Below are 60948 nucleotides of genomic sequence, written 5' to 3' on the forward strand. Positions count from 1 at the left end.
AATCTTCTGTCAAAGGTTCGGTTGATAATCCTACTATGAAAAGTTGAGAAGCAACATTTGTTGTCTCAAAGACCCATGAGGTTTTTATTTGGTTGTGTACATGCAAAGTATATTATTGGTTGGAGTTGTATTTGCATAGGTGAATCTTTCGAAGGATTTGATAGCATGTTGGTTACCAATTGGTGTGATTGGGAGAGACTGTGCATTCTTGATCTGTTGGGTCAAGGGATGTTGAGGCTCTATGAGTGAAGCATTGCTTGGGTAGATATAGGGCTGACACTTTGTGTTGATTTTTGGGTCCCAAAGTTGGAAAGGTGGTGTTGGTCATTGAGCTCTGACACACACCTAGATTTTGGGTTGGTGTTTAGCAAGTAAGCTTGATGGTACCTAGAGGGGCTGAATGTTGGAGTCCACCTTAGTCCCACTTGGATATATTGCTTTGGTTAGAAATCTAGTCCATGGCATTACAATGCCTAAACTATTGAATGATTGTTTCGATAGATTGCCCTGGTCACAAATTTAGTCCATGGCATTGCGGTGCCTAAAGTTCTTCATGGTTCATATAGTTTGAGATCTTCCATTGTATATGTACATTATGAATGCCTCCCTAGTTAAAAGGGAGTGCTCGAAAAAGTAACTATGTTCAGCCTTTAATGATGTACTTGTCAAAAGAATAAAGAAAGAATTATTATTATTATTATTATTGTGACTTATTAAAGCATGGGTTTCATGCTTTGGTCACCTTGTTTTAGGTCAAAGTCCCCATTGAAGACTTGTAGGATTTATTTTGAGTTTATAGAATTATTGTACATTTAAAGAAACCCTTCTTGGGCTTTTCAATCATGTAAAATTTTTTCGTATTGAGTCAAATATGAATTATGGAACCTCCACATCATGTTGGCCTAAGGGAAGATCAAGTCGGCCTAAGACCCTATTCTACCCCACAAGAAGCTTATAAAATAAAGGACATTGAATTCATTTAGAACATCACTTCGCATCAAGTTTGAATTCTCTCTATTGTGCAGAAGTGCGAAAATCTTGTTGCTAGGCAAAAGTGCGAAGTGGGTAGCTGGGAAAGTCTATTGTCGGGAAGTTGAAGTGAATGAAAGTTTGGGAGAGTCTAAGGAGTCGAGGAAAATCAAAATTTTGGTGGTGGTCCATCTCTGTTTCGTGCTTTGGATTGGGAGATCGAAGTCTTCCAAGTTGGACTGTTGCCGGAAGCTGTTAGCTGCTACAAGTTGCTGCATAGTCGAAGTTGCTGGGAAGAGGTCAATCTTCTGGAGGCTGACTTGGTGTGGAGGGAAGGTCTAGTCTTGGTCTAAGGTGAAGAGTCTCAAAGAATACTATTGAAAGGAATAATTACTTTGATTGGGCTTTTCCCTCGAGGGGGGTTTTGCCTTGACATGTGCCTACATCACGTGTTCATTGTTTTATGTGCTGCTGCTTTTGGTAATTGCTTAATGAACGAAAGAAAAAAGATATAAAAAATCATAATAATAAGAAACATCACAAGTAATTATCAAGATAAAGAAAAATTTCACTGCCTTTCTGATTTTCCAACATCTATTAATATGTATTTGTAAATTTTATCAATAAAATTAATGGTTCAAGATTAAGCATAGGCAAATTATAATAACTATTTACATTGAATGCGACTCTTATGTCATATAGTTGGGCAGCTTTTAAATAGCCACATAACTTCACATTGAGTCATTTTAGACCAATAATTTGATTATAAAAGTTGTCTTTGAAATAGATTTTGAGGGGCTAAGCTTATATATCTTAATTAAGTCATGTTTTATTCATTATTAAGCAATTATTGCCTCTAGAATGATTGTTAAATGGATTGTTTTAATCAACAGATTGTTATAGTATACTCTGCGTATTCCCATGTTCGATCAAATCACCATTTTTCCATTATAACTATAACTTACACCACTTTGTATATAAGATATTTTCATGAACATAAATAAGTTAGAAAGTTTTTGAAACTTTTAATAACGTATTACCATGTTCGGTAAAATCACCATTTTTCCATTATAGCTGTAAATTAAACCATAGAAGTTATTTTCATGAATGTAAGTTACAAAGTTTTTGAAACTTTTAACATTGAAAAACAATGTGCAACCTGCACACTTAAATAATTTAGCCCAATCCTTCAAATTTGGATGGCTATGGTCAACCAGCATTCAAAAGTTCTACTTTCGTAATTTGAATAGGGTGGGAAAGTGGAAGGGGTAGATGAATGGAAACATATACAAAGGATGGTTTAAAGGGCATAGTAATTGAGCTAGGATGAGGGGGAAATGGGCATAGTTCAACCATGAAAAGACAACAGCTGTTAGACATACGAAAAACAATAATTGTTAGGTAAGCTAATCACAATGTTCTTTTAGGTTTATGGACTAAAGTGGAGCAACAATACCTGCCTAGGTGTATAGGCTGAGGTAGAGCAACAACACTTCCTGGAGAATTTGAAACCTCACCTAACTGCCCATTACCTGAAATCACCGAAAAATCTTAAATAAAGTCAAACTTAAACAGAATAAACTATGCCCCAAGGGTCAAACGTTTCACCATTATACAAAATCATAACACTAAATATTTGCATGTGATGTAAACAAAAATTTACGAAGCTCTAGGACTTCGACCAATATGTTCATCGCTTAAAATACTTAAAATTCCTAAATGGGATCAAATTACACAACAAACAATGCCATAAAGGTCAAATGTTTCACCATGATACAAAATTATAACACCAAATATTTCCATGTGATGTGCACAAAATTTTCCAAAACTTTAGTACTTAACCAATACGTTCATGCTTATTCGTAGTGGTTTCCAGTCAAGGAAATCAAGTTAGACGGTAGATTTAGAAAACCACCAATCAGGCAGTTGCAAGTTTCGAGTCTTCAGACCTACAATGTCATATCAAATTTTAACTAGTAAAAAAACAAAAATTGATTAATCGTATGTTGATTCCGTTTCAAATTTTAAAATGGCTCCATCCAACGCTGTCTACAAGTGCAATAAATGTTTTTACTAATCCCAGCATTCACCATTTGTTAAAAACTAAAAATTAAGAAAGGGAGAATCATACAACACCCCAGTCAAAACTTGACTTTTTCGTTAACTGGCCATCGATATTTAGTAGAATTCAATCTGTCAATAAAATTGATAAAACGCTTATGCAGGTACAGAATATAACTATAGAAATAATCCAAATTGATACAACCCACATTCCTACCAACCATAAACAGGGTTCTGCACAGAAGGGGGCAAAAGATTTAGATCCCTGCAATGCTTTTCATCCCAGTGTCGTGTCCCTGGTGTTGCTCCAGTAGATAGTCTTGCGGCCTCATTCCCAGTTAAACAATAATGAGCAAGTGCAAGACAATTATCAACCATATCGCTAAGTTTTGGCATGGGAACTGACTGGGAAATATTACCATACATTCCTCTAGGCCTTGAAACTTTTGTTCTAGAGTTTGAGATTTTATACATATCGGCATAGTTAATAAATCTCTCCGTAGCAGCTTCCCAGGATAGACGATATTGTTGTTCAGCAGAGAGAGGTACAGGTTCGGCAGCTAATGCCTCTTTCACCTTCTTAACAAACTCTTCTGAAGTTTTATACATCAAGCAGTTGGGAAATGACCCAAAAAATTCATTGGATGGGTGATCTGCACAAACTACGATTTTTCCCATCGCCAGAGCTTCTGCTGTTGCCGTGCAAAGTACGTCACTTACGCTGGGATTGATGAACACTTTGTAACTGCTGATGCAAAAATATTACATGAATTAGATGTCAGTCAAAAGTAGCTACAAAAACAAAAGGTTATCGTTTATTTATTGTACAAATGAAATAATATCACCATTGTGAAGGTTACCTATGCAGTGCATCGTCTGCATGATCTCTGCCTTGATGAAAATTCACATTCAATTTTAACTTCTGAGCTGTAAACTGGACCTCTGCAGAATCTTCTCCGGTTCCAAAAACATCCAAGTTGAATCCATGCAGTTCATCTTTGTGCTTTGCAAGAAGATCTACTAGCTCTCTATAGCCTTTTCCCCACACCATTTTCCCCAAAAAGTATGCCCCTTTGGAAAATGACTGCTGTCCAAGCTCCCTATCCATAGCCACCCTTTTGCCAATTTCTAAGAATTTGGGACAAACGCCATGTACATTGCAAACCATGGATTTTGGAAGGTCTTGCGTAGCAGCTGACAGGCGTAAAACCTGCATAAGGGGAACAATAACATTATCCAATAGTCTTTAGAACGTCTGATAGAAGAAAGAGAAGAAAAATAATTTTCTTTTGAAACCTTTCGATTATATCACAAAACATATCTCCAAAGATAGACTAAGCTATGCTGACAGTTGGGAATTTGAGGTCTTCACCTTATGACAATATATGCGGGTAACCCAGTTGTTGACGTGTTTCACAAAGAAGGCCTGTAAAGCTCCATTCTTCTCCCTTTTGATATACTCTAAGTAATTGGTGTGTACCACACCAATTACATGGCTAAACTTATCTGTCCATCGCTTCCCATGATAATACCAGTTCAAGTGCTCTGGTTCCTCCAACACTGCAATATCAGCTTCCTTGTCCGGAATAAATTGTGAAGTGTCACCGACAGCTATTATACTCCGTCGTTCTTTAGAAAACTGAACCAAATTTTGACAGCTTATTTTATGATCGAAAATTCAGTCAACCAAATTTCACCAATTTTGGCAACACGCAAAAAGGAACTACGACAAATTTGAAATAAAGCCTGGGTAAAAGAACAGCCTTCACGATAAGGAAAGGAATATACAATACCTTGCCAGGATAAAAAGACAACTTGAAATTGGATTTGAAGCCAATTCTCGATTCCAGCCAATTGCGAATATAAGTTTCCTGCTCCCCTGGGGAATCGAAAGTCAATTTGTTGGGGTAAACCAGTTCTTGATCTTCTTTGCAGAGCCAAGGTACAAGCAATGTAACATTCTGCTTCGCACTTCTGGCCAAATATGCCGCACGAAAAAGAGGATTAATAGCTGTTCCAGTCATCCAAGGTAAACTTGCAGTTGTAACTATTGCAACATTGCGCCTTCCTTCTTCCAAATTGTGTGTTCCACTCTCATTCCATGGTCCTGCCTGATAGCGATAACCTGTGCTTTGCAACACACTGGCTATCCTAAGATCAAGTTCGTCAGTGCTCTTCTCACTCTCTTTAGTGGTTATTATGGCATCCGTTGACAAGGCACCATTCAAGTCAAGTTGATCCCTCCGTTTATGGTTGCATAAAACATCCAAGACTTTGTCACACACATCTGAAAACAAAAATGCAATGAGATAGCTACACTCCAAGCATGACATCTTGTGAATCCCAAGTACAAATTAGATGGCTTTTAGCAAAACATCTTATCATCTTTGGATAATATGAAATGATGGCATCATTCTCATTATCATCTGATTTCTTACATAGAAGGCATGCATTGATGATTAATATTAATAGAAACACTACTGATTACAGTGAATATCCATATGTACAAGCAAGGGAGCTTACATTCCAATCTGAAGAAAAAATGTCATTCGGTAATTCACTTATGTTATAGTGACTTCAAATTATTTAAAAAATTAGTCTATAGTTTTCAATTCACTTAAAAGGCAGACAAACAAAGCCCGAACACGAACTATTCTGAATGAGCTACAATTCAAAATCAAATTATACATAAACAGAGTTAACTGCATATTATAAGCATTTTACAACTGACACACTCTGAAGTTTGTCCTCAGAGCAGCTACAGAAGAGGACACCACAGTAAACTTTTTGAAACTGATGGTTGACCACCTGTACTGCCAGAATGTGTTTTGGCTTCTTTCCAAATGCCATTCAATTCAATCACATTCAGAATATGTTTATGAAGCTTACGCAAGAGAACTTTCAGGAAGTTCTGATTTTATATGTTCCAAGTTACCTTCGAATTTTGAACCTTCATAAGGGATTTGTCAACTCACCTACCTATCCATTTTTTCTTGAAAATAGCATGTAGCAGCAGGCCATTCAGTATTCAAATTTCTCCAAATATCAACCAAAGATCATTCAAGGGGATGTTGATCATCAATTAACAATGTTACTGGATTCTATCACCCTCACATGCTCACATGCATAGCAAATCAAGATCCTTCCCAGATCCTTCATGCATCTGTATCTGCAAAATATGCAGATCCATCGAAATACATCTATAATAAATCATGACACTCCACCCTGCCAGAAAAAGGAAGTGTAGAGTGCATAGAAACAGTAAATAAACCAACATTCATGGCAGTTTGAACTTTGAACAACCAGATAACTGAATATGTCATTTGATTTATGTGTTCGGTACAACCACCGATCAACTGAAGCTCCCTTTGTGCAAGAATTTTTTATCATGTATATGGCTGTGAATCAATAGTCCCATGTTTGAAAACATCTATCGAACCATTTTTGTTTTTTGCTATCCAGAAAGCATTTGATGTGGCAATAGTTAAGTATTATGCTAGTTCTATTGTCTATCTACTTGGTCATCATTTCAACAGTTATTTTACAACTTCAAAAATAATACCATTCACAACAATATAAATTTCACAAAGGTTCATGCATGAATAGCCATTTTGCAGGTTATGTAAGAATTTTGGCTCTAGCTCTGCTTCTTTACAGAATCTGATTTAAAATTAATATTATGGTTTTGAACATTTCTTTCTATCTAACCATCTACCAGCTTAGATTCATCTTAAACCCATACCGCTCTATGTCATATATTAATTCCTTCATATTAAATGATTAAAAAGAACTTATACCTTTAAGAAATTTTATCCACCTCAGTGCTTGACAGATCCAGGTTTAAGAAGGATCTAAACTGGCTTAATTTTTTACATGTTGTCACATGCCTATGTACATATACATATTTATTTTTTATTTAAACATTTCTTTTGTGTTTTCACATAACATAACATTATGTAACCACATCTCCCCCATACCAGACTCGACTAGAGAGCACCTCATTACTGTGGGTGTAATTGAATTTTGTCGCTATGGTAGGTCTTTATAATGTTTCATTTGTACTTATGATGATGAAATATAAATTATCTTTGTACAAAAAAAATTATTTGAAGCATGTTCTTCATGCTTGCAAGAAAAGAAAATATTTATTGTTTTTATATTCAAAAGAAAATTTTAGAAGGCATGTTCTTCATGACCTTATCAAGAGTGAGAAAATGAAAATTTGAATTTGTATTCTAGACACCACAAGATGCCCAAGTCGGCCAGGGCCTACCAGTGATTAAGTCAGCTCTGCCCAAGAGACACCTATTCGACCCCCTCCAGCATGTATATAGAGACCACTTGTATCCACTCCACAGCATTCGCATAGCATCTCATCAAGCATATCTCTGATCTGATATAGCGAAGGAGGACGAAGAAAAGGAAGGTAGAGTTGAAGGATAAGAAGAAGCTGAGCTTTAAGAAGAGTCTCCTTGCACGTGTGAACTTTCTACTGCCCTCACACGTGTGGAATAGCAAGTTCGAACTTCTGGTCACAGGTCTGAAATTTCTGACGTAAGGAGAGGTTGAAATTCGGCCTTAGTGCAGACCTAGAGGAAATTTGTGGAGTAACATTTTGGATTGATTTGCTGAAGTTTAACTTGCCATCTTGAGGCATCTTGTGGTTGTCATCTTGCTGGTTAGTTTGACTTTGATGTATCTCTTGTTACATTGATTCTCTAAGGAAAAGGTTGGCTGGGTTTTTCCCCCTAGTGGGTTTTCCTAAGGTAAAATCTTGTTGTCTCTTTGTGCATTGTGATCTCTATTTTGCTACTGTCTATGTGGTTGAATTTCTGAAGCATAATTACTTAATGATCATCTTGCTGCGCTAAATAACATCTACATAATTGGACATAATAATCATAGTTCAGAAATAAAGTACTTGTATCTATTGTACTTGGAAATCAACATGGTATCAGAGCTTTGGTGAAGGGAAGAGCACAAAGATCACTCTTGAAAAAGACCTACCTTGAGATCACTTTGAAGAAACCCTAGATCTACAATCAAGTTGCATCCATGGCTTCTACTATGAAATCAGAAAACAAGTTAGAAGGGGCTACTAATTTTAGAGCTTGGAAGACAAGAATTGACCTAATTCTTGCAATAAAAGATCTTTTGGATATTGTGCAAGGCAAAGTGACCGAACCTACATCTAATTCCAAATATCTCAAAGCTTGACACTTCAAAGATGTATGATGCCCTAAATGATTTGTATACCATCAACAATATTGGCCAAGTCATGAATTTGAGAAATGAGCTTCGTGATATTAGAATGACAAAGAATGATATGGTGGCTTCATATTTTGTGAGAATCTCTCAATTGAGATATCAACTACAAGCTATTGATGAAATTGTATCTGACAAGAACTTGTGACCTCAACACTCAATGGACTACTGCTATCATTGGATTCGTTTGCAGCAGGTGTAAGTAGACGAAAAGTTTGGAAGAATTATGGGCAGCTTGTTCTCAAGAAGAGTCAAGACTCATGTCTAGAGGAAGAAATCAAAGATCTCAAGAAGAAGAAGATTCTCAAGCATATGCAGCTCGCTCCAAGAAAGCTGGAGCAAGAAAGAAGTTCAGATTTCAAAAGAAGAGGGATTTTGATAGAAGACCTAATCCTCAATGTAAGAGAGACATGTCAAAGATTCAATGTTTTTGTTGCAATAATTTTGGTAACCACAAAGACCAATGTCCAGAAAGATTCTTGATACGAAGAAAAGAGGAAACCAACATGCTACAACGGCAAAATTTGATGAAAATTCCAAGAGACCCAAAGTTGAAGGAGATAAATACCACTTCTACTATTCTGCACTTGAAGATGACAACAACATATGGTTCATTGACAATGGAGCTTCAAGACATATGACAGGGGATCGTGATCATCTTACATGTTTGATGGAGAAGAGATTGACTCAAAAGGTGGAGCTTGGAGACAATAATAGCTATCCAGTCAAAGGAATTCCTTGTGTGGGCCAAGGGCTCTAGTATAAACTTTGCCAGAGTTATTGGGACTCCTGAGGAAAGGTTGTATAAACTCCTAGGGAAACCTTCCCAAGCTTTAGTGCATAATGATATTAATCCATGTGAGTTGTGGCATAGAAGATACACACACCTTCATTATAAAGCCTTGCTAGTTTGAAGCAAATTGTTTCAAGTGTACCATATTTGCAAATAGATCATAATGGTGTGTGCGAGGGATGTGCTCTCGGAAAGAATATCAAGAAACCCTTTCCAAGTAGTGAACATAGGTCGAAAGAGATTTTGAATCTACTGCACTTTGATGTGTGTGGTCCTATGCCAACGAAATTGCTTGGAGGCGTTCTCTACTATGTATCCTTTATCGATGACTTCTCTCGCAAGACATGGATCTATCTTATGAAGTCAACAACTGAAGTTTTCAAAATGATCCAAGAATTCAAAGCTGAAGTGGAGAACCTAACAAGAAGGAATATCAAAAATCTAAGATCAGGTAATAGAGGAGAATACACCTCCAAGGAACTCATTGCCTTCTGTAAGGAATCTGGGATTAAGAGGGATATGATAGTTCATTATAATTCTCAACAGAGTGGAGTCGCTAAGAGAGAACAGAGCTATTTAAGAACCTATGAAGGTAATGACACATGATCAAGACGTACCAATGTTCTTGTGGGGACAAGCAACCAGGACAGTCGTCTACATTCTAAATAGAAGTCCTCATCAACTTCTAGAAGACAAGACACCTGAAGAAGCATTCACCGGTAAGAAACCACAGGTTAGACATCTGAGAATCTTTGGTTGTCCAGTGTTCATACATGTACCCAAGGATAAGAGAAATAAGCTAGAGCCATCTGGAAAGAATGGAATATTCGTTGGGTACAGTGAATCATGAAAAGCCTTTATAGGATCTATATTCCAAGACAGTGACAAGTTGAAGTAAGTAGGGACATGACTTTTGATGAAGATGTCGCTTATTGGAAATCCAAAGAAGAACACATGGACACTGATGATGAAGAAAAGGAGCATGTGGCTCCCAAAGAAGAGGTTACAAGTCCTCCCACATCCTCAAGTCATCCTGAAGATCATGAAGAAATGCTAGAGGGACCTTGTGAACCATTAGATCTTGTGGTTGTTCCAGAAACTAGAAAAAGACCAACTTGGCTCAAATCTACTTTGTAGGATGCAGAAGGACATGCGGCTCCACAGGGCACCTTCAGGGAATCTAAGAAACCTAAGAGGTATTCTAGTTATGCAACATTAATGACTAAGTTGATTGACTCTGAACCTTCCAACTTCGAGGAAGCAGCCACCCAACAAGTTTGGAAGGATGCAATGATGGAAGAATACCAATCTATTATGAAGAATGATGTCTGGGAGATTGTTCCAAGACCTGAAGGAAAATTTGTGGTAACCTCAAAGTGGATATATAAGATCAAGCATGTAGTAGATGGGAGCATTGACAAATACAAGGCAAGATTTGTGGCTAGAGGGTTCTCCCAGAAAGAGGGAGAAGATTATGATGAGACCTTTGCACCAGTTGCTAGGTACACCACAATTAGATCTCTTGTTTCTCTTGCTTCATTTATGGGATGGAAGCTACATCAGATGGATGTGAAGACCACTTTCCTCAATGGTGTGATTGAGGAAGAGGTGTACATAGAGCAACCTCAAGGTTTTGAGGTTCATGAGAGAGAATCTCATGTGTGCAAATTGAAGAAGGCCTTGTATGGACTCAAGCAAGCACCGAGAGCTTGGTATTCTAGAATTGATGGATATCTGATGAGACTTGGTTTCTCTAAGAGTGTTGCTGATCCAAACCTTTATATCAAGGTTGTGAAGGGTGAGCCTATGATGCTACTACTATATGTTGATGATTTGTTCTTGACAAGTGTAGAGCATCTTATTATTCAGTGTAAGAGGGAGTTGGCCTCTGAGTTTGACATGAAGGATCTTGGCTTGATGCATTACTATTTGGGATTGGAAGTCTGGCAGAAACCTGGTGAAATCCTTCTCAGGCAAGGAAAGTATGTCATCAAGATCCTTCAGAAGTTTGGAATGATGGAATGCAAGTCTATGGCAACTCCTATGGTGATGAATCTGAGAAAACTGAGAGATTTTGAATCTGATTTGGTAGATCCATCCATGTACCAAAAGTTGATTGGATCGTTGATGTATTTGGTTAATACCAGACCAGATATTTGCTTTGTAGTGAACATCTTAAGCCAGTTCCAAATGAAACCAAGACATAATGATTGCAACAAAGCATATAATGAGCATTGGATTCTGGTAGATCCATCCATTTACCGAAAGTTGATTGGATTGTTGGACCAAATATTTGCTTTGTAGTGAACACCTTGAGCCAATTCCAGATGGAACCAAGACATGAGCATTGGATTGCAACAAAGCATATATTGAGATATTTACATGGTATTGTTGACTATTATTTGAGATATGCCTCTAGCGGTGAGATATAGTTGCAGGGATATACAGATTCTGATTGAGCAAGGACTGTGGATGATAGGAAGAGTACATTTGGTGTGTATTTCAGTTTGGGCTCTGCTATGATATCTTGGATGAGCAGCAAGTAGACATCTATTGCACACACTACTGCAGAAGCAAACTATATTGCAGCTTGTTTGGCATGTTGTGAGGGAGTATGGCTTCACAAGCTACTCTCTAGATTGTTTGATCAGAGGTTGGCATTGACAGTGTTGTTCTGCGACAATCAAAGTTGTGTGAAGCTAATTGACAGTCCAGTATTTCATGATAAGTCGAAGCATATTGAGATCCAGTACCACTACGTTCATGATATGGTACAAGAGGGAGCAGTGAGGCTCCACTATATTCCCACTAATGAGATTTAAACTAATATTCTTACAAAGCCTCTGTCTCGGGTGAAGTTTGTATACTTCAGGGACAAGCTTGGACTTGTGGAGAACCCCTCTATTAGTGAGAGGGAGTATTAATGTGACATAAACAAGGGCATGGATCAAACTGTTGGTGACAACAATAGCATGGCTCGGATTGTTGAGTGGACAACGGGGGCATTTCTCGGACTATTGGTGAGATAGCATGAGGGACGAACATTCTAGAGAGAATGGTCCTTGAGACCGGGACACTCAACGAAGTGGCTATCTTTTCAGCATCATGGCCTAGAGTTAGGACATGGGTGTCCCCGGGGTTTGGCCATGGGTGATGGCAAAGCTAAACTAGTCAGAGTACCATAAGGTGAGGCACCCACCAGATCATGGTGACTAGTTGAGTGAGTACCATTGGTTAGGAGTGCTAACTTGGGTCGTGATACCTATTGATGATAATGATGCTGGTATAGGTCAAAAGTGTTGACTTAGATGATGATGCTATCGATGAGTTGTACCTTTCCTTAGAGAGATCATGTATACAAAGAACATCTAGATAGTCATTATGAATACCTCCCTAACTAAGAGGGAGTGTTGAATTTTGTAGCTATGGTCGGTCTTCATAACGTTTCATTTGTACTTGTAATGATGAAATATAAATTATTTGTAAAGAGAAATTATTTGAATCATGTTCTTCATGCTTGCAAGAAAAGAAAATATTTATTATTTTTGTATTCAAAAGAAAATTTTACAAGGCATGTTCTTCATGACCTTATCAAGAGCGGGAAAATAAAAATTTGAATTTGTATTCTAGACACCACAAGATGCACAAGTCGGCCTCCCAGTGATGAAGTCGACCCTACCCAAGAGACAACTATTCAACCCCCTCCAGCATGTATATATATTATAGAGACCACTTGTCTCCACTCCATGGAATTTGCAAAGCATCTCATCAAGCATATTTTTGATCTGATATAGCGAAGGAGGAGGAAGGAAAGGAAGGTCAAGTTGAAGGATAAGAAGTCGAGCTTTAGGAAAAGTCTCCTTGCACGTGTGAACTTTCTGTTGCCCTTGCACATGTGGAATTGCAGGTCTGAACTTCTAGTCACAGGTCTGAAATTTTTTAGGTAAAGAGAGGCCGAAATTCGGCCCTAGTGCATGTTTGTGGAGTGGCATCTTGGATTGTTTTGGTGAAGTTTTGACTTGGCATCTTGAGGCATCTTGTGATTGTCATCTTGTTGGTTAGTCTGACTTCCATGTATCTCTTGCTACATCAATTCTCTAAGGAAAAGGTGGCTGGGATTTTTCACCCTAATGGGTTTTCTCGGGGTAAAATCTTGATGTCTCTTTGTGCATTGTGACCTCTATTGTGCTACTGTCTATGTGGTTGAATTTCTGAAGTATAATTAGTAATTGCTTAATGATCATCTTGTTGCGCTAAATAACATCTACATCATTGGAAGTAATTATCATAGTTCAGAAATAAAGTACTTGTATCTATTGTACTAGAAAATCAACAATGAACAGCGTTTCCTTTATCACCAGAATATCAGATTTATTGTGATATTTTGCAATACATTCACCATAAACAAAATTTCATTACCAATTTATCAAAAGATGGTAAAACATAAGAATTTATTGTGATAAATCACCCCATTTTATCCATGGGCAATCTGAAATTGTCTATATAACCTAAAAATCCAATTGTTTTGGCATTTTGCTCTGGCACTGTTTGGGATTTTGAGCACAGGATTCCTATAACTTCACGAAGGGAAACCAACAGTTTTCACCATCATAAATGGATCTTTGGCAAATTGCAGAACAACTTCCATTTGTTGTTTTTACATTCCCAGTTATGTGTTAAACTTTTATCATGTAATTAGTTTTTACAGTATTTATGCAAGGGTTTGTGATGTGTGTAATGTTTGCCTCTTGTTGCCAATTTTCCATGAAGGATTGAACAAATTTCTACATCTGATTTTTTTTAAAGCAATCTTTTGTGTTCATTTGTTTTATTTTTTTGTACTAAGTTCGACAACCACCCTACCCACATCCTAAATGCTTTGGACCTGTTTGGCAATATGGAAACCCTCAAAAAGGGTCAAATTGCCAAACCTGACTCGTAGGCTTTGTGGAAAGGAGATGAATGCAAGGTTTAGCCATTTGAAGTACCACCTTGCAAGAAACCTTAGCCATGAGGTTGACATGCATAGCAAATCCACCCTATAAATCATGAAAAGCGCTCAAGCTATTAATAAAATAAGCAAGAAGGATCAAAAAGCAGTTATAAAAGTTGAAACATGAAATTGCAGTGGGAGGAATAGCAAGAAGCTCAAAAGCCATGGGCATACCAAGGATAGGGGAAAATGAGAGGGACTCCATAGATTCAAGTTCCACAAGGACCTTAGCTTCCCTTGTCCCGAGAACCAGATCTCGGACACTATTATAGTGAATCACCACTCGGATGCATAGCCAGACATGTAATACTTTGTGTTGCAGGTGACACAAATGTATTTGAAAAATACACATAATAAAACAAGAAATTACAATGTCAGCGGCTAAATGATATGGTCGACATCTACTACAATCTTCAGTTGTGCATGAAGCAGAATAAGAAACCCATTATGTGGACAACTTGTTCTTGGATGCCTTTGATAATGCCTCTAAGTTGGTGGAGGCCAAGAAGCCTGTTAGGAGGCAAATGAGTGGCTAGATTAGGTTGACCAGGAGCAACAACAGGTGGCAAGGAAGGATGTCCTAATGCATTTAGAGGAGAAGGAGAAGACTGAGAAGATTTAGTGGCCATTCTCATTACCTGCACAGGCTAAGACATTCACCAAGGTACATTCAGTAGAAATTTTTGTAATCTGGTAGCCCTCCCAGTTTCAAAGTTTTTGCATGAATGTTTAATGCCCTCACCCCAAACAGTTAGGAGATATAGAAAGAAAGAAAGAAAGAAAGTAATTATTTTAACGCCCACGAGGCTAAAGATAGCCTATGGGACAGATTGCTTCTTCATCTGCTTGATGTATTCGGCCCTTTTTCTGTGAAGCTTCACAATAAATGCTCCCAGCTTCTCGACAAACCCCTCGCTAAATAGATTATCCCAAGAGCTAGCTGCCAGCATACCTGCATAACTTTCCCTGTTGTTTTTGAAGGCCTCCCATTCTAAAATGAAATGCTTTGATGTTTCCACTTTTTCGGAAGAACAAAAAATGCATACCCTTTCCTCCCACACTTCCTTTGGCCTTTTCCAACACCCTGTTTCACAACAGAGTTGATGAGAATTAGTCCTTAACTGAGCAATAAGAATTTTGGCTCTCCAAGAGATATTGGCCTCTATGTATGCTTTTGGTTGATGATTATGAGTGGGATTAAACACTTCAATATAGTAATTTTTCTTTCTTCCTAGCTCCTTATCCCAAGTACGTTTGTGGAACTTTTCCATAACAAAAGCTTTTATCTCTTTCCAGTTTATGGGACACGCGTTCAAGCAAATACCCCATTTATTAAACCATTTGTTATTTCGTTGCATCCAATTTTTTTGCTCTTGCACAATTTATCATTAAAGACAACCTTAGGCAATCTCCCCTCTTCCATTTGCTCAATTTTTTTTAAATACCTTATGACTCGCACCATAGCAATTGCTTCAATAGGAGCTGTCCTTGTTTCACTTAACAAGATATCATAAGAAACTGCACTTTTAATCTTAAATTTGCTTGTAATCAAACGCTTCTGAATTTTCTCAATTTGTCTCCACTGCATGTCGGAGGTACTGCTAGCCCACAGTTCACAACCATAGAGAATCACTAGAAGCCCAAAAAGAGTTTGAGTGGTCTTCCAGTCCCATAACTTTGCCTCTCTACACCTATTTTGAAAAGCATAAAATGCTTTCCAACCCCCCAAAGTTCTTTTCTTTCTACAACCATTCCAACTTAGACTTTTGTTGAAGTCAATTCCGAGGTATTTGTAATGCGCAACTTCTTCCAGAATGTTGCCTTCAAAGTAGAACTTATGTTGGTTATGTTTTCTTTTCTTAAAGAAGACCACTACTGTCGTTTTACCGATATTGACTTGCATCCCCACACTTCTACAAAAATGCTCAAGGGATAGTAAGTGCTCTTGCAAACCAAGAGTCGATTTAGCAATCAGAATAAGGTCATCTGCATACAAAAGAAGCCTTATAACAAACTTGCACAAATAGATACCATCACCCCCTTGCGAATTTAACCACTCCTCAAGCTTGTCGATATATAAACCAAAAAGGGTAGGAGACAGTGGGCAACCTTGCTTGACCCTGATATCGCTTCTAAAACTTTTAGAAATGTCTGCTGAAGTTCTAATTTTGACTTTCACCTCTTCAAACAGCCTATGCACAGCAGCTTTCAAATGTTTAGGAACCCCAAGTTCCTCCGTTCTCTGCCAAAGTTTATCCCTAGGAACCGAGTCAAATGCTTTTCTGAAATCAACAAAGCAACAAAAGACTTCTTCCTTTTTCTCCCAAACTTTTTCAATGATGTGCCTTAAATTTATGCAATGATCAACTGTGGAATGTTTAGCTCTAAAACTTGCTTGCCCTTTAGCACGCTTATCTCTTTCTTCTGCCCACTTGCTAATTTTGTTTTCTAGCATGCTTCCAAATAGCTTTGCAAACAAAGCGTTTATCATGATGGTCCTATAATTGGAGGCATTATTGACGTCACCGCTCTTGAAAAGAGGTATTCACAGACTAGTTGTTCAATCTGTGGCGAGCCCTTGTTGTATGATGTTGTTGAAGATTTTTGTAATGTGAGGTGCAAGAATCTTTGAGCCCCACTTTAGATATTCTGCTTGGAGTTCAGTTAAGTCTTTTGCTTTTCCAACACCCAACTTCTTGATACCCATCTCTACCTCTTGTACCGTGGAGAGTTCAGTATCAGTGTTGACCAAGGGGGGAAGGTCAACCTTGGGAACCTGCTCATAGAGTTGTCTTGCATAGTCAAACCATTTAGAAGCTGTAATATTATTTCCAATTTGTATTTTTTTTCGGTTGGAACTCCTTCCAAAATAATTTGGGATTATTTTTCCCTAAGAAGATTAGTTCTTCCCTCCTTGAAACCATGAAATCAGCCTTTTTCTTGCTTAATAACTGCTTGTAAGATTTGAGCTTTATGTTATCCCTATTTGACTCTTTCCACATTCTCCTTGCTTTTTTGCATTCCTCGTCAAACCAAGCATTAACCGGAAAGCAATTTGTTTCAGACTTCTTAATTTTTGTTTTTTTGCAGTTTGCAAGTGCGCATTGAATTAAATGTGTTAATTAATGACTATGAAGGCTGTGAATTGTAATTTTATCCTTCTCAAAGAGCCTCTCTAGCGTCATTTTGAAGGTGTTACAATTTTCTGGGGTCAAAAGAATTCTGCCCTGTGGGAGATTTTGTTGGACAAGCTGAATTTTTTACTCTAATTGTTTCTTTCCAATCCATGAGAAACATAAATAAATTGGCTTGTGATCTGATTTCAAATCCCACAGTTTATCTCCAACCAAAACTTCTTCCATTTTCTCACACAAACCATGCAAGCAAATTACATAATCTAACACACTTGCTCCATTGTAAGTATTGCAAGTGAAATTACCGCACTTTGCCCATCTAGTCAAGCCATTACAAATGACTAAATCAAAGGCCCCACATAGACTAAGCAATTGTTCACCAAAGAGATTGCAGCCCTCGTCCTCTGAAATTCTTTCCCACTGATGATTACTTTCTTCTGTAAGCCAAATAGGGTCACAATCATCTTTACAACAAAGAATGCTAGCTTGCTCACTTGCAGTCCTAGAATTGAAATCACCCACTATAAGGACTTCACCTAGCTGCGAATATGTTGCAATATCGGCTTTTAAAGCTGCAAATGGATCTATGTGGTCAAGCCCTCTACCTTTGTAGAGGATCACAGCAATTCCTAGGGGGTCCACCCTCTGTGCACAAATGGATTTTTAACCCATAGAGAGCATCATTCCGCCCTTTGGGATATGCTCAGTCTATGTCTATGGATGCAATGGAGTTGAAAAACTTCCAGGTCTTTATAAAGGCCTTGAGTGGGAAATCCTACTCCATTTGGACCAACATCTCTACTGCCATCACATTTTTAAAGCAAACCATTGAGAAAAATTGGGGGTTTCTTGCATTTTGTCATAGCCTACTTATTAATGGAAGGTGCTCAGTGATTCATCCCAAATCCAAGACTATAATATCAAAAGGAACTCAACAATAATTATGAACACAAAGCTGAGAGGGGGTACCTCAAGCGCTGGAGCTTCAAGCTCTAGTAATCCAAATGGGAAACCTACCTCCATCAAAGATGTTGTGAATGGAAAACCTTCCTCCCCGATAGAACCGATACAAAGCATTCCAAGCCCCTATATTGTTGATCAAATAGAGCATTCTCTAGCCATGGAAGTTGACTTTCCAGAGGTGAATATACTTTTCTCAGCTCTGCAATCCAAGGCAGTCATTTGTCATTTTAATGGTTTCTGGCCCAAAGCAGAAGCCTTACATCAATGAATTTTCTCCTCATGGACCCCAAATTGTGATTTCTATCTATGTTCCAAAGGTTTTTTTACTGTAAAATTTGATACAAAGAAGGACTACAATTTTGCACTTAATGAAGGACCATGGTTTTGGGGTAAAGCGAGACTTTTTATCACTCCATGCTTTCCTGAATTTGATGCAACAAATATGGTAGTCAGAACACTATTGGTTTGGGTAAGTCTCCAAAATCTTCCTCTTCACTTTTGGCACCCACAGATCCTAGAAGCTATTGCTAATACATTGGGCAAATTCAAAAAGAGGGACATGGAAAGAACAAATAAAGGCATATTTACTTTTGCAAGAGATTGTGTGGAGATAGATCTCAGCAAAGGATTGTTGGATCACATCATATTGAAACACGAAAACTTGTAGTGGACTCAAGTTCTAGATTATGAGAATACAGCATTCCATTGTCGTTCTTGCTTCCAAACAGGACATATGCAAAATGCTTGACCAGAAGTTTAAAAGAACACATAAAAGAAAAAAGCACCAAAGACAAAGGGATGGCAGTTCACAAATCCATACCTCTCTGAAGAAGACACAGAAGAATACAACAAAAGAAGATGGGGGTACCCAGGAAAAGAATGAAAATACTACTCACTTCCAAAGTAGAACAGACTCAATAGCAATCTAGGAGTCTTTTGATCAATAGAAAATCCGGGTACACAATTAGGATGGCACAATAGGCACAAAGCGTGTCCATGTATTAGAAAGCTCTTATTCGGCCAAAAAACATCCTCCTGAGACAACCGAGAATGATATGGCTCTAGTACTAATGGATCCAAAAGTTGGGAATTGGCAACAAATCCAGAAAAATTAGCAATGTCTACTACTTGTGATCCTCTTCTTGTCTTGTATTTTCCAATATTCCACCAAGACTTTGGCGCGGGGAGACGCAAAGGGGGGATGTGTGGGAATACCCTCAAATTTTAGGGAAATTTCGAAGGTGCGGGGAGACGTCAAGGTGTATATATATATATAATTCAAGTTTATATTCATTGTTCACTATTCAATAATGAAAGCATAAAAATATTAAATAAACAATTGAATCATTGATCCATCCTCATCATTCATTTTGATACATACATCATTCATATGACATACTCAAGTCTCATTATTGAATTATTCATACATACCATGAGATTCAATAAAAAAAGAAATTAAAAATCAATAATGAAATATTCAAATACATTGATTCATATCATTCATCATTCTACAATCTACATTGATTTAAAAATTAAATTCATCATTCATCATTCTAGAATCATTTTTTATTTTTTTATTTTTTATTTTTAATTTGGGTCTTATTAAACAAATTTAAAGGGGGACGCCCAGACACACCCTTTTTGGGGAGTCTAGACTCCCACACTAAGGAAACGCACCCCCTTGCGTCTCCTCGAGACTCCCCAAAAAGGGTGCGTGGGGAAACACACCCCCAAGAGACTCCCCATCCTGGGTGCGAGGGGTGCGTAAACCCGACCTTGGTGGATGCGTCCCCGTGGAACACTGGTATTTTCTGTATTTCTCTTTTTTCGTTTTTTACTTCTCTACAAGGCCATTTTGGCCGCAACTTGCTGAATGCTTATAAGCATATGTGATGAAATTTTGTTTTTACTATGATTGCCACACATGGATCTGGGTAGATCCATGTGAATCCACACTTTTTGTGTGCATATACAAAATCTATTTTCTTCAAATATGAATAGAAGTAAGGGTTTATTTTCTCAAGAAAAAAATGAAGATTGGACTACTTAAAAAGGCATAGAAGAAGAAGCTTGAACAGAAAAAAGAAGCAGATTAAATATGGAAATCACAATTATCCATTAAGGTAAAGTATGAAGGAACAGCCCCTACTTGTGATTATCAATATCTAGATTCTAAACTATGCAATTGCATAAATATATTATAATATGTTATGTAGTAGACTCTGCATAAATGTTTGTGACTCTATATCTAGATTCTAAACTATGCAATTGCATAAATATACTATAATATGTTATGTAGTAAACTCTGCATAAATGTTTGTGACTCCATCTACAAATTTTTTAAATAATTACATGGACAATGTGAAAAGTTGGGGATGAGGTTCTCATGGGCACTGTTGAGGTATTCATGAAAATTGTTATGATAATGATATTCTAACTATGGCATATTATTATGGTCAGCTAATGTTATATAAGGGACCTATCATAGATTTGGAAATACACATCGCTAATGGAATGATTGCTGAGAATTTTCCCCATGGAGTTTCTCCACTATAAGCCCTCGACGTCCCATATTATATGTGTAATAATGTGATTTAATTTGTATGCTACGCATATTTATTGTTTAATCCCATCAAAATGGCTACATCCCAAACATCCTTTCCTGACTTTTTCTCCTCGAAGAACCACTTTACAGCTTGTTCTATAATTAGTATGATTCTGGTAAACACCTTTACTTAATTAAAGAACAAATGCATTAAAATAAACTTTCGTAGCAATACAATGCCTCGTGATTCAATAGCCACATAAGATTTTTGGAAGTTTATGCATGAAAAAAAAAGAAATCAGTCATGACGCTGTTCCAGCACTCAACTTTGACATACTGCATTGGTGTCTACTCATCACATTGGCCACTTTTAGTCCTCTATTGACATAAATACATTGCCTGCTTTCTTCTTAAACTCCATAGCGTACTGGAACATAACTTACCTTCATCTTTAGGATTCTCTAGTATACACAATCTTCTTTGATAATAATTCAGAAGGTTCCAGGATATGTAAACTTCGTAATCACTTGATAGCTTATGCATCTGCCAAATGGTTATACTTAATTCATCACCTAGGCTGTGAGATATTCTTATGATTTTCCTCATTGACATGGAGATGTCACTTAACAGCCACATAGCAAAACAGTTTGAGTCCAAAGGCAGGAACAGTAAACTCTTATGAAGCAACAGACCACAATAAGCATTTGGTGCATTGGCTTCTAAAAGGAACTAAGATATCGAAAGTACCATCTATAGCAAATCTTGCTTAGCAGGACCAATCAATGATATGGAAATACTGAGACATTTCTATGATTTCTAGGATAAATCTATCAGGTTGGATGTTTGACTTCTTATTACCTATAAATATTCTAGGGTTACCAAGTCTCATTTATATAGGAGGATTGGATTGAGTGCGGTTATTTTTCAACTAACAACTTAAGGAATCCCCATGGATAAATATTAAATGGAAATATTTATGACTAGTGAGCCCAGTGCAATACACACATACCTGACCATGCAAATTGCGGAGAAACCCCTCCTACAATCAGCAATTAAAAAGTCATAATCTTCAGAACTATCATGAGGACTATATCTTCAAAATTTATTCTTTCATTTCTGTTGTAAGTGTCAGGTGGATCTAATAGCACTTAGCAGAAGACAATTACAGAACTGGCACTCTTCTGGAAAGTTCAACTGACTGCCCACTATGTTGTTAACCATAGATGTAAAATCGGGTCAGAATGGCTAATCAGAGTACTATTTACATACACACTAAATGCACTAAAGACTAATAACCTTGTTTTGACAAGTTGCTTTCTATTATCACAGTACCACAAGCATGCCCTTCTACAATTTGGGAATAATAACATGCAGTGTAGCCAACTTACAATTCTCAAGAAAGATTCCTTCGGCTACGAAGCCATGGGTGGGGTAATATTTCACCAAAATCCCCTAGGCAATGCACCTGGCAACAACTACTTGAAACATCCTGCTTGCACAGATAAGACCAACCTGCAAGGGGGAAAACATTTCTCGGGCGATTTAAACCTTGGTAGGGATCTGCCTTACTAATATTCAAAACATTAAGCTGTGATAAGACAGAAATGCAGATCCCTCACTATGGTAATACAGAAGTGCAGTGGTAATAGTAATATAGTTCAGATAAGCGACAACATTTCTAGTCATATACATCTGACGCACATGGGGGATCTCTAGAAGCGCCCCCAAATTTTGGGGAAATTCAAAGGGAATGGGGGGACATCAGGGTCCCTGGCAAACGGGGTCCTTGTCTTTAAAACTGTAAAAATAAAAATAATAATGATAAAATCTTGACAATGACAATTCATCCCATGCAAATTCATCATTGTGCAATATAAATACTAAACAGTAAACAGTAAAATAGTACTAAATTCAAATTTGTGAATGACATAAACATGATTCAGATTCAGATTTAACAATGAAATACACTGATTCATTAACTATAAATGAAACAGAAATAGTAAAATACCTACACACTGATTTAAATCCATCATTCTAGAATCTAATTAGTACTAAGAAAAATAGTAGATACTAAAGTCTGAAATAATAAATTGAAATAACTCAAACTCAAAAAGTGTAAAGAATGGCAAGTCAAAGACTTCATCTGAGGTCATCAGTATAGAGCGTCTAGATTCAAAAGTTAAAACTGAAAATTAACAATGGACAATGAACCTTGAAAATAAAATGAGCATCAAGGAATGAAAGTGAATAAAAGGTAAATAAGTGTGAAAGTAGAGTAGGCTTTTTCTTTATATATATATATATATTGCCCAGAAGTCCCCCTTTTGGGGAAACATGCCCCCCATACTGCAGAAACATTTCCCCAAAAGGGGGCATGGAGAAACCTTTCCCCGGGCGCCCTCCAATCCCGGGAACATGAGAAACATGGGGGCGCACCCCCCACCCTACAGAACACGCCCCAATGGAATACTACTCAAAACACTCCCTAGTAATGTTAGCCTCAACTAGCTCTGCCATGCAATAAGTTACATCTCTACACTGTCCATGATTTTAGGTATGAGTATCATAATATCTAAATATCAGACATAAGTTCAATCATGTTCATCACACAACAGGAATACAGAAAAAAAATTTGTCAGCATGAAACCAAGGCGCTTTTACTTTACCTTTTCTTACACCAAGTTGATCAAGTAATGGGCCAGATTGCTTAACAAGACTTGCCAAAAGCTCTGGAACATCCAATGGTGCCACATCCTGAACCAGGGGAGATTCATCAAAATAAAAAGATATCATTTTGAAAGTCTGTGAAGTAAGATCCTTATTTCCTATGCTACAATAATATGGAAAACTATAAAATGCTTAACACAAGCAGGTATATCAGTGCTCTAAATGTATCAGTACAGTACTCTCCCTCAGACAGTAGTAGTTGTAGCCAAAAAGCTCTAAAGATTATCCCAATGCAATGATGTTCTGCAGTTAGACAAGCAGAAACTATATAATATATATGCAGAAGAGGGAAATACAGGAAGAGGGAAAGACCTTCACATCTTGGGAATCTGTTGGAGTCGCCTTCTGCAATCAAATAATGTGCATTTGTCAAACTAATGCAACTGCAACTTTGAAAATTATATAAAAATGATGAAACCATTTCATGACATTCAGGTGCAGTATATGAAGCAAATTAGAGTAAAGCTGTAATATAGTTTTGATTTTGAAGGAGCATAAACACAGAAGCAGTCACAATATCACTAACTGTTGCACACTAATCTTTCACCTGCCATTAGAGGAAATTTTTCTACCATTGAAGAGTAATTTTCTCCTTGGCTTATTATTGTTGGTTGTAGTCACAAATTTCAATTTGAATTTCTAATAAGCATCCTATAATCAAAATGCTATGGACTGAGGAGAGGAGGTGGTGAGGTCAGTTTCCCCTTTAACTACTAGACATGAAGCCTTGACCCAATATAAATGGATGTTGAGGAAGAGAGGATGTGACCTATTCGTATCTCCCTTCTTTTTAAGAAGTCATATTTGCATAGGTATGAAAGGTGAAGAGCAGGAGGAGAAATATTTTTTTGTCCATTCTAAATTTCAAGGTGTTCCAAAGAAAAGGGGAGAGATGAAGGAAAGGAATAGAATATTTTTTGTCCATGTTAAATTTTAAGGCGTTCCAAAGATGAGGGGAGGGATATCTTCAGAATGCATACTAAGGAGGATGTTAAAATAAAGGAGAGGAGAGATGATTCTATCTATTGCAAGGGTTTTTTGCCTTCACTGTCCACTACACATTTCACTCTTTTCTATATTAGCCAGCAACTCTGCAAAGAGCCTTTCACCCATCCATATGCATGGATAACCCTAGGATAGAAAATTTCTCCTATGATGCAGTTTTCCAGCCAACAACCCCTACCATGATCTGCAGACACCCATAGTCAGATGCCTCTCACCCCTTCTTCATTCAGTCCATTCATTTGTCTAGCCTATTCATCCAATGAAGGTAGGATATACTAATCATCTTTGCATGTAGTGCTTTCATTTAATGTTTTTGGCATTCTAGTATGGATCATGGGTTGAGATTGGATGTTAGACCATGATGCTTGGATTATATACTTGTTTCTTTATTTCACTTTGGTGGATAGCATTTGCTCCTAGTCCAATGTGACCTTCCTTAAGGTTTTCCTTTCACTATCTAGGAGGGGCACAAATAGGAGGTGTTGTCGCACAAAGTGTCTAGAGTCTAGACACCGCGACAATGCTCAGAGTAAGGGTTGTCACTCTAATCCTTACTCACTCCGTTTAGACTCTCTCCTAGACAAGTCAAGGGGGGTAGTCCCTAGGGGTAAATGAACGAAGAAAACCTGCGGAACACAAGCTCTAGGAGACTTAAGGTTGAATAACTTAATAAAATGAGATAAGTTCTGATTAACTATGTTATTGATAGATATCAACTGAGATGAATAAGACACAACCACAAGATAGAAATGATTTTTAGACCAGTGCCTTAGATGCTCAATTAACCATGAACCTACTTGAAGAAACAAAATCAAGCTATTTAGAAGAAAATTAGAGATGTGATAGAAAAGACGATCATGAACAATTAGATGTAAAGCATAAGAAAATGCTCCAAACCTTAGCATGCAAAATATTCTAGCAATTAAATTTCGAAAAATTTAAATACCATGAAGAACCATGAAATTCAAATGCTAAGAAATTCACAATTCTAGAATCAAAATGATTTTTCCTTAATGACCTAGATCTAGAAAATTTGTTAATTTTCCTATGGTCAATCTTTAGATATCATTTTAAGCGTGTTTGACAATAGAGAAATTAATACCACCAAATTTTCCTTTCAAAATTTTTAAGTCCAAAAAGCCTTCACACAAATAAAAACCCAAGAATGAACTTTAGATTAAAAATTTGATTATTCCTTGGGCAATTTTTAATGTGTTAAGTTTTATGAAGCAATTTTAATGTGGCAAATGATGAATTAAGTTTTTCAATGTGACAAAAATAAAAAATCAAAATCAAAAGGCTTTAATAATTTAAATTTTTAATGGGCCAAAAGGCCACATAAAAAATATAAAACTTTTTAATATGAAAAATTCTCTTTTGATTTAATTTTTTCGAAGTCTCAAAGTCACAATAAAGATAAAAATGGAAATGATTTTTTTTTATCTATCAATAACTCAGTTAATCAGAACTTATCTCATTTTATTAAGTTATTCAGCCTTAAGTCTCCTAGAGCCTGTGTTCCACAGGTTTCCTTCATTCATTTACCCCTAGGGAGTACCCCCCTTGACTTGTCTAGGAGAGAGTCTAAACGGAGTGAGTAAGGATTAGAGTGACAACCCTTACTCTGAGCGTTGTCGCAGTGCCTGGACACTTTGTGCAACAACATTTTTGGCATTGTTGTCGGGGATATTTTATTCTCGGCGTTTCAACGACATTTTATCTTCATTCTCCTCATATCAACTTTATCATTTTTGTCGACAACAGCGCATTTTTGGCGCTTTTTGTCCTTGATCCTCAATACATTTTTCTAATCATCTTATCTTTTCCGCCATTCATTAGCCCGTCCAGCAACACAACATTTCCTGGCATCATTTGATCTTTTCATCCCCTTATCGTTCGTCATCTCATTAATCCTTTCATCTACACTTTCAGCACCAGGACATTTCCGTTGGTTGCCTGTTTGAGTGGCGACTCCACTTATTCATCCATTATTTCTCATACAAGAAACCTTCCCTGATATCCATATGCTTCTCCCTGACTAGCCTTTCAGTTTTTACCTTTTGGATCTTAGAGCAAGATTCATGTTCAAGTGGTGACTCCACTTCTTTTATTTCTTACAAGAATTTCTACTAGAAGCTCGTTTCTTGGAGAGCTCTTGATTTTCTTGAGCAGGGGTCTCTCTCTAGCATCGATTTGGTCCCTCCTTATCCCTTTAAGCAAGTAATCATGGATGACTTGTTTGCCCCGTGTCATTTTACTAACTTTCTCCATGATATGCTGGAAGAGGCCATTCATAAATTGCCTTTGTTCTCGAGTGGTGATTCAGCCACTGCTAGAAAGCATCTCTCCAGGGTTACTCATATAATAATCAAATATTGTCTTTCTTCACAATATAAACATGAAGATGTCAAGATGCATCTATTTGCCTTTTCTTTAGAGGGTGATGCTTTGAATTGGTTTCATAATTGTCCTAAGGATTCTTTCGCTTCTTTACAAGACATCATCAATGCTTTTAAAGATAGATATGGAGATCAAGGTGGCTTGCCTTGTGCCCCTAGTACTATGCAAAAGGATGAAAGTGATCTTGTAAAGGATCCAACTGTCAATGAAAGATTTCAAGACAATTCTCCATATCAAAATGTGTCATATTGCAAGCATTGTGAATGTTCTCATGATGAATCCACTTGTATCGTTGCAAGACAAATCCATGATAGTGGAAAAGCAAGAACAAGTTGTCAAATCAATGTCGACAATGAAAAGGAAAATGATAAGCATCTTATAGAAGAACTAAAGCAGTTAGTTAAAGACATGCAGTTCAATCATACACAGCTGATAAAAATATGGAGCTTAATCAAGAAAAATTGATAACTGATTACACCAAGGATTAGAGTGACAACCCTTACTCTGAGCATTGTCGCAGTGCCTTGACACTTTGTGCGACAAAAGAGGCACTAATGATAGTAGTGTGTTCATGTTATTCATACTTATTGACATCATTCCCTTGTTTCATTGTCCAATTTTTTGATTGGTTGTTTCCAGTCACTTGTATTGGTTCCCTGTATACCTCATCGTATGCGAAGAGGTTGAAATGTCCAAGGTTGATGCAGCTATCAAAAATAGAAAATAGAAAAAAACATAAGCCAAACGTTAAAATTTAAAAAAGGGATGGAAAGCAAATTAAAAGCCAATTATAGCTTGAGCTCTACCCCCTCTTATATATCCAATCACCCCTAAAGTTCCACGCATATTTCACGCCTGTCAAAGTAAAAGGAACTCTCGAAGAACATCTCGACCCCAAGGAAACAATGAACTGCCGTCATTGAAGGGGATTATATCATCTTCACACAAGATTGCACGAAACGGGGAAACAGGTACGAGTTTCCAAAACGGGAACCGATACAAAACGCAACCACCCAAATTTTGGAAACGGGGAAATGTGAATGTATATATATCTATATATATATATATATATATATATATATATATTAGGACATTTAAGAAGTATGTGCAATCATAAAGCATATATGATACATTATAATTTATTACATTATGATAAAATTGTCAATTGTCAATGCATAAACTATAAGTCTCTAAATTTACATCACATTTACTCATGAATGATCACATAATGAAAATAGAAATATCCAAAATCAGCGACGAGAAATTTCTAATTTCTTGTCTCGTGCTTGATTGAGGGTCTCCTCCTACATAGTTGAACGACCTTAGTGCTCTTGATTAAATACAAGTTTCATACCCTAGTACCCTACATGCTCTTGATTATTGGGAGTCTCCCCTGCATAGAGGGCTTGGTTCTCTTGATTAAATACAAGTTCCATACCCTAGTACATGATAAAATTCAATGGAAACAATGCAATCCCCCCAATCCTGAAATCCTGAAAAACAGGTAAGTCTGTTGGATTCTGAGTGAGATCTAAAATTCTACTTTCTCCATATGAAATCCAATGAGGGCGAAACCACTCTCAAACATCCTGAGTCATTTCATAGTAATGTTAAAAATTTAAGTAAAAGTGATATTCTCTTTTATTTTTCATTACCATGAACTGCATATGCCTCAAACTTCCTGATGAACTGCATATCAACACTACGGCAAAAGTTCACTTTTATAACTTTAGAAAGGCATCTAGAAGCAACTAGAAGTCTCTTAGGATAACCTAAAAAAAAATTAGAAAACAAATTAAAAAATAAATTAAAAAACACAAGTAAAAAGCTGAAACGTGAGTCGTACGACCCTGAAACGCGCTTCAGGTCGTACTGGCCACGTTTTAGTTTCGTGAAACGTGGCAGTACGGCCTGGAACACGTTTCAGGGCCGTACCACACGCGTTTCAGCGTTTCGTACTCATTTCCGTACGGAAACGCCCCCTTGCCCTACGTTTCCTACAACTTAGTCTTCACATGATAATCAATGAAGGTTGTTAAACAAGCCAATTAAAGCAAAGAAAAAGGCAAATCAAGGGCTTGGTAAAACAAAGGTGAGGGAAGGTAACTCAAGCAGCTAAGCGCTCCCTCTGCAAAGGCACTCGTGGATGATGGTTTTACATAACCTAGTATAAGACTATGACACTTTTCATGAAGTAAACCCCAAAGCATAAGACCTATCACATTGCATCTATCATTTGAAAAGGTCAGCCTAGGAACTATTCCTCCCCTTCAGGCTGGAAGCACCTAGTACGGACCTATGATAACCCTCCCATACCTAAATTTGGCAACTTGTATATAGTCACAAGCTAGTGAGACAATTGGAGATGATACTTGTGCGAAGTACTCTGATGGCTTTGACATTAAATATGGTCCACCTTGATGCTCTTATGGTTCTTGTATGCATGATGTTGATCTCAATTGATTCCTTTAGTATGTGTTATATGGTTTTTCAAGTTGTGACAAAGATCCCTTTAAGGATAACGTGATGCATCTCTAGCGCTTCATAAAGGACATCCAACCACATTCCATAATGATGCAGAGCGCTTGTTGGAGGACATTGGGGCACCTTTAAGGAGCATTGACCTTCACGAGGACTTGGCATAGATGATGAGACCCTCCACCATCCTTAGGGCCTTGCACATTCACTTTATGGGCTAGGTTGTTGCCCTAGGAGCATGTGTACACTTGAGAGGACAAGACACCACCAAGCTAACATTACAGAAATACCTTCTTGATGACCATTGTTCTTCTCTTGATGATGTTTGATGATGATGATGACTTGAGACCCATTTAGAGAGGCGATTGCACCTTCTTCCATGATGATGTCATGTCGTAGCTTGATGACATCACCCGTATGCTACATTTTATGATAACATGCATTGTTGGAGGATGACATTAGCTTGAGAGGGTTCTTTTTGGTGATGAGGCACCACTTTTAGATGAGGAGACATGACTTATGGGATGAGACAAACCCCTTGAGTCATCCATTGCACTTTGTCATGGAGAAATATCTTATGATGATGATGTCACCCTTTGTAGGGGATTTTGCTCACACATATTGGCTAATGGAGACTATTTTTCATGTTTTTTCATATATAGGGGCAATCTTTGAGGGTTGGCTTGATGACCTATCCACCTTGTAGAAAATTTAGCAATCTGGTAGACCTCCCAGTTGCAAAGTTTTTAGATATATGTTGAATGCCCTCACCCCAAAAGGTTAGCTGATGTAAAGCATTTAATACAAATTCATTTGAAACATTTACAAGCTACCTCTACCATTTTGTTTTCAGCTAATATGAAAGATAAGACAAACACATACACACACAGAATTTTTACACAGATTTTGGTCTAATGACCCTGGAAAAACCCACAAGGGGAAAACCAGTCTTCAAGGAGGATTTAATTGCTTCAAGGAAAATTTAATACACAACAGAATTATCTCCCTTTTTTCCTGTTGATGTCACTGCCCAGGTTACATAGAAATTTGTACCCCACACAGAGTTCTTTAGCTATGTTGTAATTTGCCTCGAACTTTGTGCCTACGGCCCACTGACAGTGCCTTGAATTTTATGTCGGACACAACAGAAATTTCATGCTTCACTTCTGACCAAACTGCCTTAAAAACCTCATTGTAGGAGCCTTGAAAAACACATTGAATGTTCAGAAAATTACAGCAGAGACTAACCTCAGAATTCGAGCCAGAATTCCTCTTAGTTCTGCGTGCTCTGCCTGCTGAAAATGCCCTCAAATTTCAGTCCAAATAAACACCTGAAGCAGCCTCGAAAATAGTGCACACAGTCTGATTTCTCTGCCTATAAACTCGGGTTGTCTAGGAATTTGTGCAGCAAATTACCTTGGGATTCAAGCTGCTTAAATGTTGTAGCTTCCTCTTGCAAATTAATGGTTGTAGCAACCTTTTTCTCCTCCTTTCAAGCTCTCCTCTTCTCAACTGCTCATGAGAATAATGAATGAGAGCCTCCCTTCCTTTTTCCCTTTTTGTCTTCTCAAAATATGAAAACCCTAACCCTTGAGATCTAATGGCTGAGATTAAATCTCAACTCATTAGATCAAGGGTAGAGACCATTCTCTCTCTTGACCCCTTCTCTCATGTGGTCCCCCTCATTTAATGAGTGTCCTAAACACCTTTTAGTGTTTTTGTACCATGTGCACTTTTTCTCTCATAAAGTCACTTTAATATTAAAAGTATACTTTGTATTTTTCTCATTAAGTCACTTTATAACACAAGTGACATTAATATATTAAAGTACATGGTACATAACACATAAAAGGTAACTTTGATCCATAACATTGATAAAACTCATAAGGTCCCAAGACAAAAAAGTCATTAATGTGCCTTCCTAGGCCAAAAGGATAAATGCACTATGAAACACCTCCTTGGTACCCTTTATTTTCAACACTTGTATCATGGATTATGTGTTTTTAGGAGCTTTTACCATACATTAGAGATTAAATCAATTGGTTTCCCTTATAAATATAGGGGATCAATTCACCTCTTGGATTTATTGTCACAACTTGAGATTACTTGTATTTTGATTAATCTTCTTCTCTCATGTACACTATGGAGACCTAGTTGAGTGACTTTCTTGGGTGGAATTGTGATATGATGTGATCTCCTTTTATGGATGCTTATGGTGGATCTTGGATGACGCATGGTGGAGTAAGTCAGTTTAATTGCTTCATCTTGTTATCATGTTTTATTAAATGAATGTTCATGTGCTAAGTGAGTAAATTGGGTATTTGCTTCATTATCCTTATTAAGCTAAACCCTTCCTCCAAGTATTTTCTTTTAGTTTAATGGTATATTATGGTTAATTTACAACAAAATCTAATATTTTCAGCATTTAATGACTTATTGATCAATGTCCTAGGGTTAGGCATTGTTGAAAAGTGTATTGGATAAGTGAATTGTTGTTTTACATGCATTTTTCAGCCACTTTCTAGTCAAGGCTGTGTTTGCTGTTATATGCTTGATTAACCATCAAAATTTATTGTAATTTATTTCCTAATTTACTCCTTAATTTAGCCTTCACTTTACGTGGCCTATCCATAATTTTGTGGGCTGAATTTGCTGCTGTTATAAACGGTTGTATTGTTGTTAATTGTTGATTTCAACCCCCAGAGTTTATAGCAGCCTCGAGTATTTTCTTCGTTTGGTGTGTTAAAGAGCCCTATCAGAGCCTTAGGTCAACCATAATCTATAAATTGAACCATAGCTACATTGAAACCAAATCCAGAATTTACTCCTTCATCTACCTCAAACCCTAACTTTTTATGTCTCTATCTGGTGGATTTTCATCGTAGGATTCTCAGGGGGGCAATTAGCTTAAGTTCTTTGTGTTATGAAGACAACCTATATTATGGTATTATAAAATGTAGTGTTTAGGTAGGGTGAAAAAAACAAAACAGTTACAAAAATGGAATGTTGGATAACAGAAAATTCAGTTTGAACAACTACTCTCTCTTGGTCAAAAAATGAACCTAAATAGCCTGCCTTAGTTGAGTAAAAAAAGACTTATATTGAGGAAGAGCACGGCTCTGTTACAGAAGAAGTTATTGAGGTTACAAGCGAAAACTCCAAAGGCTTCTAATTCTGAAATAGACAAGGTGGAAAGAATTCTTAAATCAGGTGGAAACTACAAGGGAAGTAAAGGAATTTCGAGAGCCTTAAGAGGAGCAAGTGTCCATTTCTCTAGTTATTTATATAGGAGACCATTTGGTAGTCCTTGTATCAACATCATTGTACTCAACAATCCCACTAACCTATTTTTGCGGTCATCTGTTTGACATTAATATAATTAAAGTATCTTATCTTAGCTTAAACCCCAAAGCTAGGGTGGAATTCCTTGACAAGGTCTTAGGTGAGTGCTAGTGTTATATCGAGTCTTTGTAAAAGTGTGTTTGGGAATAATAAGCATATTTGGCTAAATTATTTTATTACGAACATACTTGTTCTATATTAGATCACATTGTGTCGCAGAATTGGGTAAATTATTGAGGGTCTGAGTCTAAAAGTGTTTTACCCTTCTAAATGTTGATTTTGTAATAATTTGATGTAAAAAATATTTTAGTGCATGGTCCCTCATATTTAAACACCATGGCTAAAATATTTGAGGGTGAAAAAATAATTAATCCCCTTTAGTATCAATTAATTAATTTTTCTGGCAAAATTAAATTAAATTCTAAGCAAGAAAATTAATTAATTTTGAGTCAAAAAATAATTATAGAGAAATTAATTTCTCTCCAAGTGGAAAATATCCAAAACTTCGCGGATCAAATGAAAGTCAATTTTTGGAGTTCCCCCACCAAGGAAAAATTGGATATTTTAAGAAAATTTGAGCTCTTGGACCTTGGTGGTTAAGTCAAAGTCAAATTTTTGAGAAAATTAATCCAAAAATGATTAATTAAAATGGATTTTAAGAAAAAAAATCGATTTTTTCCTCAAAATTAAAAATTCAATGGTGGAGATTAAAAGATGACCAAGCTATTTTCAACGGTCGAGATTATTTTGACGACGATCAAAAAAACTAGCCGTTATTTTCCACTTGGAGGGGTTTCTCTATATAAAGAAGTCATTTTGCTTCTATTGGATACCTTTGGATGATGTAAATTTTGAAAGTTCGTATTTAGCTATTGGGAACATTGGGAACATTTCTATATCGTAATAGAAAGACTTTGGGATTTAGTTCATGGTGTTTTTCTTCCATTGATTTGTGGTATGTGCTAGTTATGTGCCATCTTATATTGTGCTAAAAAAAAATTATGAATTTGTTATTTCATTTGTCGGTGATAAGAGCATTCTATTGGTAAATTTTTGTCTTTGGTGGTCTGATTCACCATATGATCTAATGATTCTACTTGAGGAAATCATAAAGATTTGCAGGCACACTAGCCCTTGGGCTCTAAGTTCACAGACTCTGGGGAAGAGCCGACTATGTTTGGGCTCTAAGATTTTTGTTTGTATTTTAATTTTGCAGGAGGGTTTTGGCCAATATTCAAATTTTTTGAAAAATATATTCATCCATTGCTATTCCTCAAAAAATATTTCTCCAAAAAAATTTATTTACAAACATTGTAAATTTGTAAATTATTTATAACTCATTTGTTTTGCAGCACTTGGGGTTTTAAATATTTTTTTGGGTTTTTTCATTTTGTATATATATTGGGGTTTTAAGCATTCTTTGATTTATTTGTGCAGGTGGACTTCAATTTGCTCAAGAAATTTTTCCGAGACAGATCTAGGCCTAGGAGGGCAAGATCTAGCCTCCTTTCAATTTCAGAGTCAGCATCCAACATTTTTTGCAATGATTTTTGGCTAATTTTTTGTGTTGCAGGGATTTTGAAATTTTTTTTAGACCTTCTAGTCCTAGTCATCTACCTTTTGGCCCTACACGTCACCCCTTTTTCCCTTGGCCCTCCTTTCTAGCCTAGCGCAACATTAGAGAGGCACCGGCCTCCCTTTAAGGGAGTCATCCAACCCCTTGGAGGGCTCAGCCACCTCCTTTTGCCCTTGCCACACCCTTTGTGGGCTCTTCCCTCTAGCCACAACGCTTTAGGGATAGGCCGCAACCCCTAAGGGGCTTTCCCTCCTAGTCGCAGGGCTACTTGGGCTAGCGGTTGTCCTTTTAGGGCTTTTCTTTCCTAGTTGCATGCCTTGATGGCCTTTTTGCCCTAGCTGCAAGCCTTGGTGGGCCTTTCCCTTCCATCGTTGGGATTTTTTGGGCTTGGTTGTGGGGTTTTGGCATCAAATCTCGACATCTTCTTGTGGTTGCGGGCTTATGGTAAGGGTTTACATTGTTTCTTTTTTTATTTCTAACACTTTGTGTTTGCAGCGATTTTCTTGCTAACTTGGTGGTTGCAAGGAGTAGAAGCAAAACTCAAGCCCTCTAGCCTTCAACTAGGCCTCTTGGTTTGCTTCTTTCCCTCTCTTTTTTCTCTTTGTTTTGCTACAGCCACTTTATGCAGTAATATAACTCAAATAAATCCATTAATAATAACCAAAAGATCATCTAATAATCACTCACATTGATTAGCTAATCATTAGAGCTATTGTGGCACTAATAATTTGGCACCTTATTGGACTAAATCACTAATCTTCTGACTTGTTTCAAGTCTGATATACATAATTTTGAGGTCTGATCTGAGCATCAAAAGTCTGATCTATAGTTTTCAAGCAATCTTATAATCAATTGGATATCATTGGAAGTTGAATGCTTTGATTTTCTAGCTTATCTATAGCATTTATCATCATTTCTTAACTGCTGATATAAAATTGCAGACCTCTGAATACAAGGTTGCAGTAATAATAAATCACACATAAGTCTCCACAATTGGCTAAGAAATTTTTACAATTTCATAATCATTTACAGTGGAAGTGATTTGGGCTTAAGTTTAGTCATTGACATCTTTTACACTCTTGCATTCACACATAAGTGTTCTATTCAAATTGATAAGTGTTTAATTGGCTAATTGCTCCAAGTGACACTGTAATTAATGATCTTGTTTCTCAATGCTAATATCATCGTTGGATAAGTGGATACATTGCTTATTGTTAAGAAATCTAACTCTCTGAGTCTCTAATTGGGAAAGTGATGATCCATTGTTCTAATCTTGAAGGTTGATAATTGTATCAAGTAACATTAATCTTGTCTTTGAGCAATTCTCTACTAGTCACATTCTCTAGCACCGTTGAGTTTTGAGCACTTTCTCTTGTGGTTGAGATTTTCATTTATCTATTGGGTAAGTATTCCGTTGTTCAATGAAGATCATTGTAATTAAGTACTTAAGAACATTAAATAATCTCACCTTAAGAGCACTCATCTTTTGCACTAGCATTCTAGGACTAGCCTCTTGCATTAATAAATTTACTTCCAAGCATAAGCTTGGTCGATAGAAATATAGGTTCATTTTTCTCATCTAGCTTGAGGAGTCTAGAAACTCTTTAGTGGTTAACACAGTGACCTTGCAGTCATTAGAGCCACAGTCTCTGCAACGCCGAAGGCGTCGGGTGGTTAGGAACCTAGGGAGGTATCATTAACCAAGCCTCAACTTGCTTCCCCCGCTTTCTCTCTCACAACCTACTCTAGAGACTAGCTTCAAAACAATTAAGAGAAAGGACACACTTAGAATAGGCACATAATCTAAAATTAACCAAGATCTTGCACCTCACCTAGATTGTAGGATTTGCATCTCATTTAGGATAGTGAAGCATCCTTAAGCAACAATTGTTCATCCAGTGACTTGGTAATTAATTTGTCTTAAGCAAGTAATTGACTCCATTTAAGGCACTGATCTTCCATAATAATCTAATCAAATCATTTAACTTGCTAATTCAACAAAGTTGCTAGGCCATTCAATTGTGTCTCCCAAACTTGTTGGTTTCCAATAAGGCTTCCATCTTCACATTTCATAGCGACTAACCCCCATCGCTTGTTGTAGGGAGACAACAAGAACGGAGAGGGTGGGGATCAGAATGACAGCCCCCACCCTGAGCATTGTCGCATCTTGCCTATACAGTTTGGGCAACAACATTTTTTGGCGCCATTGTTGGCGATAGAGTTTTTTTTGTCCCTGGTTTTCACGACATTTTCTCCATCCTTTCATTTAATTCATCCAGAGGCACATTTGCCAGTGCTTGGACATCTTTTCTCCTCATCCATCATTTTGTTATCCGCACCATCACTATTTCTATCTACACCTTTAGCACCTGGACATTTGGGTTAGTTTCCTGTTTGGGTGGTGACTCCATTGATTCATTCATTCACAAAAGCTTACACTAGAAGAAATCCTGGTAGCTTGCTCAAACCCGCTCTCAGAGCTCGGTTGAACAAATTACATTCTAGTAAGCATTCATTTTCTCTCGAATAGGAAGCGCTCCCTGATATCCACTTGCTTTTCCCTAACCTGAGGATAAAGTTTTTCTCTTCCCGGTCCTTAACTAACCTTTTGGTTTTGCCTTTTCGATTTTAAAGTTAGATTCATGTTCAAGTGGTGACTCCACTTCTTTCATTTTTTACAAGAATTTCTGCTAGAAGCTCGCTTCTTGTAGAGCTCTTGTAGTTCTTGAACAAGGATCTCTCTCTAATAGCCCCTTTTCCCTTTAAGCAAGTCATCATGAATGACTTGTTTGCCCCTTGTCATTTTACTAGCATTCCTCATGATATTATGGAAATTGCCATTAATAATTTACCTTCTTTCACAGGTAATAATGCAATCACCGCTAAAAATCATCTCATAAAGTTTACTCATTGTATGCTAAAGTTCTGTGACTCCACGTTATAATCATGAAGAATTCAAGCTGCAACTTTTTATCCTTTCTTTGGAAGGTGATGCTAGAGATTGGTTTTTCAATTTTCCTGACAATCCTTTTGATTCTTTACAAGCCATCGTCAATGCTTTTAAAGATAGAAATGGAGATCAAAAGGACCTCAACTTGTGCTAATTACAATATAAAGAAAGACGGCCCTGTAAGGGACCTAACCGGCATTGAAAGGGCTTAAGAGAATATGTCGCATCGACCTTTACCATATTGTCGACCCTGTGACCATTTTCATGATGAATCCACTTGCGTCGTTAGAAGAAGAATCCTTGATAGTGGAAAGGCAAGAACAAATGATCAAGGAATTAACTCAAATGCTTAGAGACATGCATTTCAGTCAAGCTCAGTTGATGAAAACCATGAAACTCAACCAAGAGAATCACTCTGAGGACATGTGATCTGAAAATTGCGGAAGAAGATCGTTTTCTGACACTTGGCAAGATTGAAAATGGGTCTTTAAAACATCATGTTATTATGGTGTTCCTTCAAGCACGAATTAATTCACATGTGCAAATTAACCATAAAGAACATAACACAAATAACCACGCAAACATCAGGAACAATGACACGAAGTTTGGTGATGGAGTTCACCCCTCCTAGGCTACGTCTCCAAGCCCTGCTCAAAAGGCTAGGTCGCTCATATTTCAGTATTTGAAAAGAGGTACATCAATTTGTTGTTTACAATTGTGGCTATTTCCCCTGCAAGGAAATGTTCTCCTACAGAGAACTCTCACAATATACTTGACAATCTACAATCAACGTGTCATCTACAACAAAACAAAGAGTCTCCTGCAAGGACTCTAAACCTCAACTAAAATTGAGCAATCATGCATCAACAATACATCATTCAATTACCTGTCTCAACTTGACTTGGAGAGACAACGGTTGTACTGATTTCTAAACAATTAGCTACTGCAACTAACGAACATGCTCTGTCGATGAGTCCGGAGTGCACCAAAACCCCTGTTTTGGTACTTCAAGCGCCTAATTTGGACTTTGAATGACTTCGGAATGCCAATTACAAAATAAGCTTATAACATGGCTCACATCAACAACTTCAAGCTGCACTAACACCCTTGTCATTCTGATGGCATAATGACTCAACACCTTCTAGCTCACAAAGCTAGACTTCGACACCACTCTAGGCTTCACTTGCCTCGACTTCGAATGGCTTGTTGACCACCTTTTATAAGGTTTTCGAACTCTACGTTTAGAGTTTGTTGCAACTATATTGCAATTGGAATTAAATCGAATGCATAAATTAAAATTCTAACTTTAGACTTTGGATTTAATACCATAGCAATTAGTTTTAACAAATATGAAGTTGACGCATTATGGTTTGCCAACGTTACAACATAGTTTTAAATATGGCACATATATAACATTTGGTATTAATGTTATAGTATGGTGGATATATGAATCTCCACATGACGCAGTCAACAGTTTTGAAACCTCCGGCGGTGTTATATATATTGTAACCATATCAGCGGTGGAAACAGGTTGTAACCCGTGGCACTTTTTGTTGACAATTGTGGCATGTGACCACCTCCTCCCCGGCAGTTACTCCTGTGCTACATAACAGTGGCACCTTCGTGCCACATACTCTGCGTCGTTTGAGTATAACCATATAACATATCGGATTTTAATTTGGCATTTGTATTTAATACATGGCATATCCGAATAGGTACTAGGTTGGCATTTATGGTAAACAATGTAACAAACTTCGGTGGTGGTATTACGTTGAAACTTCGTGCCACATAACCCGCGTCGTTTGAACCATATCTTGAGTTGCCACCTCCTTGCCATTTGGGATTGCCAACTGTGCTCACAACCCTCGTGCTTCTCCGCATTGTTGGACTGCCAATTCTCGCGCCACATGGTAACACTCTATGCCATGTTTTAAAGCCATCACCGTTATATATGTATATACGTTGATAACCATAGGTTTTGGTTGCCACATATCATTTCGCTCCGCCATTTTAGATTGTTTGATAGTGCCAATTAACCTTTGTCGCGAGGTTGCCAGATGTGGCAGGCTCCGCTACCCTACCCCACTTGCCAACCTTACCATAACATATATACACCATGCGCCCATAGTTTTAACAAGAACCATCGGTGGTGTAGTGGTTAACGTTGTTGTTGCTTGGTGCTAGGTCATGAGGTGGATTCTCCTAGAGGCCTTGTACCCACCAAGGAGCCACTTGGCGGAATCCGAGCGCACCAAGTGTCAAACTGGAACCACAAGCTTTGACCACCACCTACGTTGACTTTGACCTGCATTGACTTTGACTTCTTTACATGTTTGGAGGAAAGCTTCAAAACGCCTTTTCTTCCTCATACAGAGGCCATTTTCGAAACCGGATATACCACCAAAATCAGCGTGACAAGCTCTTCAACTTGGCACTGATTTCATATGCATCTAAGACTGTAAAATTCTGAGCATGTCAAGAACTATTGCCATCTACGACCATCTTGGTCTTTAATCATTACATAGTAAACTACGACTAGACTCTACAAGATCCATCGTGGATCAACATGAGATCCATGCACACCAAGTTGTGAAAATTCTATCACCGCAACCACTGATTTATTTTACCTAATTATTTTTCCAATAAGTTATTTATGAAAATCCTTCAGTAAACATTAAAATAAATTATGCTGCAAATATCACACCATAATATAGAAACAAACACATGCACAAGAATTAACACATCGACACAGATATTTTGGACAACAGTCCCCAGAAAAACCCAATGTGGGAAAATCGGTGCAACAAGGGAGGATTTTATTATTCAATAATTCTTCAATATAATAGGGTGCCAAACTGGCTTACCCAATAGAGAGAAAAATCTTTAGCACTTCTCCCAGTCTCAGCGTCAACCTGGCTGACCTCTGCGTAGCCCCTAGACCCTCTGTGTCAGCCCCAACCTCTCTGCGTCGCATTGGGCCTCTCTACGTCACCCACGCAGGCCCTCTAGTGACTACGCAGTCGTTGCCTCTGCGTCTACCTCTCCAACCTCTACAATGTTCCCCTGGTGAGGTTCCCAACTCTTTGTTCCATACTTGCTACCTCCTGCTGCTCTCTAGACCACTAGTTCAAATTTCTCAGCTAACCCAACTCCAGAAATCGAACTAACTGGTCTCCCTTAGTGTGTACTCCAACTGACCCTCAAGCCTCTTCTTATACTTTTCATGTTGGTCCTTCAATGCCCGAGATTAAATCTCTAATCAACAGCTAAGATTAGATTTGGCTTGATCCATGACTTTTGGAACCTTCTAACCCAATGTTATATTAATACCCATTAATATTTTATTTTTCCTAAGTTTAAACTTAAGAACTCCATTAAAAATATTTATTATTTTAATATCTCCCAAACCAGTTAGAATCTGCCCAAACCATTTCTGGGTCTTGGAGATGTCATGTGCTTTAGCCTCTCCACCAATTTTCACGACTAGAGCACATCCGATGCTACCCCAAATCAACACTACCTCTTAGCAAGGATTGTGCGCTAGTAATACTCCACACTGAGTATCACACTGATTATCCAACACTGGTCCCTGTGCTGATGTTAGGCCTCCCCGCCCAACATCCTTTGCACTGTTGCATCCTGTACTATTGCCCATGGCTCTATCACTGCCACTGCTACATTTGTACTGCAACTCCCTCTACACCCGTGTTGTTGTTGGTCCATCTTCCCAACACTGCATCTGCACTGCAAACTCCTTCTCATCATGTTGCATCGTGCCACTGTTGACTGCTACTGCACTGCAACATCATACCCATTTCTACTACTGAAATGGATTCTTTATCATCCCCATCTTCTCCCTGAAATAATCAAACTTGGTTCTTCCAAGGGCCTTCGTAAGGATGTCTACCACCTGTTCTCTTGTAGGAGTGTAGCACAACTGTACAGCTCCACGTTGGACACAGTCTCTGACAAAGTGACACCGGTTATCAATATGCTTTGACCGATCGTGAAACACTGGATTCTCAGAGAGCTTAATGCAACTCTGATTATCACACATGATCCTGGTTGCCTCCATCTTTCTTCTGAATAGGTACACAAGCAGTTTTCTAAGCCATATGGCCTCGCACGAAGCTGTGCTTGCGGCCATATATTATGCCTCACCTGAGCTCAGAGCCACGAACTTTTGTTTCCTACTGCACCAAGAGGTCATTCCTAATCCAATGTTGATACAATGCCAAGAGATACTTTTCCGATCCACTGAACTTCCTACCCAATCTGCATCAGTAAACCCACTCAATCTGATATCCCTAACCCTGGTGTACAAGAGTCCATAATCGACTGTTCCCTGTAAATTCCTGAGAACATGTTTGGTTGTTGCCCAGTGCGCCCTCTTCGGCTCCACCATGCACTGACTGAGGGTGTTGACAGCGTAGCAAATGTCTGGCCTGGTATTGACCAGATACATCAGGGACCCTATGAGTTGCCTGTATAAGGTGGGATCAACATCTTTGTCTTCTGATGCATCAATCTTCTTCCAATTGGTTATCATTGGAGTAGCCATGGGTCTACAATCCTCCATCCTGAATCTCTTCAGAATTTCTGCAGCATATCTCCCTTGCCCAAGGAAGATCTCCCCCTTTTGCTGCCAAACTTCCAACCTCAAGAAATAATGCATTTGTCCCAAATCCTTCATGTCAAATTATGTGGCTAGATTCTTCTTACAGTCCCCTATGAGCTTGGATGATCCTGTCAGGAAGAGATCATCCACATATAATACTAAGATTAGAGGCTCATTCTCTACAACCAGATAGTAGAGATTTGGATCTGCGTCACTCTTGACAAATCCCATTTTCTGCAAGTAGCCATCGATTTGCCCATACCATGCTCTAGGTGCCTGTTTCAGCCCATACAAGGCTTTCTTCAATCTGCATACATGAGACTTCTTCTCATGTGTCTCAAAGCCCTCTGGTTGTTCAATGTATACCTCTTCTTTTATCACACCATTCAGAAATGTCATTTTGACATCCATCTAATGAATACCCCATCTATGTTGCAAGAGATATCACGGTTCTAATAGATGTATACCTAGCTACCGGGGCGAAGGTCTCTTCGTAGTCAATTCCTTCCTTCTGAGCATACCCCTTAGCCACAAACCTGGCTTTGTATTTCTCAACACTGTCATTTGCAACATATTTAATCTTGTAGATCCATCTCGAACCTACCACTGATCTCTCTTGAGGCCTTGGCACTACCTCCCTGACATCGTTCACCATTATGGAGTTGTACTCCTCTACCATCGTATCCAGCCAAACCTGATGTTGAGCTGCCTCCCGAAAACTAGCAAGCTCCCCATCCTGAGCTACTAATGCCTGATATCTATCTGGTTGTTTTCGCTCCCTCTTATTGTTCCTTGGTGCACTGATGAAGTCCTTTACATCTCGTAGAATCTAACGAAGTTCCCTGCTTGTTCTTCCTCTGCCAGCAGGTGCTTCTGTTAGCTCCTCCTCATCCTGAGATTCTTCGTGATCCGAAGAAGAATTCTTTACTTCTGTTCGTTGAAGAGGTTTGGCGGCTCCTCTTTTGACTGCTCCTCAGAAGGCATTTCTCAAGATTTTCTGAAAGCCCTGTCCTCCATGAACTTCACATCTTCGTCAAACTACTACCTTCCTGCTCCCTGGAAGATAGATTATGTATGCCTTAGTGTTCTCGCTATATCCCACTAGATATACTTTCTCTGCAATTTGATCCAGCTTCTTCTTCTTTTCCTCGGGTACACGGCAATATGCTAAGCTCCCAAATATCCTGAAATGGCTAACTTCAAGCGTCTTCCTTGTGAAAATTTTCTCTAGAGTAATCTTGCCCAATGCCCGATGAGGAGTCCTGTTCTGAACATAGACTGATGTGTTGCATGCTTCTGCCCACAGGAATTTTGGCATATCCTGATCATACATCATGGCCCTAGTTGCTTCTACAATAGTCATGTTCTTCCTTTCTGCTACTCCATTCTACTCCAGATTGTAAGGAGATGTCCACTCTCTTCGGATGCCCTCCTTAGCGCAAAAATCAGTGAAGTCCTTATTGACATACTCTCCACCATTGTCTGAACGCAAAACTTTTATTTTCTTCCCAGTCAGATTCTCCACCAAAGCCTTGAACTCTTTGAATCGACAAAAAACCTCGTCCTTGGTTTTCAGAAAATAAATCCAAGTTTTCCTTGAGTGGTCATCAATGAAGGTAAGGAAGTACCCGGCACCACCAAGAGCTTTAGTGGACATAGGTCTGCAGATATCTGAGTGTATCAATCCTAGTACACTCTTAGCCCTACTCTTACTTCTAGGAAATGTTGCTTTAGCATGCTTTCCCAGAGCACATTCTCTGCATACATCATCTCGTTCCATACTAAGATCTGGAACTCCTATTAAAGAGATTTGATCCCTCTCAGTGCTTGGTAGTCAAGAGTTAAGATGGATCTAGGTTGTTTTAATTTCCCCCTTTATATAGCCTATATTCCACGTGAATACTATGGGTTCTCATAAACCTGGAGCTCAAAAACCACTGGTAATTTGACCAAGTCAAGTTTACCTTATTATTTTAGTTTTAAGTTATTTTTATTTTAACGTAGCATTATTTTTATTTTATTTTGACCAAATAAAAATGTTTACAGGACATTACATTACATTATGTTACAACATCTCTACTATACTGCGACGGAGAGCACCTCTCGGCGCAATCAACACATGAAAACTAAATTACACGCATAAAAGCCTCATGTAAACAAATAAATTATATCTCAATCTTCCATAAGGCTCTACATGATGTACAAATGAAGTTCAAGGAGAGAACTCCTTAATCCCCAAAGTCTCAACAAACATTGCAATGAAGAGAAAGCTCCTCTTTATAAAGGGTGTCCCTTCTCTCGTACAATTAAAGAGATCATTTTTAACTAACTCAATGACAAGTTAAAGAAATAATGAAAAAACCGAGTAGTAAGATTCCTCCTCGATCCAAGGTTGTCCATGTCACAATATGTAGACACAAGAGAGGGTGTATAACTAAAAATAGGCACGATAACTAGGTCAACATCCAAAAGGTTCTATTATCCCTCATTTCGATAGGATTACATATAGGCATTTCTTCACTTTGCACAACACCATTATAAGCCCAAGGATGCAAGTTAAGGCATTGTAGGCCATATGAGTTTTGTATTGAGGTGTCTTAAAGCTATTATGTTCAGCCATAGTCAGTCCCTTTGGTTCCCACTCTTAGCTTCTTTTGTCCATGATAAGATTAGAAGATTTTAAGTGGATCACATTGGGACTCATGGTTTATGGAAGCATTTGGTTATGTAAGAGTGATCGCAGTTCTAGGGGCCAATCCAACACATGTTGTGTGCACTTATCTCACCACATGGTCATATGTCACAGAGTCTATATGCAACCTTTGTTTTGGTGAAATATTTATCGAACAATTCTCAATATAGCAGTTTCACAGTTCTCAGCAGTTCACGTCTCCCAAGGTAGTGCACATTTCCCAATGCATTTGGTCCCAAAAATCAAAAAGTCGCCATGGTCTAAGATTGCTCAGAATAAAATCTAGATGCCACACAACATGCAATTTTTTGCAAAAAATGAAGGCATCACTTAGAAAATGGAAATCAAAGGTTATCCAATGACACATGGAGTTCTAGGTGGCAAAATAGGGTCAAATTTATATTTTTGTCAAAAGTTATCTACAAAATTGGTCAAACAAAATCTTGGTGCAAAATCCTCAAATTCTCTAGGGCATTGGAGATCTGCATTCCATACATGATGAGGTCCTCACTAGATGCCACATGGGGGGTCAAAAGGGATGTGTAGAGGTGACACCAGTTGTTGGGGCTAGTGGAACATTGGAGATGGATAAAGATTCCAAGGTTAGTCAAGCTTTCAAGTAAAAAAGAGCAAAGGCGTTGAAGAATGGGCCTCATGGACCAAGCCGAGCCCCCTTTTACTAGCCATTTGAGGTAAAAACGTGGAATGTTGAGTAATTTATGGGGGTCAAAGGACCATTGGACCTCTTACGGACAAAACTATAGCCATTGCAAAGTCAAGTCACCCTCCTTTCCACCAAATCGAGCTTCTTTGGACCAAATCGAGCCAAGCAAAGAAATTCAAGCCACATCATCTAGTTGTTGGGTCATCTTGAGTTGGATGTTTTGCATTCTCGGGCTACTTTTCTTCATTTCATGCCTTTTCAAAATCAAATCAAAGGGAACATTGCACTCTTAAGAGTCAATCAAGCCAAGTAAAACTCTTCATGTGGACAATCATTATAGTAAATATATTTCATCTTGAATTTACTTAATCTCCGAGTTGTGGATGACAAGTAAAAAAGATTGTCCAACTATCTGTAAAAAAGAAAGTATAAACGCTAGTCCCTCCTCTCATTCCCATTGTTGTTAAACTATGAAATCAAATGCCATAATAGAACTTTCATTTGAAAACATTTTGTGTACAAATGATGGGTTAATTTTTTCTATTCCATTTTTTCTTAGCTCTTGTTGTACTTGTTCTTAATACGATAGACACAAGTAAATCCCAGTTACACAATAATTGGATGGACGATCCACTGATGGGCTACATAGTCACGTGGAGGGTGCAACCAAGGCAATGGTATTCCTTGTAAACTCGTTGGAGGTTGGAGATATTAGAACCAATGGTTGGACAAACCCTTGTTGGCGGTATCCTCAAATAGTTGAAGATCTCATCCTATCCCATTATCGACCCAAATATCAAAGACACTTCACTAGAAGTCACTCCTACTTGAAATTGGGAACTTGCGGAACTATCTTAGACAAAGGCAGGAGTGATACAGTCTTCTTGACTCCAAGCCCATCTCATTGTTCAAAGTGCAAGGCCAACTTAAGAATGGTTGTGATTCGCAACCCGACACTTGAAAGGTAATATTGGGCCAAGGTAAACATATCAACAACCAGCCTATTCTACAAAATTCAAAACCTTTTATTTTCCTATTTTATAAAAATTAAAATAAAAATATTTACCAGCTTGCACTTTTTTGAACTTTGATCTCAAAATTAGTTAGTTAAACATTGGGGTTTTCAGCCATAATTTGAAATTTTATCCAAATGATAGATATACCTTATTTTGGGCTTTCAAACACACATATTTCACGAGGTATATCGAGTTTGTTTTGCAGAGCTGTGTTAATTTACAGTAATACATACTTTAGATACAACAAATTTCAAGGTACAAGGGCCATTTCCAAGTAAGTATACATCATCTAAACCCTTGGAATAGCTTCCAAATTTGTGTCTCAAGTATATATCATTATTGTGAGACAATTTAGAGTTTACTCCAGCGACTAGTAGATTATTTTATAAGTTGGAATAGATTTTTTGGTTTTCACCCAGTGAGCATTTGACCCCTAGAACTCTGCAACAAGTTTCCAGCTTGTTGGAAACGCAGATTTGTTGCAAATCTGAATCTTAGTAGGAGTCCACTTGATTTATTATTGTTGTCCTAGTTTCCCCCACCCCTAGATTATCAATCTAGTATATATATTAAAAACACTTTTGGATGGCCCCAAAAAAGGATTTACTTTGTTGCTTTCTGCATTTTTTCATATCTAAAGGCATAGGACAGCAAGCAGAAAAGCACAGAGCAGCCCCTTACCAAAGGTACACTTCAAGAATAACTTATATATTTGGTAAGTATATTAAATGCTCTCTTTTGAGCTGTTTACATGATTAATATCTCTAGTTTAAAGTAAGTTTCCTTGCTAGTTTGCATTATTTTTTTGTATAATATCATTTCCAGATCAACTAAATAAGAAAGAATTAACTCCTCTCTTCACCCATGACCCCATTTAAGGCACTAATATACTAATTGTTGGTTGAAGCATCTCACACAGGGAATCCTCCCATCGCCATTCAGGTAGGAGTTGGGCTTAAAGAGTGGAGACTCGTGCCAAGGTGACAATCACACTTGTATTCTGTATGCCATCTTAGCAGCATGTAGGGACCTTGGCAAACCTAATAGTTTGGGTGGTAACAAGACCACAAAGAATTCACCCTGCATGATAAATGCATGCAAAATATAATTAAATAATCTTCAACACAGGAGGAAGTGCTCAAAAGGTCCACCTCGAAGAGCTCACAAAATGCACCCTCCAAGGTGCAAGGAGATAAAATAATAAAATAGTCCTCCTAGGATAATGCTCCATGACGAACCTCCAAAAATAGCCAGCAGTTCACATCCAATCCACGTGTGTATCCCAAGACAACCCACTCAAAGGATGAATGTGCAAGGTGCCAAGTAGACGAAGCATTCCATAAGAAATGAAGTAGTGAAACCCAAAATAGCCAGTGGACTATCTCCAACAAGACAACTCCAAGGAGATGGGGGCGAAATAGGGTTTCGACCATGACAAAACTCCAAGAAATAATAAAAGACATACCTCCATAAATGGTAACAAGTGTCTCCACAAGTGCACCCTCCAACGATATGCTCAAATAGTAAGATTACCAATCAAATGCATGTGATGTGGTAGGTGTGGCCTTCCAAATATGCAACACACCTCTCAATAAAAGTCCTACATAAAAACTTCAAATAGAATAACATCTATATGCCAAGTCAAAGGATTGAGCGAGCTCTCGAATGAAGTCAAAAGATGGCAATTGTAGCTGAAATATCCATTCAATGAAGATGAGAGAGCACGTAGGAGATGTACACCATAGAAAACTATGTCGCATAGCTACCTCAACCACCGAACAAATAATAAAATATCCCCATGTGAAGTGTTCCCTAGAAAAGAGTGCCAAAAGTGGTTAGAACTTACCGATATTCATGCCAAAATCATGTGTTGTCTTCCAATACCATAAAGTGATCCCGCGAAATCATTTGCACGAGAGAAAGTGTTCCCTAGGAGAATGTGCCAACCTCTCTAACAATAAAATAATCATGAATGCCTCGAAAATTTTGTCGAAGAGAGGAGCATTCCATAGTATAACCTCGAATAACCCTCAAATCACCCCTCCAAGCGTGAACAGCAACCAAGTGAAGTAAGGCACTCAAGCTATTAACCTTCAAGGTAATTAAATTGATTAATTTAACCACTGAATAGTTAAATGAACCTCAACATGTGTGCACAAAGGTTAATGCTGAAATAAAACACCAAGTGATTAGATCAACATGGTCATGTGTGCCAACTTGCAAAGGGGGGGGGGGGGAGGGTGTGTGTGTGCTCCAACAAGCGTTGTACGATGGAAATAAGATCTATCTTATATCAAAGACCACCATGATAAAAACAACACAACAATATAGAAGCTCCGCCTAGGTTTGAACCTAGGCCATACCGCCAAAGGACTATAGTATGAAATTATGAATAATACCTCATCAAACCTAAGGAAAAGGCTTGATCGTCAAAGATGTATGTAATACCCCTCACTTTAACTCAAACTTAAGGGGAAAAGTACATTAATGATGATATTGGCATCATCAAACATATTCCACCAATGCGATGTCTAGCAAAAGTTACAAATGTTAAGTCATATCACCTAAGGAAATTACATCCAAGGCAAAGTACAAAGAGAATAGAAATGTTAGTACCTACAAGTTTTTCATCTCTTCTTACATGATTTTCTTATCAAAAAATTCAAATTGCAAAGACTCATCACCTCCATGAGGGAGTTGGAGATATAGGTTTTCATGGTTATTTATTTCAATAACTACTTGTATTTTACCATCATTTTCAAATTCCACTTCAACTATCCTATCCCTGAGATCTACAACAATGGATTGCAACAAGTTGTTCTCAAAGTCAACCCTCTCCCATCTTCTTAAAATCGATTTGACCTAGGTTGCCAAAATAAGGGGGAGGGCAAGCAAAGATGGGCCAAGTTCAAGGAAGGGTATATGAGATGAAAAGGGGTTGCGCGTGTCACAAACAGGAAAATGTAATGGAACACAATGAAGGGAGGGTAAGTGGCATGAGACATTGTCAAGGAGAGTGTGCAAGATAGCAAAAGGCCAAGGGAATGTGAACAAGACAAGACATGGTCAGGGGATGGCAAACCAACTATACAAGGTCAATACATGTGTTAAAATTGGCAACTAGGGCCAAACTCCATGTGGGTCATCTTATTAATGGAAGCTGATATTTTTCTTGGATCCCTCTCATCGAGAGGTGTAGGATTGATCTAAAGATCATCTGATTCCGATAAGTATTCATGGAGATATGAATTTATTTGTGTTATGGGACAATTCGTCAAGGTCGACCAACAACCAAATAAACCCCACTTGTGCTAAACGTTTTAAATATAAATAGAGGTGGCCTTCAAGTCATTTCAACACACTTGGGATCACTTCCTCTCTACTTGTCTTTGGGTTTTATAGGAGGAGATATCCTAAGGGATAACGTTGCCCTAATCTAGAGGGCAGAAGCTGGAACTGTCGGGAACTGCGGGAACAACTGGGAAAGTTGACGCAGCGGGCAGAAGCCAGAACTGCCGGAAATTGCCGAGAACAACTGGAACTGCCGGGAACAGTCAGAACTGTCGGGAACTACCGGGAATAGCCGGAATTGCCAGGAACAGCCGGAATTGCCAGGAACTATCGAAACTACCGGAACTCTTGGGAAAGCTGACACAGAGGGTAAAAGCCGGAACTGTCGAGAACTGTCGAAACTGTCGGGAAAGTTGTCATAGAGGGCAGACGCCGGAACTGTCGGGAACAACTGGAACTGTCGGGAACTGCCGGAACAGTCGACGCAGAGGGCAGAAGCCGGAACTGCCAAGAACAGACCGAACTGTCGAGAAAGCTGACGTAGAGGGCGAAAGCCGGAACTGCCGGGAAAGCTGATGCATAGGGCAAAAAAGGCTGAAGCAGTCCCTAGAGGCTGACACTGGGGTTTTTTGTGGGGCAGATTGGAGCTAAGGAGCTGTCAGAGTGTTTATCCGGGGTTTCAGCCACAACATTTGTCTCTAAAGGAGAGCAACATGCAAGGGACAGCTAACTAACATTGGGACAATTGTATGGTACTTAGCAGCAAGTACAGCAAGCATGCAAGGGGCAGCAAACTAATATTGGGACAACAGCATGATACTTAGTGCAGCAAGCATGTATTGGTACAACTAGCATGTAAGGGATAGCTAGCATGCAACAGCAAGCATGCTAAGGACAACAAGCAAGCAAGGTGCAGCGAGCACATAGATCAGTATGGCAACATGGTGCAGCAATGGCACATAATGCAGTACAGTGATGGGTACAATCATGATTAATGAAGCGTGATGAGACGCAGGATAGTGATGATGGGTGCAGCATGGTGCAACACGGTGAGGTGTAGCATGATGATGAAATTCAACACAATGATAGCTGAAGGAGTCACCTTGGAGAATCAGTTGAAGAAACATGTCTTCAACTGAGTTCAACTACCTCATGTATCATCTTCTTAGAGATGATCTATGCTCTTATCTAGATAAGTCAAAGTGTTGACTTTTGTTGTAAACACACTATCTCTCTCTCTACTGAACTATTGAAGAACATATAAGAAGAATTGATCAAGGGTTTCCCCACATTGGGGTTTGTCCCTGGCTAGCGCCACATCTTGTGTCCTCTTGTCTTGGCTTGTCTTTTGCGATTTATGTTTATGTTCTATCTACAGTTTACTTTAATGTTGATGTGATTGCTAATCTGGAAAAGATATTGAGCTAACTGTGAAAATTGAAATAAATTGCTCTAAGCATAGAACATACCTAAAATTAACACCATGACATGTAATTCGGGCTAGGGTTGCACGAGGGCAGGGAAGTCATGTCAAGGCCATGGGAGGGTAGGGTATTTGAGTCAAGGCCAATGGAAGGCGTGGGATTTAAGATAAGGCCATTGGAGCGCAAGGAATCCGAGACAAAGCCAAGGGAGAAAGCAGGGTCGAGATAGGGATAAAGGAAGACACGAGAGTGTTGGAATGGGGCCAAGATATGCTAAGATGGTTGTCATGGCGACCTTGTTGTTGATTTGTGTTAGCATCAGATGTGCTCTAGCCATGAAAATTGGCGGAGAGGCTAAAGCACATGAAATCTCCAAAACCTAGAAATCATTTTGGGAAACTCCATCCAGATAAGGAGTTATTAAAATAATTAATATTTTTAATGGGTTCCTAAGTCTAAACTTAGGAAAATAAAATTATTAATGGGTATTTACTATTAATAAATATAAGGATGAGAAGCTTCTAAGAGACGAGGATCAAGTCTATTTTAATCTTAGTTGTTGATTAGGGATTTAATCTCGGTCGTCGATTCATATACAGAAAAAGTATAAGAGAAGACTTGAGGGTCATTTGGAGATACACTAGCAGATACTCAGTATCCCAAGGAAAATCAATTTCTTCAGAGAGAGGGAAAATCGATTTCAAAGGGAGAGTTACAGGGTGGAGGAAGAGGGGGTGATTAGCAGCAGTCAGGAAGATCAGAAGAGGTGATGCAGGGACTCTAAGAGACAGCGCAAAGGGAGACGCAGATCATAGAGACGCAGTGGATGACGCAGTGAAGGACAAAGCAGTGCAGAGCCAAGCAGAATGACGCAAGGTTGACGCAGTAGGGAAAGGAAGTCCTCCAGGGTGTCAGAAAGTCTCGGAGAAAAGTCTCAGGTGTTTTCTCCCAGTGTCTATGCAATTTTTTTCTGTAAAAGTGATTGTTATTGAAGATTAATAAAACCCTCCTCTGCTGCACCGATTTTCCCGCATTGGGTTTTCTGGGGACAATTGTCCAAAAATAATTGTTTTGATGTGTTTGATTCTTGTGCATATATTTGTTTTTGTATAAAGGTGTGATATCTGCAGTATAATTTATTTTAATATTTACTGAAGGAATTTCGTAAATAACTTATTGGATAATAAGTAGGTAAAATAAATCAGTTGTTGCAGTAATAGAAGTTCTGTTTAGAAATTTTCACTTGGTATCAGAGGAAAGATTCAGAGACAGGAAGGGAAAATCAATTATAGGTCAAGATCATGGTGCAAAAGCATCCACGTCAGGAAACTCGTGCAGATTTTCAGAAGATTGCATAAGAGATAGAAATTTTGATTTCTCTATGTTGGCTTCCAGATTGGAAGAAGAAGTTGCTTGCGTAGCAAGCTCTGCATCATCAGGGGTATGGTATATAGACAATGGAGCCTCCTAGCATATGACAGGAATCCAGGAATGTTTCTCAGATTATCAAGAGGAAAGAATGAATTTTCAAATCACCATGGGGAATAAGGCAAAGTGTACTCCAGTAGGGAAGGGTACTATAATTTTGCAAACAGAAATAGGAGAACGGTTCTGAGCTACCAATGTGCTGCATGTGGCAGGACTGGGGATGAACTTACTCTATGTATCTCAACTTCAAAGCAAGGACTATGACATTTTCTTCATTAAGGAGAAAGTATACGTCAAACACCCGAGTTGAAAAAAGAAGGTACAAATCGGAATCAGAAGTAACAGGTTATACAGGTTGCGGCTAGAATCACCAATGGCACTAATAAAAAAGTAATGGAGACAAGGATTTGAATGAACTATGGCACAGAAGGATGGGACATTTGCACCATGGGGCTCTAAGAATTCTCAGGAAAACTGTAACAGGACTTCCAAATCTTAGTACAAAATGAGATGATGTATGCAGAGCGTGTGCTCTAGGCAATTATGCCAAAGTAGCATTTCCTAGAAGTAAAAATAGGGCCAAGAGGGTACTAGGACTGATACACTCAGATATTTGCGGACCGATGTCCACAAAAGCTCTTAGTGGTGCCGAATACTTCGTCACCTTCATCGATGACCATTCCAGGAAGACTTGGATCTATTTTCTGAAAACCAAGGATGAGGTTTTCTGTCGATTCAAAGAGTTCAAGGCTCTAGTGGAGAATCTGACAAGAAAGAAAATAAAAGTGTTGTGCTCAGACAATGGTGGAGAGTATGTCGACAAGGACTTAGCCGATTTTTGCGCTAGGGAGGGCATCAAAAGAGAGTGGACAGCTCCCTACAATCCAGAGCAGAATGGAGTAGACCGGGGTTTTTAACTTGCATTTGTCGTGAGTCAACTTGATTCATTTCCTAATTTGCATAGCCTTTGTCCTGAGCGCCTGAATCCTCAAGTCGAGGTGCGAAGCATTTCTGAAATAGGCACCATCAGGGTATGCCAAAATTCCTGTGGGCAGAAGCATGTAGCACGGCAGTCTATGTCCAGAATAGAACTCCTCATAAGGCATTGGGCAAGATTACTCCAGAGCAGGTCTTCACCAGGAAGACACCTGAAGTTAGTCATTTTAGGATATTTGGGAGTTTAGCATATTGTCGTATACCCGAGGAGAAGAGGAAGAAGTTAGATCAAACTGCAGAGAAAGGATATCTTGTGGGATATAGCGAGAATGTTAAGGCATATAGAATCTATATTCCAGGGAGCAAGAAAGTAGTAGTTCGGAGAGATGTGAAGTTCATGGAAGATAGGGCCTTCAGAAAATCTCAAGAAATGCCTTCTGAGGAGCAGTCAAAAGATGAGTCGTTGGTCAAACCACTTCAACCAGTGAAAGCCAATACCAGAAATTCTCCTTCAGAACAAGAGGAATCACAGGAAGAGGAAGAGCTAACAGATGCACCTACTACCAGAGGAAGAACGAGCCAGGAACTCCGACAGATTCTACGGGATGCAGAAGATTTCATTGGTGCACCCAGGAACAGTAAAAGGGAGCGAAGACAGCCAGATAGATATCAGGCCTTAGTAGCTCAGGTTGGGGAACCTTCCAGTTTTCAGGAGGCTGCTCAACATCAAGTTTGGATGGATGCGATGGTGGAGGAATACAGCTCTATAATGGTGAATGATGTCTGGGAAGTAGTGCCTAGGCCTCAAGACAGATCAGTGGTAGGTTCGAGATGGATCTACAAGATCAAATACGCTGCAGACGACAATGTGGAAAAATACAAAGCCAGGTTTGTGGCTAAGGGGTATGCTCAGAAGGAAGGAATAGACTACGAAGAGACCTTCGCCCCAGTAACCAGGTATACATCTATTAGAACAGTGATATCTCTTGCAGCACAGATGGTATGGGAGATTCATCAGATGGATGTCAGAACATCATTCTTGAACGGGGTGCTAGAAGAGGAAGTATACATTGAACAGCCAAAAGGCTTTGAGACACGTGAGAATAAATCTCATGTATGCAGATTGAAGAAAGCCTTGTATGGGCTCAAATGGGCATCTAGAGCATGGAATGGTCGAATAGATGGCTACTTGCAAAAGATGGGGTTCGTCAAGAGTGATGCAGATCCTAATCTCTATTATCCAGTTGTAGAGAATAAGTCTCTAGTCCTAGTATTATATGTGGATGATCTCTTCCTAACAGGATCATCTAGGCTCATCGAGGACTTCAAGAAGAATCTAGCCACAGATTTCGACATGAAGGATTTGGGACAGATGCATTATTTCCTGGGGTTGGAAGTGAGGCAGCGGAAGGGTGAGATCTTCCTTGGACAAGGGAGATATGCTACAGAAATCCTAAAAAGATTCAGGATGCAAGACTGTAGGCCTATGGCTACTCCAATGATCACAAACTGGAAGAAAATTAATGCGTCAGAAGACAAAGATGTTGATCCCACCTTATACAAGCAACTCATAGGGTCCATGATGTCTCTGGTCAATACTAGGCCAAACATTTGTTATGTTGTCAACACCCTGAGTCAGTTCATGGTGGAACCTACGAGGGCGCATTGGGCAGCAGCCAAACATGTTCTCAGATATATATAGGGAACAGTCGAGTATGGACTATTGTACACTAGATGTAATGATATCAAACTGAGTGGGTTCACTGATGCAGATTGGGTTAGAAGTTCAGTAGATCGAAAAGTACCTCTGGGTACTGTTTCAACATTAGATCGGGGATGACCTCTTGGCAGTAGGAAACAGAAATTCGTAGCTCTAAGCTCAGCTGAAGAAGAATATATGGCCGCTAGCACAACTTCGTGCAAAGCCATATGGCTTAGAAAATTGCTTGTGAACCTATTCAGAAGAAGGATGGAGGCGACCAAGATCATGTGTGATAATCAGAGTTGCATCAAGCTCTCTGAGAATCCAGTATTTCATGATCGGTCGAAGCACATTGATATTCGGTGTCACTTTGTCAGAGACTGTGTCCAACGAGGAGTTGTATAGTTGAGCTACACTCCTATAGGAGAACAGGTGGCAGACATCCTTACTAAGGCCCTTGGAAGAACAAAGTTCGTTTATTTTAGGGAGAAGATGGGGATGGTAAAGAATCCATTTCAGTAGCAAAAATGGATAAGTGTCAGGTGTTGCAGTGCTATGGGTAGCATGATGCAGCATTTGAGAGAGAGTTGCAGTGCAGATGCAGTGTTGGGAGGAAGGACCAACAGCAACACGGATGCAGAGGGAGCTACAGTACAAATGTAGCAGTGGCAGTGGCAGAGCCATGGGCAGCAATACAGGAGGCAACAGTGCAGAGGATGTAGGGCAACAGGCTCAGCATCAACACAGGTATCAGTGCGAAAGGATCAGTGTGATGTTCAATGGTGGAGCATTACTAGAGCACATTCCTCGCTAAGGAGGAGTGTTGATTTGTGGCAGCATCAAATGTGCTCTAGCCATGAAAACTGGTGGAGAGGCTAAAGCACATGAGATCTCCAAAACCCATAAATCGTTTTGGGAAATTCATGGCTAGAGCACATGAGAAGCTTCTAAGAGACAAGGATCAAGTCTATTTTAACCTTAGCCATTGATTAGGGATTTAATCTCGGTCGTTGATTCATCAACAGGAAAAGTATAAGAGAAGACTTGAGGGTCATTTGGAGATACACCAACAGATACTCAGTATCCCAAGGAAAATCGATTTCTTCAGAGAGAGGGAAAATCGATTTCAGAGGGAGAGTTGCAAGGTGGAGGAAGAGGGGGTAATTAGCAGCAGTCAAGAAGATCAAAAGAGGTGATGCAGGGACTCTGAGAGACAGCACAGAGGGAGACGCAGATCATAGAGACGCAGTGGATGACGCAGTGAAGGATAGAGCAGCGCAAAGCCAAGCAAAATGACATAGGGCTGACGCAATAGGGAAAGGAAGTCCTCCAAGGTGTCATAAAGTCTCGGAGAAAAGTCTCAGGTGTTTTCTCCCAGTGTCTATGCAAAAAAATTCTGTAAAAGTGATTGTTGTTGAAGATTAATAAAACCCTCCTCTATTGCACCGGTTTTCCCACATTGGGTTTTCCGGGGACAATTGTCCAAAAATAATTGTGTTGATGTGTTTGATTCTTATGCATGTATTTATTTCTGTATAATGGTGTGATATCTACAGTACAATTTATTTTAATATTTACTTAAGGAATTTCGTAAATAAATTATTGGATAATAAGTAGGTAAAATAAATTAGTTGTTGCAGTAATAGAATTCCTGTTTAGAAATTTTCACACTTGCCTTACAAAGAGGATTAAGTATTCATTAAGATGGGGCGAGAGGAAGCTCTCACGAAAAAACAAGGATCTCAGGAGCATTGTCCTCATTAAATGCCAAACAATACAAGTGGTGAGAAATTTGGGGGACCTAATATTATGCAATCAATCATCTTCGTGTGAAAAAGCTAAAGAAGGAAAGTGGTGGGGCAGGGATAAATAATGTATTCAACTTTTAAGCTGCTAACAAAGCCCAAGGATAGAACCACTAGAGAAAAAGGGAAGCTCTCAAAAATTCAGTATGATGCAAGTAAGGGGGCAGGGTTCCAAGTTGTAATCTTTTTTCTATGACAAATCTAGCAAGCAAGAAACATAGAGGGCAAGGTTAAAGGACAACCAAGTCATCATTTTCATGTTCATGTTGTGTGAATGTTCCACAACCATGAAGTTCAAAAAAAAAAAAAAAACAGTGCAAAACGATGTGAAAAAAAAAAGAGATAAAATCCAACATTAATTTTGAGGAAATGTATATGCTACATTCAAATTTAATCCAAATTTAAGAAGGTTTATTTAATTTTAATCGTCAACTTTTGAACTTAATTGACTTTAACAAATTTCAAATTTAATCAAATTTTGAAGTCAACCTTAATGAATCTATTTACCTACCCATGAGATTCACTGCATTTCAAAAATCAAGGGTTAAAATTTAAAATCAAAGAATCCAATGACTTAGTTAGACAATAAAGCAGTAAGCTCAAAATTATGAGAACTTGTAGTTATCATTTTGCTCTTAACTTTTTAAATTTTTTCTTATTGTTTTTTTCCAAGGAAAATTTTTGGGCATTGGGGGCAGTATGGCAGAGATTGTTGGTACTTGGCCAGCCCACAGTGTATACTCACTCAAGAGCGCAACATAGTTACTCTATTCCAAAGTTTAAACATGTCAACTTACAAGACTGGAACCTAAGTGGGGAGGATCACAGCAATTCCTCCCAACCACCTAGGATAAGCCCAATTGACTTTGCTTTTTGTTTTATTCTAGCTATAGCTCTATTGTAATTTTTAGCTTTTCACTTTTAGTTTTTCTTCTTTAAGCTTTCTTTCTTTTTATATAATATAAATATAAAGTTTAAACTTAACACAACATCAGCAAGTTGAATTAACATATCGTTTAGAAGTCACTGCTGCTAATTTTTTCTGAAAAGATAATACACACCTGACTTGCGAATTATTGAAAACTGTCAAAATCAGCAAAATTTCCAGCAAATTAATTGTTTTATGATTTTAATTCACCAATGAATTGAAAAGTTTTGCAACACTGGTTTTGACTACATATATGCAGAATTAACATGGAGGTTCTATTGCGTTTCTATTATGTTATCTAATTCTCCTAATCCTGAAATTTGAATTAAGAGCTAAAAGTTTATCACTCTTTGGATTTCTCAGTTAATGATTTCCAAATTAATGACAATTTAATCTTCTTAGTTACTCTTGAACTGTTATTCAAAGTCCAAGCATGTTAGGGTGTGCCCAGACCTTGATTTTCATTGAAAACTCACCCATATATTTGAAACGAAGTAGTAATAAATTGAAAAAACAAAATAGTTAGCAGTGTTAGTACTGGAGTGAGAGAGGATGCCATCACATCAACCCAAGGAATTGTATCCCAAAACCAACTTCTAAATTGAGGAGCTGCTGTCACATCAACCCAAGAACTTGCATCCCTATGCCACCATCTCGATTGGCAAAAGCTTTTGCTGTGGGTAATGCTTTCTAAATCATTTGTGAGGGTGGAGGATGCTATCACATCAAACTGAACTCTTGAATGCCAAAGCGAGCTTCTGGACTAGCAAAACTTCTGCAGCAGATAATGCCTTAGGAATCATTTGTGAGGGTAGAGGATATTATCACATCAACCTATCCAGATTGGCAGAGATTTTGTGACGTTGATATCTTATAAATCATTTCTGAGAGTGGAGGATGCTAGGACGCTATCAATCAACTCAAGGATTTGTATCTCAGTATCCGCATCTGCATTGGCAAAACTTTTGCTCTGGGTAATGCCATAGACATCATTTGGGGGGACGGAAGATGCCATCGCAACAACCCAAGACTTACATCTCAATACCCAACGCCTGGCTTGGCAAAGGTTTTGCCGTGGATAATGTAAATCATTTGTGAGGATGGAGGGTGTTACCGTATCGACCCAAGGACTTGCATCCCAACACCAGCATATAGATTGGCAAAGCTTTTGTTGTAGCTAATGTCTTAGGAATCATTTATGAGGGCGGAGTATGTTATCACATCAACACAAGGATTTGGATCCCCACACCAGCGATTGAATTGGGAAACATTTTGCTGCACATAATGCCTTAGAAATCATATGTCAGGGTGGAATCTAGATTGTTAGAGCTTTTGCTGCAAGTAATACCTTTAAAAATAATTGTGAAGGTATAGGATTCTATCACAACAACTTGAGGACTTGCACCCCAAAGCCAACATCTGGATTTGTAAAACTTTTGCTGTCAATACTGCCTTATAAATCATTTGTGCAGGTGGTGGAAAGAACCCCACCAACACAACTTCACCCTCACCCGTTTCACAAGTTCACAATGTAATATCGCACCCTCGTCCTCGTGAGTTTGTCTGGGGTCGAGAGTGCAGGTCTGTCATATATTCATATAGGGAAGTAATAATGTGTAACACCAATGTTAATACTGGAAGAAACCTACACCCAAAGGCAGCTTCCCTATTGGCAAAGCTTTTGGTGCAGCAATGCCTAATCAAACATCTTTCCCTTTTTAGATGTGTGGGATTATTCACAACACAATCAGAATCACACTTATTTGGACTGTAATAATGTGAAAGGGACACTTGCGTGACACAAAATACCAATATTTGAAATATGCCAGGGCAGTAAGACATCTTTCAACATAGATAACACACGCAAGCCATAGTTTCACAGAGAAAAAGCACAATGTACAAGAATTGAAGCTACGCACCAGACTCCTCTTCAAATTTTCCACGAACTCCGCCGGCTTGATATTGTCGAAAAACTCGGAAGCCGACTTCCCATACGCGGCCCTCTTATCCAAATCCTTCAGGCCATCCTTCAAGGCCTTGAGAGGCTCCCACTCCTTCAAAGGCATCTCCGCCCCGCCATCCCACCCGGGGGGTGATTCTCGAGCTCTCACCCTCCGCCTGAAATTGACCCTCCCCTGCCCTTCATTTTGCAAGTAAAAACCCTCGTCATCCACCAACTGTGCATTGCGGAAGGCCTTCTTGATTAGAGACAAGTCTATGGAAGAAGAAGCTGCCCATCTGTTCAGAATCCCGCCGTAATGCTGACCGGCGAGCTCCGGCGTCGACGAAACGCGGCGGAGCTCCGTGAACTTGGGCTTCAATTTCTTGAAAATCTCCAAATCCTGGATGGAGCCAGATGCACTCCCAGACCCATTGATTCTCATCCTGCTGCTGCCCGTGTTGAGTAGATTCTCCCACTCTCTGTCAAAAGAATTCGCCAGAGAATTGGCTCTGGCTCTCATCAATTTCAGGTCCGCATCGGCACTGTTTCGCACCTCGCGCCATCCCTTGGAAATGAAGGAGAAAGCCTTCTCGGCATGAACGGAATGCGAAGAAGAAGAAGCAGCAGCAGAGGCAGAAGCAGGAGAACACTCTGATCCCAAACGCGCCATTGCTCACTGCGACTATAATTCCATCAGCTCTTCGAATTCCGTTCCATATTAATACTCACTATCCCCCGCCATTCAGCTCGAAAGTTCATGTCTCTCGGCCGTTCAAGCCACGTCGCCTGCCAGCTCGGACAATCCCATCGGGCCGATCTGATTTATACGACAAGATGGTGATGGCGCCGTGATTTTACCGAGATGCCAAGGATATTCCTGGCTCGCTGGACATTCGAGAATGGTACGTCATTGCCACGTGTCCTAAAAACTCGCATATTCTTTTGCATTTTTGAAATTCTTCGAGTCCCTTCCACATTTTACACGAATTTCCATTCAACCGAGTATTTCCGGGTTTTTCGTGGAGGAGACTGCCCCTTTGAATCCAACAGTCTGATTTGGACTCTTCCACTTTTTTAAGGCCACGTGTTCGGTTCGAATCCCTTTAAGCATCTAACCCGGTAACGTTATTTTCATTCTTCTTTCATCAAAAATCCTTTCATGAATATTTTATGGAACATAACAGGTTTTCGGTTCGAATCTCTTTAAATTCTTAACCAATTAGGTTGAATCACAGGTATGGTCTGTTATTTTCATTGATCTGATGCACTCAATCTTGTTATTTTCAATCATGTCTGTAACT

At 38.7% G+C, this 60948-nt stretch overlaps 1 protein-coding gene across 4 annotated transcripts; it reads right to left on the reverse strand.

Annotated features, from left to right (window-relative positions):
- Positions 1 to 3146: 3146 nt before the first annotated feature.
- Positions 3147 to 60389, reverse strand: LOC149219315 (digalactosyldiacylglycerol synthase 1, chloroplastic-like). Of its 4 annotated transcripts, none has more exons than XM_089384334.1 (7): positions 59625 to 60389; positions 23769 to 23795; positions 23390 to 23477; positions 4824 to 5317; positions 4403 to 4669; positions 3891 to 4240; positions 3147 to 3778 (listed from the first exon to the last, which is right to left on the reverse strand). In XM_089384334.1, exons 1-7 carry the CDS (start codon positions 60315 to 60317, stop codon positions 3244 to 3246), a joined length of 2454 nt encoding a protein of 817 aa, XP_089240460.1. In that variant the 5' UTR covers positions 60318 to 60389; the 3' UTR covers positions 3147 to 3243. The 4 variants fall into 4 exon arrangements, with proteins under 4 accessions (XP_089240460.1, XP_089240458.1, XP_089240459.1 ...); XM_089384332.1 differs by having other exon boundaries at positions 23763 to 23795; XM_089384333.1 differs by having other exon boundaries at positions 3147 to 3775; positions 23763 to 23795; positions 59625 to 60384.
- Between the last annotated feature and the right edge of the window lie 559 nt (positions 60390 to 60948).

The sequence above is a fragment of the Pinus tabuliformis genome, chromosome Q, assembly GCF_031772625.1.
Source record: "Pinus tabuliformis cultivar Carrire ecotype Pingquan chromosome Q, CPIR1, whole genome shotgun sequence".
Taxonomy (NCBI): domain Eukaryota; kingdom Viridiplantae; phylum Streptophyta; class Pinopsida; order Pinales; family Pinaceae; genus Pinus; species Pinus tabuliformis.

What these genes read in the sequence shown, in the direction of transcription:
- LOC149219315 (XM_089384332.1), bottom strand. Translation starts at nt 60,317, where the DNA reads ATGGCGCGTTTGGGATCAGAGTGTTCTCCTGCTTCTGCCTCTGCTGCT. An exon ending in TCAACTTGGTGTAAGAAAAG is followed by an intron (nt 5,318 to 23,389) that starts GTAAAGTAAAAG and finishes TTTTGTTTTCAG; the next exon opens with ATGTGTGTGACAAAGTCTTG. An exon ending in TGTCTTTTTATCCTGGCAAG is followed by an intron (nt 4,670 to 4,823) that starts GTATTGTATATT and finishes AATTTGGTTCAG; the next exon opens with TTTTCTAAAGAACGACGGAG.